This window comes from Cyprinus carpio, chromosome B7, assembly GCF_018340385.1.
Source record: "Cyprinus carpio isolate SPL01 chromosome B7, ASM1834038v1, whole genome shotgun sequence".
In the NCBI taxonomy this organism is placed as follows: domain Eukaryota; kingdom Metazoa; phylum Chordata; class Actinopteri; order Cypriniformes; family Cyprinidae; genus Cyprinus; species Cyprinus carpio.
In genome coordinates, this window is record NC_056603.1 from 28,149,352 (window position 1) to 28,221,440 (window position 72,089).

At 37.3% G+C, this 72,089-nt stretch overlaps 2 protein-coding genes across 5 annotated transcripts in view; both read left to right on the forward strand.

The window, feature by feature from the left end:
* Positions 1 to 9,919: 9,919 nt before the first annotated feature.
* On the forward strand, positions 9,920 to 29,218 carry lingo1b (leucine rich repeat and Ig domain containing 1b). 2 transcript variants are annotated; one of them, XM_019074036.2, is made up of 2 exons: positions 9,920 to 10,225; positions 26,395 to 29,218. In XM_019074036.2, the coding sequence occupies exons 1-2, from the start codon at positions 10,214 to 10,216 to the stop codon at positions 28,246 to 28,248; spliced, it is 1,866 nt and encodes a 621-aa protein (XP_018929581.2). In that variant the 5' UTR covers positions 9,920 to 10,213; the 3' UTR covers positions 28,249 to 29,218. The 2 variants fall into 2 exon arrangements, with proteins under 2 accessions (XP_018929581.2, XP_018929580.2); XM_019074035.2 differs by having other exon boundaries at positions 9,921 to 10,225; positions 26,392 to 29,218.
* A 32,564-nt stretch (positions 29,219 to 61,782) lies between these two features.
* kcnq1.1 (potassium voltage-gated channel, KQT-like subfamily, member 1.1) overlaps positions 61,783 to 72,089 on the forward strand; it is a 33,907-nt gene continuing 23,600 nt past the window's right edge. For all 3 annotated transcript variants that reach the window (XM_042728181.1, XM_042728183.1, XM_042728182.1), the window contains exons 1-2: positions 61,783 to 62,343; positions 67,058 to 67,148. In XM_042728181.1, coding sequence (XP_042584115.1) covers positions 62,048 to 62,343; positions 67,058 to 67,148 — 387 coding nt within the window. In that variant the 5' untranslated portion in view covers positions 61,783 to 62,047. The remainder of the gene's footprint in view (positions 62,344 to 67,057; positions 67,149 to 72,089) is intronic.

The following is a 72,089-nucleotide window of genomic DNA, read 5'->3' on the forward strand; positions in this document are numbered from 1 at the left end:
TGGGAAAAACTGGAGTAACAAAGCATATGGGGAGCAAAAACACAACACAGACAGTCCATGATCCTGACATTAGTATGGTATTTAACTGCCATTGGTGTTTTTTTATATGAATTTTTATTTTTCAGAAATTTTGGTATTGTGACAACTACTTTTCCAGTTAATGTATTCAGGCAGTTTATTCATTCACTTAATCATTTGCAGAGGTTTCTCACACCGGAATGGTAACAGGATACAAAAAGAGCGCAGAATGAGGTGGACCACAATCCAGGAAACAAAACTAATGTTTCGCTAATGTCTTCTATTGGTTGTAAATGATGAAGCAGCTCTTTACTGCACATGCAGCTTGTGAATGACTCTACCGCAGTCAATGACAATTTATATCCATAATAGTATCAGATAAAGAGTACGAAAATATAGGCATACATTTTTGATCGAGGGCTTGTGCTCCAGTAATGATGAAAAGCTACAAACGACCCTGCTGTCTGAGCTAGCAGTAGTAAGATGAATTACCTTACATGATATTGCATGTAATAAGCACAACTGTTATTAGTTGGGTTTCGCCTTTGCTCAGTTTCCTTTTGTTGGGAAGATTTTTAACAAGTTGGATTCTTCAATGCAGAGCTTGATGACTTCTGAAAATAAACCATCAATTTGCATTCAGTGAAACAAGGTGATGGATTAAAGCACTAATGAGTAATGTATTACAACATAAATACTCAAATGACAAGAAACGCTTTCCAGATGGGTATATTTGAATTTCCTAGGCTTATCTTCATCCTCCCATGGTCTCATGGAGTGAAACACCTCATTTGTTTTGACTCACTCAGTGCTGTCTTCCAGCTTGCCATGCTATTTGGCATCATGCTGTTTACTTCTGGAGGAGGGCATGGGTGAGTGGCTGCTGCTGCTTGACACATATTAGTCCTTTCCTCCCGAGGTTTGCATTGAGCATTGACGGCTTGCTGTGTTCTCTCACAGTGAAGAGAGACTCCGAACATTTAGACCTTTGTATATTTGCAGTCTTGTGTGGGTCACACTAAGTTGCACGTTGCCAGTTAATCATGACTACTTTGTCAGTAAAAGGCTATATAACTTGTCATGGGTCCTTTCCATTGAGGTTAATTCTGTTGCAACTCAGTCAATAAAAGAAAGGAATTTAATTTAGTAGCTAAATTTGATTCAGTACTTAAAGTGTCATGGAGGTCATTAGTTGTAAATTGTGTGACTCTGTACAGCTAAATGAGGTGACGCGAAATGGATCCGACCTTAACCCTTAATCATAAACCAGTAGAAAAGCAACAATGCAGATGTTCCTGCTGTATAGAGTATGTACAGTGCACTCTGTCAAGTATTGTTGCAAAAGAAACTGTGACAGGGTGGTCAGGACCCCAGCGTGGATCACAAGGGTCTTGTATCAGCCTAAAGAAGTTTATTTTGCAGTAATGACCTGCTAACTGTACATTGTCCTGCTTGTTACAAGGCTGCTCACCAAATAATTGGAAATGAAATATTGATCTTAAAATTTTGTCTCATTATCTTCCTCTCATAAAAAATAAACCACTACAGTGTAGAAAACAATTGGCCTAGCAACAAGATGAACACTTGGAGTAATATTATAACTGAAGTCCTCCAAGGTCATGTCCACTACAGTCAATGATACAAGAGATACAAGATAGATGAAGTTGCATTTGAAATGAGAGAGCACGTCTGTGATGTGATATGAGAGACATAAAAGTAGAGTCAGTTTTAGTTACCAAAATGAGTGGTCAAATACAGCGATGCCACTGACAATGAATATTAGGAAATATCTGACTGCTAAATGCAAGTTTTCTGGAGAGCTGCGTAGTAAATATTTACAAAAGCCAAATGGTACTATTGAATATGTATTAACATTTACAATCACCCCTAAAAAGGACAGGTAATAGGCTGTACATTATTATTTCTCTTTCCATCTATGCAAATCTATTCCCCCGCAGGGTTAATAGTGCCCCAAACACACAACATCTGCGGACAGCGGAGCTCTAGTTTTTATATGCCCCTTGGGTCTTGCACAAAGTTACAAACCATCTCAGTATATACAATTGGTATACTTAAGCATACCAGTTGGCCAACTTTAAAACTGTTTTCATTGTGCTCCGCCATGGGCATTTCTCTCTAGTTATATCAACATGTATTTATTTTATTCTATTAGTGCGCTTAAAATCTGTTCAGGAGAAAATGACTAAGTTTTGCCTAAGGTGACCCACATTGCTTTTATGTGAGTCTAGTCTTGTTTTCCCCTGACATGTTTCTCAAACCCACTGTGTATGTGCGGTTAAAAATATTAATGTTCTGAAACATTTAGCTGTCCTTAATGTAGACTCCTAGGCTGTTCAAGAGACTGGGAGATCTACCTGTGGGCCGCTTTTGGGGGCAATTGGATCTAGGCCAGAGGAAAACAGCAGTATCTAGCAACACACCTTTACCACAAAATGTAAATTTTGGCCTCTGAATCAACATTTCCAAATCCTGTCCTACATTCGCTTTTTAAAATCAAACCAACCAGAAGCCCCACTTACCTGTATCATCCATAAATTACCAGTGATGTAAGGAGCCGGGATTTTGGAGGCAACCTTTGTTTGGAGATACTGATATTGCAGTCTGCATGTAATGAGGTCATTCATCGTCCTTTGATGCAGCAGAGTTGGGCAGCCTGGGAACAAAAGGTAGCTGGCGGCAAACCTGACTCATAATGACAGAACAGACAGAGTCATCTCGGCTAATGACAGCCTGTCATGATTCTGATGATTTCCGCAGCTCTATTTCACTGGTTTTGTCCCTGAGCAGTTTGTCTGCATGATGAAGTGCTGAATGCATTTCTGATGGATCGCATGTTGTTGTTTTGCTTTTTTTTTACCAACCAGAATGTGAATGACTGAGTGTGACATATGCTAGAGCATCTCTTTTCTCTTCTGTAATTTTCTAGACACCACTGTTATTTTGTTCTGATTTTCTGAAATTAAATTCTAATGTAAAAGGAAGCATGCCCGCCAGGCAAGCCGGAAGGTTTCTGGCAGTTCGAGACAACATTTACCGTTTTACTCATTTACTCATTTTTTTACTCAAACCTTTCCATTTTTGATACTCTAAGTGAAATATTACAGAGCCCCAGTTTGGTAGTAGATAAAGTAAGAGGCACTTTAAATATTTAAAATGAAATAATAATGTCTTTGTTGATTATATGACACTTTTGAGTGAAAATGTTTATAGATCACATACAGAATCCGCTCTCAAGTCAGGCTGCTGAACAGTAAATCATCCGCCCGGCCTGAAGATCATGCTCACAGCTCCCACAAACTGTCAGGCATATGCTTCACTGGCCAAGGACTCAATTGGGTATAACAACTGTTGTCGTGTTTGTCCAGTGGGATATGACGCCTTCAGAGAATAGCCCTGCACTGCATACAACTTCATTATGGGCATAAATAAAGTCTGAAGAGCAGTACTTGTGACTCTCGGACAGTTGGACAAAAGAACAGAATTTGCTGCAGGTGGTGTTTAATAATTCATGGACTTGTGAAACTCCCTACAAGTTGGAAGAGGTTTTGTTGCATGGTAAAAATCCATCTGCTTTTATAAACACATACCACACTGGGGTGTTAAAAGACTAAACACATGGAACCGGGGCAAAATGTGAGTCTGTGTTCTGGCTAAATGTCTGATTGTTTGAATCCTAGGTGACACTTTACAGTTAAGTGTGTTGTCATTAAAAGTTAAAGGGATAGTTCTCCCAAAAATGAAAATATTGTCATCATTTACTCACCCTTATGTTGTTCCAAACCTGTATGAGTTTCTTTCTTATGTTGAACATAAAAGAAGATATTTTGAAGAATGCTGGTAATCAAACATGGCCCCCATTGACTTCCATAGTATTTTTTTTCCCTACTATGGAAGTCAATGGGGACCAACAACTGTTTGTTTTTTCAAAATTCTTCAAAATATCTTCTTTTGTGTTCAACATAAGAAAAGAACAGGTTTGGAATGACACTCGGGGTGAGTAAATTTTGACAAAATTTTGGGGTGAACTATTCCTTTAATGCATTATTTTTTATTAATCTAGGCTAATGGTAATTTCAGGATTATATGAATGAATATTATTTAGTCTTATAAAAAACATGAATTAATAATATTGTACATAAAAAAACGTTGTTTTTAGTTTAACTTTGTTTTACTTATGTGTTAAAGGGTTAGTTCACCCAAAAATGAAAATTAGGCCATAAATTACTCACCCTCAAGGCATCCTAGGTGTATATGACTTTCTTCTTTTAGACGAATCCAGTCGGAGTTATATTAAAAATTGTCTTTGATCTTTCAAGCTGTTAAACAATGAAGTTAAATAAAATGTTAAATAATGAAGTTAAATAAAATGAAGTTAAATAAAAGTGCCAATCCTTAATAAAAAGTGTCTCACATGGCTCCGGGGGTTGAACAAAGGCCTCCTGTAGCGAATCAATGTGTTTTTGTAAGAAAAATATCCATATTCAAAACGTAATAATCACTTTAATGTAGCTTGCACCAACAGTTGTACACGGAAGCAGCTCCGGGCAGATGACGGATGATTTACCCGTTTGATTAAAGGTGTTCCCCGTTTATTTCCATTAATCCCAGGTGTGTCTCATCGTCCCTTCGTCTTGTCATGTGTTTAAATAGTGTTCCCTGTTCTTAGCTCAGTGTCCGGTATTGTTCATGTTAACTTGTGCTATGTGAGTTTTCCTTGTTTCCTTGATGTCATTAAAATTCTCTAGAGTTGTGTACTCCTCGTCTCCTTCATTCCTTGCTTCACACTCCTCTCAGTAGTGCAGCCGTGACAGTTCACCTCCCGGAGCCATGTGAGACACTTTTTTAATGGATGGGAGCTTTTTATTTAACTTCTTTTAGACTGAAGCACTGCAACACCCACTGAGTGGCATTAAACAGCTTGAAAGATCAAAGACAATTTTTAATATAGCTCCGACTGGATTCGTCTGAAAGAAGAAAGTCATATAGACCTAGGATGACTTGAGGGTGAGTAATTTATGGGTTAATTTTCATTTTAGGATGAACTAACCCTTTAATAGATATTTTTAATTAATTGAAACTTATACTCTAAAGTTTTATTTCTATTTGTAGGATTTTCAAGCCATTTGATGATCCCACATGGCATGTTCCACTTGTAAAAGACACTGGGGAAAATACTTTATATACACCTATTTAAATGGCACATATTTATCAGCCTCAGGTACTGATAGAACTGTGTTATGTATCTAGCGCTGGTGACACATACAGATTTTTGTAAGATGTAAAGGTAATGGATGCTTGTTTATATATCATGGTCTAAAATGGGTTTACATTGTGTTTCTGAACTGTGGAAAGCTAAATATAGCATATGTAATGTTTTCATATGCTTGTCATCACCTGATGCCCCTGTAGACAGAGTAGATTTGTTTTATGATGGCGCTGGGTATTACATACAATGCAAATGTATTTTAAAATTAGCTTGCCCCAAACCATGAAACCGCTGCTCTGAAAATAGGAATTCTTTGGAGCGGACGCAAAATTGAACAAATACGCCCAAAATGAACCCATGAGCATTATGAAGATTGTTTCTTAGAGACATAAAGAACTAGACAAATTTATTTCCTTTTCTTCAGCCAAGACTCATTAAAATAAATGGCAGGATCAAAAAGCCAAGTTTGATTAAAGCCAGACTTTGATGTAGTCATTTGCCACCTGTGGTTGTGTGTCCCTACCCGAGAGGTTCAGGAGACAATTGGGAGAGTGGCAAGGAAGATGGCATTTCCCTTTGAAGCACATCTGTACCAACCACATCCCCAAAGTAAGCCTATTTCCTTCCATCACTGTCACTGTCAGGTGTGAATACTTCAGGACATTTTCAGCTGCAGGACTTTTTTGTTCTTATTACCCATTTGCAGGGTTTACAGCATTCCAGGGACTCTCAGGAGAATGAGCTTATTCCTTAAATGTCAAAATGTCCTATGTCAAAATGGCCTCTACTGCACTACTGACATCCATAATGCCATTCATCTGATTTCTGTTCCCTGCATTATTTAAAAGAGAGGGACACTGAGAAATATCTGCCTCTCCTGCAGAGCCTCTTGTGTATGATATGTTATTACATGATTCTTCAGAAATCATTCTAATATGCTGATTATTATTAGAATTATCAGTGTTGGCAACAGTTGTGCTGCCAAATTATTTTTTTTTTGCGAAAACTGCGATACTTTTTTTCAGGATTATTTGATGAATAAAAAGTTAAAAAGAACAGCATTTATTCAAAATATAAATATTTTCTAACATTTTAAATCTTTGCTATCACTTCTTAACAATTTAACAAATCCTTACTGAATAAAAGTTTTAATTTCTTTCAAAAAAGAAAGAATAAAAATGTACTGACCCCAAACTTTTGAACTGTAGTGTATATTGCTAGAAAATATTTCTATTTGAAATAAATGCTCTTCTTTTTAACTTTTTATTCATCAAATAATCCTGAAAAAAGTATCACAGGTTCCAAAAAAATATGAAGCAGCACAACAGTTTCCAGCACTGATAATAAATCAGCGTATTAGAATCATTTCTGAAGGATCATGTGACACTGAAGACTCGAGTAATGATGCTGAAAATTCAGCTTTGCATCACAGCAATAAATTAGATTTTAATGTATATTAAAATAGAAAAATGTTATTTCACAAAATTATATTTCCCCTGTATTTTTGATCAAATAAATGCAGCCTTGATGAGCAGAAGAAACTCCTGTAAAAATCGTTTTAATCCCAAACTTTTGACAGGTAGTGTATGTATGGTATACAGTATATATATATATATATATATATATATAAATAAATTTATTTTTCAGTATTTAGTTAAAATTTAGTTTTAGTTCACTCATATGGGATATATATATATATATATATATATAATAAATTGTTTTATATTATATACATAGTTATACATTTGTTTACCTATTAAATATTTTGGTGCTGTGTTGGGTCATGACTCGCTGTCAGATGTAAATTCTGGATCCTGCTGCAAAACCATTTGAGATCCTCCACTGTGAGTCTTGCTGTTTTAGGGAATATGGAGCAAAACACATGATTCATATAACATTAAAAAGATAAAAAAATACCCTATTTTCTATCCTTATTTTGTACTGTTCTCACACCTACAATAACAAATTTATCAAAAATTTTTACAACAAAATAGACTCCTAAATAAATTCCCACTTTTAACCTCTCTCATCTGAACGCTTTGTTTGAATATGCGTGGTGGATTGTAGACTTGGAAATAAATGCCCACTGCTATGATTGGCTAACAGTTCCTAAGTTTGACAGCCTACATCCTTCACAGATGGATGCTACTGTGTTTTAGGTTAAAATCGCATAAATACTCAGTACATATCAAACGATCTGCAATTAATAACAGACAAAACAATAGTGATAAAAAAGTTACCCACACTTGTGTGGTGTGACATTACTGTTGGATCCAATTTAGTCGGCACAGCATCGTCTTTTACTTTTAGTCTTTCTAAAAACCCTGTGTCAAATTGTGCTTTGTTTGTAAACGAATCCGTGGTAAAATTAAGTGAACACGAGATCAAGTTCTTACTGACGTGGACTGGCACTTTATTAAAAATAAAATTTATCAAATCGTTCAAAAGTTTATTGTTTGATTTCTGCGTAGACCTGCATTTGCCACTCTTCTCATTTACCTGTGTGAATCGGTGGGCGGGGCTAAACAGGTTGCGATGTAGAAGCAGGCGTCGATCTTCTTCTGTGGAGGTGGTGTTTAGCCACACTAATACATCATAAAGTAGCACATTCCAAAACCGTCGTTTTGACAGATTGGCCTTAATATAGGCTGATTTTAGACTGCGTTCTTAAACTTTCCAGATGCTTTTATAGTACAATGATATGGAAGCCTGTTTCCATCACTGAATAAAAAAATAAAAAAGGTAATTGTGACTATTTTACTCAGAATTGCGTGATATGAACTCACAATTCTGAGAACATATCAGTCTTTTTTTCTCCTTAGAACTAGATTTTATAACTCACATTTCTGAGAAAAAAAATTCTGACTTTATATCTCACAGTCAAAAAAGTCAGAATTGCAAGTTTATATGATGCGATTCTAAGATGTAAATTCGCAATTGTGAGGCAAAAAGTCGCAGTTAGTTATTTTTTATTCAGTGCCAGACAGGGGCTTCTATACAATGACCTCTTATGTATCAAAGGATGAAGGGAATTTTGATTTCTCAGTTCATGATCCCTTTAAAGGGTGTAATGTTTTGTCAGACCAGTGCTCTCCCTCCCGCTATACCACTTGCATCTATCTAGCAAATCATGGTTCAAAGGCTATTCAATAGGTCCCATCGGAACTTCCTGCTTTAAATAGAAAACACAACAACACAGGAGAGATTAGTGAGCTCTTGAGACCTTCAGCATGTCTTGCCAGGTCAAATCAGGTTATTTCTGTGAACTAATTGTGTAAAAAAGCATAAAGCGGAAATACAGTTAGTTATATATAAGTCTACTTACACTTACGCCATTATTGAGGTTTTGCTCTGCAGCTTGCTACATCACACCCACAAAGTACTAATGCTTTTGTGGTATGATTATCCGATTTTTATTCTTTTTATACTCTTTTATTGTCTGTCTGCTTGAAAAAGCAGCTTTTTCAGGGGATCCATGCAAAAAGCCACTTTGGAACTGCCATTGATGTAATGCACAGCTCTGTAATATGTAGTGATAATTCTATCACAAGAACCTCGACTGGTGCCATATACCACACAACAGCTCATCTAATAAGTCACACCATCGGCAGCTCTGCGTTGGTGTTCCATGGGAAGATTAGAGCGTTAACAAAACGTCTAGGACAGATCCACGACGGATCACACACACACACGCACACTCCCTCTCCCACATTTTGCCTTGATCTGGTTGTACTGCGCTGAGATAAATCCCTCACACACGTAGGGTCGGTTCTGCTGCTCTCCATCTTCCTCCTCTGCCCTCTCACTCAGAGGAATATCGAGGCACCTCTTCAGTCTGTTTGTGCAGCTTAACAACCCCTGCGCCTCATGCTCCACATCACCCTTCCCCTCCACCCCCATAAAATCTGCATTTGATTATCCCCCCTCTGTAATCTCGCTCGTCTCTCTACCTGTCGTGCCACCGCCTCTAGCTTATTGTTTAGTATAATGGTGTGGGGACTTACAAGGATTTACACCTGATTATATCCCGCAGGGCGAATCCCCCATAGACTGACCTTGCAGTTCACTATTGCGATTGGCTAAGCAGACTCAGCCCATTCGGCCAAATTCCTCATCTCCCTCTCTCTCTCTCTCTCTCTCTCTCTCTCCGTTCTGTGTCTCCGGCTCTTGCTCACGCTCTCTCCATTGGCTGTTTTTTATCCACCCTGCCTGTTTACCTCCATGAGTCATCCATTTGTCACATTGCAGCTCCCGGTTGCATTTGACGAACGCTGCCTTTTGCATAAAAGCCCAGCATTAATCGCTGTGTTCTGACAGTTTGACGGAGAGGTAGAGACAGGTTTCACAAAGGTATAGTCAAATTTCTGGGACAACCCCCCACCCCCATGCAGGCATCCCTCTGTCCCTTCTCCTGTTTCCCACTGCAGTCGGTCTGATGAACAGCAGAATTGAATTTCATTAGTTACATTGTCCCTGTTTTGAGCTTTGTGCCGCTTCTCTTTTCCTCCCCCCTCCTTCTCACTTTTTATCCCTCTCTGCCTGCCAGTCTTAGGCTTTCTCTGCCCCTCCCTCGCTCCCTCCGTCTCCTCCATCTCTCCATCTCAATGCGCCACAGCTCCTCCCTCCACCTTGCACAGCGTCGACTCCTCCCTCTCCATCTTTCTTCCCTCACTCACGCTCTCGCTTTCGCTCTGCTGGGTATGGCATGTATGTGAGCGGGTGCACTCCTGTTTACATGCATGCCTGGGACAGACTCTCATGCATTCTGTGGACTGTAGCTGCTCGTGCTCCACACTGAGAAATTTCTGGACTCCTTGCTTGCTTTGAGGAATTGTGTGGTGTTTTTGTTTCCCCTCTCACTCATGAAATTCTTCAAAGGCCTCCTGTGTGCCATCCTGCCACTCTGGAGCGATTCGGATCTAAGCTGCACTCCGGCAGAATGGAATTGCCAAATTTAGACTCCACCGCATGACGTTTCTGGTAAGAGCAGTTTGCATTCAGTGCCAGATAAGCGTTTCGAGAACTCTGAGATTCTGCAAAGGTCTGAAGGGGGGAGACGAGATTGTGAATTTCAAGGGGAAATGTGTCCGAGAGGGATAGGGCACAGGCTCTGGAGGGAAAGATGCTGAATAATGCTTCTGAACTAGACACGGGACCTATAATACCATGGAGTTTCATTGCATAGGGAGGGGGTCGTTTGCTACAAATTAATATCTGGCTGTGTGGGCTTTCATGCATGTTTTCACCTGCACTGTTTAAAAAAAAAAAAAAAAAAAAACATTAAAAAGAAAGAAAGAAAGAAAGAAAGAAAGAAAGAAAGAACATCTCACTCTTACCCCCCTTCTTCATATTTTTCTGAGTATTTCTATATTGCCAGGTTATATTTAAACATGCACCATAGACAGCATGTATCATATGCAAGACTTCTGAGTGTATTTTTGGTGCTGTTGTCATGGTTTATTGCTCAAGGATATTAATTTTGCAGGATGCATTATGGAAGAAAATAGTGTATTGCTTTTGACGTGTTTGAGTCTTTAATTCACAGTCCTTATTATAGAGCCTATTTCTCTCCTTTTTTTTCCCTCTCTCTCTCTCTCTCTCACACACACACACACACACACACACACACACACACACACACTCACTCACTCACTCACTCATTTTCTCTCTTTCTTGCTCTCTTTTTCCTCTCTTCCTGTTTTACTGCTTGGAAGCAACTTCCTCCGCAGCTAATGTGGCATTTAAAGGAATAACAACATTACACTTCATTTCTTAATCTTGGCAGGCTGTCAAAAATACATTAAGAGGAGTCTTACTGAATGCATCAAAGATTCATGCTATCTCAGTGTTCTCAATGGTACATCCTTTACAGCTGTCAGATCCATAGTTTCTCATGTAAAGGTGCATTGTCAGTACACATCTATAAAACCAAGATTCATTTTTTTTTTAATTCACCATCATATATACACAGGCCAATAATATTCACAAGGTGTGTGAGCTAATTCTCAGATTCAAATCCAAGACACCATGTGCTCTGCAAAAACCTCCTTCTGCTGTTTTTTTTTTCCTTCCTGAACACAGGGGTATCCATCAAAACACAATGCATCTGCAATATGCATATAGGCTTGTGTTGGGTAGGAAGATGGGAACATGAAACAACTGCATGGCAACAGTATCCTGGCCACATTCTGAAGATGATGTAGCTGCCAGTGGAGAAATCCAGGCCAAAACACATGAGCTGTGGCTGAAAATCTAGCACTGAATAGTGATACAAATAAAACAGCCTATAAATTTAGATATGTTTCGGTATGCTGGCGATTGTGTTAAAAGGCAATCTCCTCATTGAGCAGATTCTCAGCTGATGGTAATAGCCATTATGATAATGCTGCAGTCTGATAACAAACACCAGATGAAACAAGATAAGGCAGTGCTACAGGAGAACTGCATCACCTCACGCTCTTGTGCTGTGCGTTCACACATAGATTAGAGCCTGTGCCTGTCAGACCTCATGTTTTCACAGCTTTTGTGAATGATGCAGCCTGAGCACAAAAAAGGAACCAAATCCCAAAAATCATTGAAATTCAGATCCGATTGTGAACCCGCCACATCCCTCTCTGCCTCCCTATTCATTCTCTTCTATTCGCTTTTTTAAGCAGTCAGTGAGGGCCTGCTTTCGGCCGCGGTGGCATAGATAGACAGACCGGGCATGCGTTTGTCCTCATTGTGGAGGGATGCGAGAATCGGACGCCATCAGCGCAGCGGCTCGTTTCTGTCACACAAAATGAGGGACTATTGAAATGGGCTGTACATAGCGGGAAAGCCAGCGAGGGGCTGCCGTGAAAGGCAACCAAGTGGCATATCAGACAGTGCACACTCACTCCAACCTCCCACAAATGTATTCAGAAGGTCACAGAGTCATTTCACTGCAGCAGACTCTCCCATTAAAATTTAATCATAACAGCTTTATGTAAAAAGTAAAAAATACGAGACCAAGCCTATGCCTTATTTTCTTGCTACCCCGTTTCTAAGGGTTACGTGAATGAAAATGATGTTTACTTGTTTGAAGTGACGCTTTCTGTCGTTTCAGAAAACTTGGTGTCGTATCTCCACTGATCATCTGGGTGGCTACTGATGGCTAAATTTGCGCCTCGTGAAAGACGAGAGGAAGATATCATTGATTGTATCAGTCAGACTAATCAAATTATTAACCTCGGATGGAGTGCTGGTCAGAGGAACAATGCTAGCATAATTCAGGAAGCTCGAGAGTGATTATCCCGTGGCTAATTTTGTGAGATAAGCTCCTTCCTAATAGAACTATTGATAAAGAACTCCAAGGAGGTCGGTTTGAGCTAGATTGCTTTTGGCATTACGGTCGTCCTATATTCTCTCCACATTTTCTCTCTACTTTTGTTTCAATTAAACCCAAAACAAAGAGCCCTGTGTTTAAAAGAGGAAGAGCGGTTGGAGTAATTACCAGCTTTGCCTGCTGGTAGCAGTGAATTTAAAGTGAATCTCAAGAGCATTAACGAGGAATGAAAAACACTTTATGGAATTATTATTAACCGTTGCCGGAAAGCTGAGGGGAGGATTGACATGGGACTGGGCCCAATTAGACTTCGCGCCATGACAAGGAACCTGACAGCAGCAATAGCTTTGCAAATTTAGCCAGACCATGGGCTGAAATAACCTGTAATGCTTCAGTTGGCTGATGGGTGGGCACATGCTTGATGCCGCTTACAAGGAATGGATGTGTTTTATTGTCAAGGGTGATAATAAGAGACAGAAATGCAGTGCATCTGTTTCATTTCCAGCCCTTGAAGGATTCTTATTTAAACTGCAAGCATCACATATTGCTCCATCGGCAGTTAGACAGAACTGAAGACCAATATTCAATCTCAACCATTCTTGGAATTGAAACATTCATGTCGTTTACTCAATTTATGATAGCATGAAACTTCCAGGCCACCAGTCGGCACAAAGAAGGTTGCTCCCGGTCTTTTTTTTTTAATGCCGGTTTTCATTTTCTCTTCGGATTTAAATGCTTTTAGAGTACAAGACTGCCAAGCTGTGAGGGGAAATCATGGGGAATAAATATTCAGATTAAAAAAAAGACACGCTATAGTCTTGTATCCGCATGCTACTCTCAATTCCATATAGTGTCCATATAATACTCCTCTTCATGCAAAAGCCTAACTTTGACAGTTTAGTCATAGCTTTTGTTTGACTGGTATAAATTTCAGCGCAGTGCTTGACATTTTCGCTTCGATAAGTCTAGAGTTCCCTATGTTTCAACATCAAGGTTCATGTTAGTTTTTCCTTTAGTGGAATGTAGCTTTCCAAACCTTGGGCTTTGATCTAAATCTTACTGTCATCAAAAAACAAGATCAAGAGAGAGGAGTCAAATGGAAGCAAACAGTTGGAAGATACGTCTCTGCTTTGAATGCTAAATCTGTAGGCTTAAAACCCAAGATGATTTGGTATACAAAGTTGTTTGTGTGGGGTAGGAAGAAGACAAATGTATGGGGCAAGCAGGGCTGATTATTGATTTAGCTCAGGTCTTTACTGATTAACTGCTGTTGTAAATACCGATAAAGACACCTGCTTATGTTGTGATGAATGGTAGCAACTTGATTTGCCACCCACAACTCGGGCGGCCTTTACACTATTTTCAATGACCTAGCATCCAGATATATTTGTAAACAGACTATTTCATTTTTACTCCGCTTTGTTAATCTGTTGTACCTATAGCAATAACTGACCAACATATATTTCAAAGCAAATAAAAATAAAGAGTAAAAACACTGGTCGATTCTACTCTGCAAACAACACAATGATCCCATGAATGTGACTCCAGCTGTCACAACTGTATCCATAAAACATTTCTTTACTTAAAAGTTTTAAATGATCAGGGTATAAATGAATTAGACAGCAAATGGTTCACCCATGCCATTTCACCACCAGACTGCATGAGAGCAGACAGCCAATTACCAGCAATTTAGCAGATAACTATTTATGTATTGGGAATATTTAGATAGCTGTTAACCACTGATTCGCTTCATACCATGAAATGTGTGCAGTGTGATCAGGGATGCCAGAGAGGGAGAAAAAGAGAGAGTGACAGGCAGAAGGAATGAGATGATGAATAAATAGATTGGAAGAAGGAACAAAATGAACTCCCTCAGGCCAGTATAGCCAATTAGTTGCTGCACTCTACATTCGCTTTACTTTCAACTCACAGTAGCTTTCTCTTAGACTGTTGTGCCTATTATAAAACATTATGCTTAGTGGTATTATTTGCTAGCACAAATGAATCATTATTTAATCCCTCTCTAAAAGAATGTTATAAAAATCAAAGTATGAAATTAAATATTTTCTATTTGTGATTGCAAATAGTTTTTACTCATGGTTAACATCAGACTGTTCTCAAAACGATACTCATTTTCAATATTTCTCTCAAATATTTGTCTTCCTTTGTGAGATATTTGAAATATTAGAAACATGATTACAGTTTGGTGTTATGATTTACGAATCATGAATTTTAATTTCACTGGAATTAAAGTTTCTAAAGCCTAGAAAAATTCAATCTATTTATTTTTTAAAAATTAAAACAGTATTTAATCTGTTTTCACTCACTATGGTACAAAAAATTACACAATGATGAATCACCACACCATTAACAAATTATTCTTTCTTTGATATAATATTGTTAATAAAAAGCACAAAAGCCCTGCTGTTTACTATAAATGTTTTTTCTCCCCCAAAGTATAACTCTCTGGAGATCAAAACAAGTTATTAATTACTATGTAAAACATGTTGTTTCATGACTGTTTTATCTAAACTAGAAGCTAAATCCCTGACTGAAGCACTCATTTGCTACAACAGGAGTGTGTTTAATGTGCAAAAGCACAGTTCCAACTGGAATACACAGTGAACCCAGTGCAATTTAAACGCATAATCACAAATGTAGGGGAAAAAAAACAAACAAACAAAAAAATATGTATTATCTAGTTAAAGACTGTTGTGTTTTGAAAGTATTGTTTTATTATGGTCAAAAGGACAATTTAATATATATTTTGTCAATTGAAACCCTAATTTGAGCCTATAAAACCCAAATAAATAGGAATGTGCAAGTGGGTCACACCCAAGCTTTGCTTATTTGTCTTGTTTGGTCAAGCCGAGGCTCACTGGCAAGGTCAGGAGTACGATGGTGAACAGGGAGAGAAAATAAGGAGACTGTGTAGATGGTCCGACGTGATATTTTTTCTCAAGGTTATAGCCAGGATGAAACAGAGGGGATGGAGTGGGAGAGAGAGCAGGAAGATGGACCTTTGGGTTGAATTACATTTGTACATGAGTGGGAGAGACAGAATATCATCCAGTGAGCACTCAAACACATGAGCGGTGTAACATGAAAATATAAAATCAATTCAAATGATAGCCATCCTCTGTGGTTTCAGATGACGATAAATCTCGATATTGCCGTGACGGGCGTGTTTGATTTCGTCTGTGTAATTTGCCTCGAAACAAAACATCTGTGAAAAACAATTGTTTTTTTTTTTCCTTATGTTGTTGTTGTTGACAAAGGTAAATCCTCATATTTGTTAAGAGCTTCAACCTTAAACATTAATTTCTCCGCGAGGGTCTCTAGCTTAAACAGATAAATAGCTTGGTTTTCCAACGATAGAGGCAGAATTGATTTTGCCCTCTAGCTTGACAGATAGCCCTAAAAGTAACAAATAGCAAAGAAGAGGACAAATCTTTGAAGCACAACACTTATTAACTTCATGAGCGTTGGGAAGGTGCAGTAATCTAAAAGAGATCTAGTCCTCCATTAGGAGAGGAAGGAGGCATCAGCCGGCAGACACCTTGTGAAAAAGAAGCCTTGCTAATCCCTCCCACCTGCTGACAACAGATAATTGAAAAGCGAGTCGGCAGACCCTTTGAGTATGAACCGGAAATGGACTTTTCAATTAACTTGCTCATATTTCATTTCCTGATTGAACTCGACTGATCAACAGTCTTCTGAATTTCTCCTCTGCAAACCCATGCCATGTTGAGTTTGAGTTACAGTGGATGTCGCAATATGGCAAAATGGGGCATTACATTTGAGGGTCCTGCTCTCAGAGGAGCACTATGTTAAAATAAACTTGTGGTTGACACTTTATTTCTTCCCTTCGAGCTAGCGGGCAGGGTTGAATGGGTATGACCTTCCCGTGTTACTGAGGGAAAAGAACAGAGGAGAAAATGTAATTTCCACCGCAAAGATCTTGGTAGAGCAACTCGCTTTAGACGGCACACAGCCTGTCGTGTGACTGAATGTTGGGTAGTAATTATTAAACAAAGAGAATGCTTAGTGCCGTTCTAAAACGGGAATCTTGATGCATACTCAACACATCACGCTTTTAATGTAAACAATTGCACATTTAGCTTGCTTTTTGAGGGAACGGTAAATTTATGACAATAGAGATGGCTTTTAATAACGATGTGCTTGCTTGTGTAACCCCCTTATCAGGGAAGTTTATATATGTATATTTATATACAGCTATAAGTAGCTTTAGATAGTTTCCCATAAAAGAGTGTGTTGAATTATAATTTTCATTTTATATGAGCCAAATAGGTTATTATTGAGAACATGTCCACAGAAAACTGTGCTGTTAAGGGTTTTACAGACAAATATGTATACTGTACAAATCGCTTGTATATGTGTGTGCTCCCCTTTAAAGGGGTCATATGATGCAATTAAAATTTTTCTTTCTCTTTGGAGTGTTACAAGCTCTTGGTGCATAAAGAAGATCTGTAAAGTTGCAAAGACTAAAGTCTCAAATCCAAAGAGATATTCTTTATAAAAGTTAAGAATCATCCACACCCCCTAAAACGGCTCGTTCTAACACGCCCCCACATATCTACCTCACTATGTGGGAAGATTTGCATAATGCCGCCCAGATGTTCATGCAAAGAAAGAAGGTGTACGTTTTATTCTTATTGTAGTATTGTTGTTGCCGCCGTTGCCATGTCGTGTGTTTGGTTGTGAAAGCGAAACTACTTTGTTTGGCCTTCCAAAAGAGGACGATATCCGCTTCGTCATGCCTGGAGCTGATCCATGCTGGTCGCTGAGGAAATACATCAACTTTGCACTGTGGATTGCCGGATTGGCTTTCACAATGGATGAAGCGGAGTCCAGCCCGGGGTCGTCACATGTGGTTGCCGCAAGCCCAACGGACGCACCTTCGTAGAATCCGCCGGCCGTGCCGTTCTCAAGCCCACCGGCCTCTGCTCACTCAAACTATCCGCCGCTCACTCTAGACCATGGCTCACTCTAGACCGCAGCTCACTCTAGGCCTCCGGCCTCTGCTCACTCAAGGCCGTGGTGTGTGACGCTGTTTCGCTGAGAAAGCTAAACTACTTTGTTTGGCCTTCCAAAAGAAGACACGACTAGAAATCAAGTTTATATCACGTCTATAATGCGTTTTATGTTTATATCTCATCGCTCCGGCTGGACAGGGCACCACAATATGTTAAGAGGATTAACATTTCCGTCACACGCTTGAGGTATTCAACCAATCACAACACACTGGATAGCTGGCCAATCAGAGCACACCTCGCTTTTCAGACCAATGACCCTTATAAAAATCGAGGCATTTCAGAAGGCTGGGCATAGAGGAGAAACAATAATGTACAATATGTGGAAAATGTGTTTTTTGAACCTTGAACCACATAAACACATTTCATTATACCAATTACACAAAATAATGTTCTTTTTAGCCACATCATATGACCCCTTTAAGAGACCCTTCACTAAACACTAATCTTTGGTTGATGTGCACTTTTATCATGTTTGATTTATTTTAGTTAATTGGATGTATATTTGTTTAGACCCACCCTCTCATAAGTGAGGCTGATTTTATTGGTCGATTAAGAGATCCGTGGAGAGAAGACGAGAGGCGGGGGAAATGCACCTTTTTTAAGTAGAATACCAAACCAACACTAAAAAGAAAAAAAGTTCCGGAGCAGCGGGCAAGAGATTCGGGTCGCTGAAGTGTTTGGTTCTGATAAAAATCTAACTTTTATAACTGCAAAATGCGAATTAATGATTTATATTCGTTTCTAGTATATTTTGGGTGTTTAAGTATCACAGTTGATGCAGGCTGTGTGTTAACTATTTGTTTACTGAAACTGTTTATGGGTTAAAAACATTGAGGCCTGCTGAGAAGCAGCGATCTCTTTTAGCATTAGTTGCCAGACTATACTGCACTATTGAATTTGCTTTTAGCGCGGTGCTCATTATTCGTTGTGGTACTCAGATATCTTTTGAGTCTACATCTACATTTCCCTAGGGGATAGATTGTTTGTTTAATTCTGTGTATTCATATTGTACATGGAGTATTAAGATCTATACTTATTTATATTGAATTTACCTATTGGTTATTACTAGAATAGCTCTACTGATTATTCCTATTAGAGGTCTATACAGTTCTGCTAAAATATAGCTTTATACTATATACTTATTTTTCTCATTTCCTTTTTCTGTTTTATAAATAAATCCCCTTTGATTTATAACCTTATCAGTTTAATTATCAGTGAAGGTCATTTCTCTAAACAGTAGGGATGTAATGATTAAATGCGAGCTGGTTGAAAATCGATTCAAATATGAGACTATTCAAATTAGTTGAGATGCTAAACAAATCACGATTCAATTAGGGGTAGGAGTTTATATGAATGTAGGCTATGTCTGAGGGGAACTTACTGTCTTTAGAAAAGTTTATTTTTTCTTTTCATCTTGCCTCTGTATAATTCATATTAGAGTTCATAAGTGCAGCGCTGCTTTGTTTACAGCGGAAACCAAGGAAATGCTTTAAGCGCCTGCTGGCAGAGTGTGAATCTGCGTCTCATTTAGCTCATCTGCTGTTTCTGTTTCATGCAGATATTTTTTATGTATAGTTTCATAAAACTAAAGTCAAACCATTCTATTTCTGCTTCAAATTTTGAAATGATACAATCTAATTTAGATTAAAAACTGCTCATGTTGCATGTATGCAGCATCTTTGTTTGGATCATGATTAAAATGCAGTTGCCTCTCATTTTAAATGGAAAGAGCACAGACAATATAAATATATGAAGATATTTATATACTTATAATTTGTGTTAATTATTTAATTTGGGGCTTTTGTAAAATTTCAATTTAGTTTTGTTATTTACATTTACATTATATTAAAATTTTGTCATTTAGCAGACGCTTTTATCCAATTAAAGCGACTTACAAATGAGGACTACAGAAGCAATCAAAACCAACAGAACAGTAATAATATGCTATAATAATAGTGCTATATGAGTATATAATTATAGTGTTATATTTCAATTTCACAAAGAAACATGCAGCATTTTGTCCAAGCAATAATAAAAGGACACATTTCATTTATAATTTGTCTTAAATCTCATTTTGTTAAAAAAAATCGAATCAAATCGTGAGTTGAGTGAATCGTTACATCCCTACTAAACAGTGGTATCAGAATAGGGGTCTAGATTTAAAATTGAGAGACACCAATTAATGGAACATAGTGCTCCACCCTACAGAGCTTAGGTCAGGCCAGTCTAAGAGGACAGGGGGCACTACACTTGTTACAGAACTGGCTCAAATTCAAGAATCTAATATAAGTGCGCTGCTCCCTCTTCCCATATGCAGAGCGGCGGAGCACATTTCTGTCGGAATATATTGCATGGCAGGAATGGCTGGTTACACTAAAGTGCCCTGAGGTAGATATGCTTTTAAAGACACAATTCTCTGCATGTAAATTAATGTGGGGGTGCTGACTAATACGATGAGCTATTGACCATGTGAGTGAGTTCACTATATATTGAGAATTACTCCGTCAATGCAATATTCTGGCAATGCAACAGAGAGAAGCAGTTTTTTCCTTCTTCATACATTATTCATAGTCGCCTGACAGACTTTGATTTGTATGTTGTGAGTACAGAATGGGGGCTTCCTGAACGATGATTTAATCTTTTAATTGGATAATAAATCCAACACTTTGTGTAGTGGCTTTTCAATTGCCATCAGTTGACCACCGAGGCCAAATTAGTTTTAAAGCATTTGCATACCTTAGGATTTGGGCTAAAACAAAGGTTACAGTTATTTGGAACAAAGATGGAAGTGTGTGTGTGTATATGCAATCCATCATTTAAATCTGGAAGAAGAAAAAAAATCAGCCAAAGCATTTGTGCTAAATGATAATTGGGCTTTTTGGGTTTTCTTTTTTATTTAAACTATCAAAATTTTATTTTGCCCATTGGCAAGCATTTGCAAGTTGCAGGCCAAGTAATAACAGCATAAATGTTTACAGTTCGCTTTTTATCAGTGGTAAAACAGGTACATATTTCTGCCCATGAGCCGAACTATTTTCTTCCTGTGGGAGTACTATGCGACACCACAACAGTGAACAAAATAAGATTTTTTGATATTGGAAGCAACGGCCATGTTTAATTAGGGAAACTGTGATCACACCATGCAGACCTACTGTAATTTTAAGTGATTTCCATCTGCTTTTGTTTTCTTGTTTAAAACCACCAGGCAAATTTGTCAATAATTTTAATGAGCCAACACCTTTGACCTGTTCTCTCCTCAGACAAATTCTCCCAATTATAGTTGAAGGTCAAAGGTGGTTGTTTGGCAGATATTTGGGAGACATGCATATTGAACAGAAATTTGCATCGCAGGAGATGTCACACATAATAACAGTTTAAACAACTCTGCTATGCTTCCGGAGGCTTGATGCCTGCTCAGCCGGGGAAGATCGTGATAGATTCAGCGTGATTAAAACATCCCGTTCTTGGCAGCTCTGTTTACGTCATGACCTTCACCCTCACACCTCCTCATGCCACGCAAGTCGTTTAATCGATGTAGTAATTCTCTCACAGTACCCTGATCGCTTTGCTCCTCGACTGTATGCAGATCACACTCGATAGATAAACGAGGCATAAGCACCCTTGACAATAACGGCCCTTTTGATCTAGCTGAGGAGCACTAATATGAAACCGTTATTGCTGAAACTACTCACCTTATTTCACGCCGGAACTCAAAAGAATATTTTCTTTTGTTTCACATTTCTGACACACCTGAAGACACTCGGAAATGGAATCAGCAAATCTATGCATTAAACAGATGGCTGCATGTAGGCCTTTTTTTCACCTCTCTTTGCAGTTTCATTCGATCAAAATAGTCTGGGCCATGGACTGCGGAGTGGACCAAAAGAAAGGGGGGGCCGGGGTGTGTGTGGGGAAGTATGGGGGTTGCAATTGGTGCAATTGGAGTGTGGTTTGCAGAACTAGGCACACTGGATGAGAAGTGACATTCGAATGTTATAATTATAAAAAATTATAATTTAAGCTATGACTCTGGATAATTTATTTTTAGAATAGAGATCATGGTTCTCCCATGATTTTGAAAACAAAACATTAGACAACCAAATAAAATACTATGTAAGCTAATTTACTTGAGGTTCTGACAAGGTTTTATTTAATGCTATAAATGAGTCTATTTAAAAAAATATGTATTCATTTAAATGAATTTATGATGCAATACTTTTGTTATTATTTCGTTATTGTTTGCAACTCATAACTCTCTCTGGATCAGGTATAAATATTCCCATGTGATTGTGATTTCAAAGGTTTAGACTTACCGTAATCATCATAATTTAGGAATAAGGGAAAACAACTAACGATTCCTAACACCGTGTCTACACCGGTGGTGAGCAGTGCAGTGCGACGTGACAAAATACTGTAGAACCACTGATCTATAATAGAGATTCATATAGATCAGTCAATAGAACTCAGTATAATCAGTAGGGGTGTAACGATTCACTCGTTTTTTCGATGCATCGATTACAAACCCTGACGATGCATATGCATCAGACTTGAAACATGATTTTTGAATCGTGAACCACCGATTTCGGACAGTAATTGTTCAAAACGCTAAGAATCTAATGAATCGCAATTTCTATATCGATTTAATGCTTTCAAAATACAGAAAATACAAAAATATTTTGAAAGCATTGAATCGCTATAGAAATTGCGATTCATTAGATTCTTAGCGTTTTAAATCGATTACTGTCCAAAATAAATTAGGCTACTACAAGCACAAATTAATGGAGACCTTGAACAGTGTTGGTGCCTCGCATCTCTCCTTCACGCGCTCCACTGTTTACTGCCTGACACATTTTTTGAGCAGCATGTGTGTTCTCTCCTTAATACTCGTGGCAAGTAATGCGAAAGTGAAGTAGTTTTACTTTTCTGTAGTTTTTCAATGGCTCTTGCCATCTTGGGGGAAGTCGTGGCCTAATGGTTAGACAGTTTGACTCGTAACCATAAGGTTGTGTGTTCGAGTCTCGGGCCGGCAATACCACGACTGAGGTGCCCTTGAGCAAGGCACCGAACCCCCAAGTGCTCCCCGGGCGCCGTAGCATAAATGGCTGCCCACTGCTCCGGGTGTGTGTTCACTGTGTGTGTGTGTGTTCAATGCTGTGTTTGTGCACTTTGGATGGGTTAAATGCAGAGCACGAATTCTGAGTATGGGTCACCATACTTGGCTCTGTGTCACGTCACTTAGAAACTTACTCACTTACCAACGGTGTTACCTGAGCAGTCAAAAGCTGCATATTTATTGCATGGACGGAGCAGAAATGTAAGTGTCTTAAGCATACTCACAGTTCCACTGAATGATAAATGTGTTTTAACAATGTTGTTGGACTGAATGTATGAAGAAACTGTTAAAATAACCACAGCATTAACAACAACCTTGAAATAAGAGCACAAGGTTCATCTGATAATCAGATGCATGAAAGTAGCGTTCATTGCTTTAGAAAACAGACATTGGGCACGTTTACTTTCAGAATCATCATTCGCTGATGGAGAGGAAAAGTTAAATACTATACCATTTTATTTTATGAAAATGAGATAAAGAAGTTTTCGCACTGAAAGAGAAGTGATCTCACGCTCATAGAACTGAAGATCTGCAGCTAAGCTGAATAAAAAGAATGAACTGATAAAACATTAAGACAAAAAACACAATAAATAAATAATGTCTGAATGATGCAGTGCTAATTGACATATAATTTATTACAGTAAAAAAACCATAAAGAAAAAATTATACATTACAATGTGCAGAAAATTGAAATAATTCTTTGTAGCATATAAAACAATCATAAAACTGCCATTAGGAAAACATTATAGATTACAAATGATTGATTATTGTCCAGCAGTGTTTTTGATTTCTTATAGCAAATTCAAAGTAATAGATAAGAAAAGAATTCCTTGTAAAAAAAATAATAATAATAATAATTATTATTATTATAATAATACATACATACATAAAATTATTGTATTTGACATTTCTGTTACTTCTGAAATGATGGCTTCACCCCTGGTGTGACAAATTGTTAGCCTATGCTAATACTTTTAAAGCTCTTTTTTAAAATCTTGGCTTACATAAATTTTTACGTATGCCATGTCATGCCATAGCATCATTAAACTAGCATCTAACAATGGACAAAAGTGTTATTGTTGTTGTTGTTTTTTCTCTCTAACCTATGGTTCTGTAACCATAAATGCTGCTGTGTAATTTGCCTCCTTTAAGCATTTAAAGAATTTAAGGGAAGCATCTAAATAATCCTGTGAATGAACTTAAAGAATGCAGAATCGAATCGTTATAATCGTATCGAATCGAATTTAATTGTGAATCGAATCGAATCATTCTTGAATCGAATCGAAAACCTATGAATCATGCATCGAATCAAATCGCTGTCTACCCAAAGATTCACAGCCCTAATAATCAGTGATGCTGTCTACACTGGATGCAGCGTAGCGTAACACCACAAATCCCTGACAGTAAACTGCCGCCGTGTTCTATTTATGACGTGCTGACACAAATTTCAAATGATTTTCAGTGATCTCTTTGTTGTGTCAAGTTTAGACACTCTTTAGCTGATATGGCGCCACACACAACTGTCATGTCCAGTTTAGACACGGTTTAAGGAGAGATGACTGAGGATGATGGCGAATGATTTGCAGATCCTCAGTACCACTGACAAACATATAATCTTGTAAAATGTGTGGTAAGTACTGCCACTCCATAGTATAAATAGAGTACGTGCAATCGCGAATCTCGAAAGTGATAGATGCCGGCTCAACATCGTGATGTGATGGATGATGGGATCATCTATCGGCCCAATCCTAATACTAACTGTTCTGCCTTTGGCTGCACAGATGAGAACAGAACACTATTAAGAGTCCCAGCCTCAGAGGAGACAACAGAGCAGTGGATTTATTGATTTATTTACTGTATATTGCTACTGCAACACAGATCTAAAATAAACATGCAATTTATTTCCCAGTTTACCTCCACAGACATAACCGACTGTTTTTGAAACTTGTGTGTTTTTAACTAAACTTGTGTGTGAATAAGAACTTAGTTTAGTACTCACATGCTGTGACAGCCGTTTTCTGTCCATGTGCTTCGAATGTGTGCTCTCAGAAAACCGTATATCAGAAGTTTAAACTCATATGGTCTAAAAATATGTTTTTAGCAGGTCCAACTGTAATGGCACAGCTCTATTCTGGAAAAGGGGGCGGTGAGCAGCAGCTCATTTGCATTTAAAGACAAAGGCCCAAAAAACAGTGTGTTTCTGCTTCCACTTAAAATAGGCATTTTCAAAATGATATAATAAATGATCTGTGTAGTATTTTGTGATGAAACTTCACAGGCACATTCTGGGGACACCAGAGACTTATATTACATATTGTAAAAAGGGGCATACTATGTCTCCATTAATGATTGACCATGCATTCATATGAGCCTATGCATTTTTGTATGTCTTATTTGCACCAGACCTCAAAAGTCCCCCCCTCCCAGCTTCACATTGCTTTGAGTTGTGTTCTACTTTTCTCTGAGAGAACACTCTTTCTGCATCTTGTAGGTTGTGAGGGGAAATTATATTTAAATAAAATATGCACTCTACTCTTGAACCTACATAATATCATAATGCATCCTCTTAGTTTGCATAAATGTATTTGAATTCACTGATGCAAGAAGTATTTAATTCTGGGTCACTTTCACTTGCTTTACATATGGGAGCTACTTAAAGTTTACCAAATCAATTATTAAAGCTGGCCTGTCTACTTAACATGATTTGTATTTGACTAGTCCAATTAGCAACCTCAAGTCTCATGGAATGTAACTTGTGTGTCATTTTGGCATGTCCTATGTGTCTTGAGTTCCTTCATGTCAATTTTTCATAAGTACCTTCACAAGCACCTAAACCAAGATCTCCATCAAAGCACACAGCTGAAAGTGGCTGTGAGATTAAAATTGAGCTTGCTCGATCAATTTGGGAAGTAAAGTTTGAAGGTTCAGGGCTTTTGCACAGTAAAATAGTGTGAGTTGATTTGGATTTAACCCATTAAGAACTAAATTGTTCTACTTTTAATGTAGCCATAAAGCATGATTAAAGTAATAATAATAAAAAACATAATATTATAATAATATAATTTTTATAATATTAAAGGTAAGGTTTGTAAAGGATTTTCTTTTTAGTTAGTGCAAGTCATTGTAGTGTTCCTCATTTATATGTCCCATGCTCTCAGTTTTTGCAATAGTATACTGTATATACCATCTATTATTTATGTAGTTTAAAGAAAAAAAATATTTTGTTTTGGCATGCTTGAATCATTACTGATTTGGTTCAAACCATTATTGAAAATACATTTTTTTTTTTTTGTTATAAGTTAAACATGATCCAAGGTATATTTTTTATATTTCAAAAAGATTCTGCAGAGGTTATACTTATATCTCCCTTATGGGTTTGACTTATAACTTGGCTGTACTTCTTCATGGCCAGTGTTGTTTATGGTTGTTTTCTTTTTCTCATACAGTCTTTTACTTTTTAATGTCTCTGTTATATCATTAATCAAAGCTCTGAGTTGCCTTTACGCAGCATGTTCCAGTGCAGTAGTCTGTTACATTTTTCAAGCGTCAGCATTTTCTCTAAAACCATCTCTTGCTATTTTAAGAACAGGAGCGATATGATTGTCTCTCAGTTCTTTTGCCTTTCTCTGCCTTGGAATGAAACCCAGTCTCTTTCTATCTTTTTTCTCAGCAGGTTACCATCAAAATGGTGGCCAGAGAGGCAAGTGGGCACAGCTACCTGGTGGCGTGCTGGCAGCCCATTCTCATCCTGATGCTGGGTACCGTGCTGTCCGGCTCTGCCACTGGCTGTCCCTCTCGATGCGAGTGCAATGCCCAAGAGCGCTCAGTCGTGTGCCATCGGCGGAAGCTGATCGCCCTCCCCGAGGGAATTCCCACTGACACACGGCTGTTAGATCTCAGCAAGAACCGTTTGAAAGCCATCAACCCGGAGGAATTCCTCAACTATCAACACCTGGAGGAGCTACAGCTCAACGAGAACATAATTTCCGTCATTGAACCAGGGGCCTTCAGCAACCTCCTTGGCTTGCGAATACTGGGGCTACGCAACAACCAGCTGAAGTTGATTCAGCTGGGTGTTTTCACTGGCCTCAGTAACCTCACTCGATTAGATATTAGTGAGAATAAAATTGTCATTTTGTTGGACAACATGTTTCAAGATCTCTACAACCTGAAAGAATTGGAGGTGGGGGACAATGACCTGGTGTTCATCTCTCACAGAGCTTTTCATGGCCTCAGCAGCCTCGAGCAACTCACTATGGAAAGATGCAACGTGACCTCTGTGCCAACAGAGGCCTTCAGTCATCTTCACAACCTGCTGACCCTCAGGCTGCGGCATCTCAACATCAACATAATTCGAGACTTTTCCTTCAGGAGGCTCTATCGACTCAAAGTCTTAGAGATAGCAAACTGGCCTCTTTTAGAAACCTTGACCACAAAGTCCCTCCATGGACTAAACATCACAACCTTGAGCATCACAAACTGCAATCTCACTGCCGTCCCTTACGAGGCCATTCAGCACCTGGTATACCTTCGCTTTTTCAACCTGTCCTTCAATCCGATCGAGGTTGTGGAGGGCAACAAAATGCACAATTTGCTGAGGCTCCAGGCATTTCACTTGGTTGGGGGCCGGCTAGTCAGCATTGAGCCTTATTCCTTCAGAGGACTCAACTATCTTCGGGTTCTCAATGTTTCCAGCAATAGTCTAAGCACTTTAGAGGAGTCTGCCTTCCACTCAGTTGGCAACCTGGAGACACTGGCTCTTCACGACAACCCCCTGGCATGCGACTGTCGTCTCCTCTGGGTCTTTCGCCGCCGATGGCGACTTAACTTCAACCGCCAGCAGCCATCTTGTGAATCGCCAGAATTTTTGCAGGGTAAAGAATTCAAAGATTTCCCGGATGTTCTCCCACCAAATTATTTCACCTGCCAGAAATCCAAGGTCCGGGATCACAAAGCCATTCATAGATTTGTGGATGAGGGGACCACTGTCCAATTCCCTTGCCAAGCAGATGGAGACCCCGCTCCCATGATTATGTGGCAGTCTCCAAAAAAGCAATTCATCACTACTAAAAGCATTGGCCGGCTGTCGGTGTCTCCAGACGGCACCCTCGAGGTTAGATATGCCCAAATACAAGACAATGGCACATACACCTGCATTGCCGTCAATGCAGGAGGAAATGACACACGTTTGGCTCACCTACACGTACATAGCTACTCTCCCAATTGGCCCCATCAACCCAATAAGACCTTTGCCTTCATCTCGAACCAGCCCAATGATAACAGTGCCAATGGAACTGGTGCGACAAATCCCTTTCCCTTTGATATGAAGACTCTCATTATCGCTACCACCATGGGGTTTATCTCTTTCCTGGGAGTGGTGCTGTTCTGTCTGGTGCTCTTGTTCCTCTGGAGCCGAGGGAAAGGCAATGCCAAGCCAAACATCGAGATTGAGTATGTGCCACGGAAAGTAGATGGAGAAAGCAGCCCGACTGAGGGATCTCACAAGATCAGTATGAAGATGATTTAAAAGACTAATTGCCATTGTGTGTGCATTAAGTGAATAGGTGTTCTTGACAACAGACTTACCTTGAGGGAGGAATAAGGGTGTAATCTTTGCACCCCTTGCGGAATTGTGAAAAGAACAATGTTCCAGAAAAAAGCCTTTTACATTTTTTTTTATAGACTGTACAGATCAATCACACAGGGATTGTGTCATCAAAGGGGAAAAAGACAGGCCATTTGAGGCTTTCAAATATGTGTACTTGTTCGGGTAAGTGCTGAAAAACATAGTCCTGTTGAAATTTGTGTGAAAGCCAGAATCAGGAGGACCGGTATGACTTCATACCTTTCCTCTTTGTCTTCTTTTCTGTACATAACTATTTCGATGTACATTGGGCAATACAGTGGTTGAATGCAGCCAATCAGAGGTTACGGGTTGCTGAGCCTGGAGTGCATGTGCAATATCTAGATACATGCAAAGTGTATAGGTCTAATTACATCACTGTAAATGTCCATTACCAACTCTTTATAAGAGATCAATTTGTTTAAAATGATTTATTGATTAGGCTTGACAATCATTAATATCTCAAAGGTCAAGTATTAATCATTAAATATGGTTTGATGGTGCGATTTCAATTCTGACACCTTACATAGTATCATAAAGCCAGATGTAGCTTTGAATTTAAAGCCATTTGCTTTGACTGAACATCTGACAAAACTATTGGACCTGTTGGTTGTACTCACACTAAACTACTATTCCATCTGACAGATCTCTGTTTTTTTCACCTACTGGTGAAAAGTTTACAATTTTATTGATTTAGTCATCAAAATGTCGTCAATTTGCCATGCAATGATGCATTTTCTACCACGCTCACGAGGCAGGTGTTATTCAGTAGGTAAATGTGTTCTACAACCCTTGAAACACTTACAGTGCTGATTTTGGGACAATGGATGGCTGTAAAACATATTAAAATGACAAGCTTTTATACTTCAATGTCTTTGCTCATTTCTTTTGCTCTGCTCCGTGAATCACAGGAAGACAGAGACGCTGCACTAATGTACTGCTAAAACCTTCGCTCTCCCTCACACGCCATATTACTATTCAACATTTTCTGAAAAACATCTTTTCTCTGTAAATACTCATTTCAGTGTTAGTGGGTAGAAAACATCATGACGTTAGTGAGAATGGATTTGAAGTGTTAAATCAACCTAAGATTATAGGTTGTTGAGTCCATATATGCCTGACTCTTCCTAATTGAATTAACTCAAAATGCATTAGTTTTGACCACAAAGAAAAAATAAGCAATGGAGAAAAAATTATCAGAAGTCACATTATTCTAACAGATTTAATCTCTGCAATGTGGGGGTGATAAATAGAATCTTAAAATAATATTATAGCTCTGTACAGTGATTTACAATCTACCATTGTGTTTGAAATGCGTACCTCAGTTCGCAGTCAAAATCCCCAAATGCTCTGAAAAAAGAACCCTTTCATTGTTATTTTTTGAGAATAGATAATAGATAATAGTAAGTGCATGATCTACTCTAAAACAATAGACTGTTGTGCATTTATTTGCTCTGTTCAATAGTTTTGAGCTCTGTGCAACTCCCAATACTCTCTCTCTTTCTCTCTCTCACACACACACAGACACACACACACAGATTTTCCTTCTAAAGTAATCCATAACATGTTGTAACAAATCCACAAATATTCAGAGATCCTTTAGTTTTTGACTGCACTCGTTTAGACAAAGCTACCAGGGACAAAGCCACCGCACATATCAGGAGAGAACCAATCTGACAACCCATCATCTTGCACAGGGGCATAATGGAAAACGTGTCAGCTGGAGTCTAAGCACAGAGACCTCATGTTTAAATGGGAAGTGATGATTGTGTAAGATTGTCTTCCTGCCCTTTTTCTACTGAGATAACTCACAAACAGTTGGCCAAGCTTCACAGCTCTTTAATAGTGAGCAAATACAACAGCAAGGGAGTGGTGAACATTAATGAGAGAGGAAGTGGAGCATCCAGATGCCAGAGAGAAGAAAGGAAAAAATGAAAGAATATAGATGATTAATATTTAGTGAAGTAAGACCATTAAGAACAAAACCAGTATCTGGTAATAGAGGCTGTGTTATTTGAAGTTAAAACAAAGTTGGCTAAAACATGTAGTAACTATCTGCAACTACAATATGAATTTAAATGTAAAAGATGAGGAGGCATATTTTCTCTCTGTTGGATTGCTTTAAGTACTATTTTGTCCTTTTGCTATTCCTATGTTCTGCCTGCATGGCCTTGCATCTGGAGGTTTTAGTAAAATTTTTGGAATTAAAAAAAATGGTGTAAAATTAATTATGAATCAGTTTTCTCTTTTACATTTGTTTTTACAAATAAATGGCAAGTAATGCACTAAATTAAACATATAATTTTTTTCAAGTAGAAGGACTGAAATAACATTTTCCTTTAAAATGTACTCCAGTAATCTTTATTTTATTCATAGCTTCAATATATTTTTTTTTACAGTGTACTGAATTAATAATCTTAGACATCAACGTATTTTAAAACAAATGTGCATGTCTGACTGTAATTCATCATAATGAAGCTTTCTGCCACTGTAATTTGTAGATTACTGTTACACAAAATGGTCATGCAGTTTGTTAATCCTACAGGCTATATGGACAAACTAACACCGATAAGCTGTGACATCTGTGAGGTAAGTGTTTCTGTTATACAGTGGAAGTGAACTGCCCAGTCTTTAATTATGTCAGATTATGCCACTTCATTCAACTTGAGGAGTGTATTAAGCCTCTGACTTATAAAGAACTTGTTCATCTGTTGGCTCACAGTGAGCGTATGATGGCTACATGCAGTTTTTGATCAGTGAAAACATACAACGCTCGAAGCATCATGACATGATTTGTTAAAAAGTGGGCATTTAGTAACACACACACACACACACACACACACACACACACACACACACACACACACACACACACACACACACAGATACAGATGTGTGTGTGTGTGTGTAGATCTTTTATACTAGACTTGCTGTTATTTTCTGAATATATTTTTCTCTAAAATATAAGACATTTTCTGAGAAAATGCAGAATTTGTCTTTCTATTGTCTTTTCAACCTCGCACCTGTGAAAACCTGTGTTTTTTTGCACAAAAAAGATACAGAACTATTGACTGTGAATAATGTGCAATGATAATTACAGTTAAGGCCTGCCATTAGTCAATTTTGTGTTCACCTTCAACCTCTTTTTGCACAAAACATGTTTTAAAAGGGAAATGTCATGGGTTATTAATTTCTGTCTTTCAATGTGTGATTCAGTGTGATATAGTACAAGAAACACAGATTGATACTACCTACTACCTAAGTACATCAATTCTGCAGTTCTGTGATGAGACTGAAATAATGTAGAGCTTAGGGGTAAGACAGTAACACTGCATTATTGTTTTAGGAAGCTACTACTTCCTCATATTTAAGAATTGGCCATTGAAGAAAAAAGTATGATATTCAATACTTTGGGCCTGAGGTGGGAATATATTATTTCTTATAAGATTAAAAGTAACCTCCTCAACTCTTAACTCAAACTTTATTTATAAAGCTCTTTCAACACCACGACTGGACTTGAAGTTCTAATAGACAGAGGAAGGACATTCCAGAGCCTAGGAGCTGCCACAGAGAAAGCACGAACCCCTCTACATTTTAGACGAGATCGCGGAACCATTAGGAGTAGTTGATCATTTGAGCGCAGAGATCTACTGGATTGACATACACTAATTAAATCAGTAACATAGTCAGATGACAGACCATGCACAGCCTAATAAACATACAACAATGCTTTGAATTAATTCTGTATCATACAGATAACCAAAGCAGTTTGATTAACACAGGAGTAATATGCTCTCTCCATTTTATACCTGTTAAAAGTCTGGCAGCTGAGTTCTGAACAAGCTGAAAACGAGAGAGAGAGCTGATTCAAACCCAGATACAACACATTACAATAGTCCAAATGAGATGAGAGAAAAGTATGAACAACCTTTCTCCATATCTTCAAAAGAAAGCATGGACATCAACTTAGATATTGACCTTAGATTGAAAAAGCTATTTTTAACAACAGCATTAATTTGTTGGTCAAATTTGAGCTCAGAGTCAAAGATGACACCAAGGTTTTTTACACAGAACAGTAACTTCCCAGGAAACTGCATATACATCATTTACATAACCCTTATTACCAAATAAAATAATCTCTGTCTTATCTTCATTCAGTTGAAGAAAATTATTTGCCAACCAGCACTAAACCTCTGTCAGACATTGATCCAGAAACTGCAAACCACATTTATGGTCCTGTTTGAATGGTAAATAAATTTGTGAATCATCCGCATACAAGTGATAATGAAACCCAAATTTTTCTAAAATAAAACTCAATGGCATCATATACAGAGAAAATAAAATTGGTCCCAGAATAGAGGCCCGAGGAACCCCACAGACAAGAGGAGAAGTACAAGAAGAGTAATCACCTAAACTGACTGAAAATGTCCTATCCTTCAGATAAGAAGAGAACCATTTTATGGGCTAAGCCCTGAACACCAACATGATTCTTGAGACGAGCAATAAGTATATCATGATCAACTGTACCAATGCTGCAGTAAGATCTAGCTAAAGTAGAACACCACAACTCCCAGAGTCAATGCCTCTTAAGATATCATTGGAGACCCTCAAAAGAGAAGAGTCTGTACTGTGGCCTGCTCTAAAACCAGATTGGAATCTATCTAAGATATTATTCCTCTTTAAAAAATCATTTAACTGCCCCAATTTTTTCCAGTATCTTATATATAAAAGGCAGCTTTGTAATGGGGCAAAAATTACTAATTTTAAAGAGATCTAAACCGTTTTTTTTTTTTTTTTTTAAGGAGGGGCCGAATATCAGTATGCTTCAAACTAGCTGGAACAACACCAGATGACAGACTACTATTCAAAATAGTCAGAATACTTGGACCAATAGTGTCAAAAACCTTCTTAAACAAAGAAGGAATGACATCACCTGGAGACCTAGGCTTCATGTGGGCAATTATGTCTTTAAGCTGCTGCAGATAAGTAGGCAAAAAACTTGTCAACTGATTAATAGGATCGGCAGGAGTGATCAGATCATTGCTAGCAGGTGAATTTGAGATCTAATTCCAGTGACCTTGCCAATAAAAACATTTAGGAATGCTTCACATGTATCCGCAGAAGGAATGAGTGATGGGGTGGCAACAAGATGGAGCTCAGTTTTTACAGTAGAAAAAATACTCTAGAATTATGACAATTTCTGGAAATAATGGCAGAAAAATTATTTGCTCTAGCTAATTTGACAGCCCTTTGATTTTCATTCAGACAGTTCTTCAAAATCTAATAAGAGACCTGTAATTTATCTTTAAGCCATTTACGTTCAGCCCTCCTGCACTCCTGCCTGAGAGCACAGGTAGTACTATTTAACCAGTGCTGTAATTTAACCTTGGTTTTCTTAGCCTTGAAGGAGCCACAACATCTAAAATAGCAGAACAAGAAGCATTAAATTGATTAACCAACTCTTCTAAATCCATACTATGACAGGGAGATTTAAACAAAGTAAGTATAGGAGAAACCTCAAAAGCTGCTGAAAAACTACTAGCTGTGTAAGGAGTGAGGACACGAGATGTGACAGGAACAGAAACATTACTTAAAACATCACATGGAAAATTAGAGCTAAAAAGAACTGTCTTATGATCAGAAAAAACAGTATCAATAATCTTCAGATTACCAACAGAAAACCCCAAAGATAAAACAAGACCAAGAGTATGACCATGCTCATGAGTTGGACCAAAAACACACTGTAAAAGATCAAAAAATCTCTGACCAAAGGCTTTGACGGGCAACACACATGTATATTGAAATTCCCCCAAATTAAAATTTTGTCAAAAGAGGAGACAATTGCAGATAACAGTTCAGATAATTCTTGTATAAAATCCCCATGAGAGTTTGGGGGTCTATAAATTAAAACACATAGTACAGACTTTGAAAATTAAAAGAATTCAATGTAATTAAATGAGATTCAAACAAACAAAAAGAGTCAGAGGGTAAAAGTCTACATTTAACCTTTTCTTTAAAAGCCTTCTCAAATTAAATTATAGCGTTCTTCTTTAATGGTTTTTAGACACACATATCAAGTTGAATCTTTCTTACATGGTATATGAATGCATGAATTAATGTTACTGCATTTGACATTGAAAGAATAGGTCTTAATTTAGAAACATGGCTTTCAAAGGAAAGTGTGCTATCAAATAGCACACCTAGGTTCCCAACTGATGACAGAATTGACAGATCAGCCATCAAGTGTTAGACAGTGTTCTTGGTTATTACATGCATAGGCTTTTTGTCTGAAAACTAACATTTCAGAATTTAGCAGTAGGAAATTGCTAGTCATTCAGTTTTAATATCAACTATGCATTCTGTTTTTTCAAACTGGTATGTTTTGTCAGGCAGAGAAGAAATACTGGGCTGAATATTACAGCATAACAGTGAAAGCTAACACCATGTTGCAACGGTCCTAGTACTGAGCCTTGTGGTATTTCATACTGAACTTGTGATAAATATGATACCTCTTAATTCACTACTACGATCTGATGACAGTCAGATAAGTATAATTTGAACCATGCCAATGCAATTCCACTAATGCCAACATAATTTTCTAGTCCATTCAAAAGAATGTTGTGGTTAATATTGTCACCCTGTGCCACTGATATATTCATATAGATTGTTTATGGCTTATAGATGATGACATAAAGGTAAAAAATTAGATAAACAGATTAAGTTACAAATTAAGTTACAATGCAATCATTGCAGAGTTGTCTAAACTTTAAAGATTACAATATATATATATATATATATATATATATATATATAGAGAGAGAGAGAGAGAGAGAGAGAGAGAGAGAGAGAGAGAGAGAGAGAGAGAGAGAGAGTTTAAAATATAAAAACCATTTCACTCATAAGCAGGCTTTCCTCTCTGCATTCTCATTCCAGGCTATCAAAAATATGGATTATCAAATTTGGAGGTGTTGGTCAAGGTCATTTTGAATTAGGCATTTTTTATTTTTCAGTCTGTTTAACTGTTGACATGCAGTCACCAAGCAACAGCATACAACACTAAAAGCATTGTAGGCTACCATTAAATGTTTACTACATCTCAAGAAATCATAATAAACTGTAGAAGGGATGCTGTATGAGGCATATAATTACAGTGAACTATTATAAAGACATAATATCAGATAAAGCTCAGCCAAAAGATTAAGGAATGACAGTGTGATTTTATGTCGCTATTCACTTCTTTGAGCAGCTAACAGAATAAATCAACCTTGGAAGAGTAGATGTATGGAGAGTGAATTATTCTGGCATTGTGGTCTTGCTCTTCATGCATAAAGCACCAAGGAGAACAGCTCACTCACAGAATAGTTTTATTTGTAATGCAGCTGCTCTGCTGGGATCAAGTGGAGTAATTCTGTAATATTCGCAAACAGCCAGGAGCCGCCATCTCTTAACCCTTGTATGGTGTTCGGTTCTGTGGGACCCGTTTTCACTTTTTGTCAAAATAAAAATTATACAATTAATTTTTTTTTCAAACTCATACTCACTAGCCATGGCTCATTTCCTGTGAAGAACATATATCAGAACAAATTTTCAATGACCACACACTGTACACACACACTTATATTACATACAGGATGTTCGGGTCCACTGAACTTGGGGGTAATAAAAGTGTGGAAATACTGTCTGGGACTGCTATTAGTATGGGTGTGTGTGTGTGTGTGTGTGTGTGTGTGTGTGTGTGTGTGTGTGTGTGTGTGTGTGTGTGTGTGTGTGTGTGTGTGTGTGTGTGTGTGTGTGAGAGAGAGAGAGACAGAGAAAGAGAGAGAGAGAGAGAGAGTCTGTAAGAGTTTGAGTGTAAGTGTGTGCTATCCCACACAAGGTTGTGGCACTTTAATTCATAAATGTGATCTAACAAAGGTAAAGGGAATATATCAACTATATATGCTGTTTTTATTGCTAGAAATTGGGATGAAGTAAATATCTGTTGAGTATTTTAACATAAATTTTTTAATTATGTTGAATTAAAAACCCAAAAACGCAGCGGGTCCACCAGACCCACGAACACTGGCTGAATAACAAAAATATGAGCACCACACAAGGGTTAAATAACATAAGGGCACAATGGTGTTACTTTTCTTGAGGCATTACCCACGAGTCACATAATGGAAGTTGCACTGTTTGGTGTCCTTTAGAGCCAGCCCCTAGTGTAAACTCTCTATACAGCTGTTGTACTCAGTAATGATGCGTGATCATTTCTTTTCAATTAGCTCCACCAATCAAACTTAGCTCTTAGATTACTAATCAGTTTAGCCATGGTAAAGGAGGAAGAGAGCCCTGCAGCAGAGGAGAGTAATTACAGGCAGATTGGCCACTGCTGAGAGCCAATGACACAAAGCGGCTGTGTGATGGAGGAGGATGGCACTCATCAGGGACTCAAAGGCTCACCACATGGGCTCACTATTCCTTGTAGATTCTCTATACATAATACTTTACAGTCAGGAACACCTTAAGAGTCAAAAGCTGTCAATAATTAATTAATGTTAATTAATACTATAATTTATTGCATGTTACAATCAAACCTCAATACTAAGCCACAGGTTATTTCATATTGGATATAACGAAAATGCTTGCAATGATTAATGAGTCAGCTGAGGATTGAGTAAAGCCTCTGAATGATTCAGAGGGTCAGCGAGTCTGATTCAAACCGTTCATGTTAACTAATGCGATGTTAACGAATTGGACCTTACTGTAAGTGTTACCTAACCGTTTATGAATAATTCAAGTAGTTTGGCTTTGCTGTGATATATTACACACATTTTGCAATTTATTTAATATGTAGTTTAAAAGAGTTTCATAAGTTAGAAATCTTTAATAGTGGATATGCAAATTTTATAAAGTTGAGGTCATATATGCCATATGGATGCTTACTTCCCATTGGAATTTGCACACTGACAGATGAGTTTGGGACTGTTTTGTGAATCTTTTTGACTGACTCATTAAACAAATATCGGTTCATAAAAGTCACTTGTTTTTGAATCGGCCATCACAGTTTGCACTATATTCACAGTTGTATGCAAAAAAAAAAAAAAAAAAAGATTATATCTGTACACCCGTATAGGGATGCACATAATCTTTAGATTTTTAGATTAGCCTATTGTTGCAGTGTGAAGCCCTAATGTCACCTCGCTGGAACAGACTTTTTGCATCACACAGCTCATTCCACAGTAATGCACTGGGCATAATTTCCATCAAATGCACTTTCAGTGCACTTATATTCTTGAGTGCAGAGCAGTTTTCATCCCGATTGACCAGTGAAGACAGGTGGCACATTGGCTCTTATATTAGATTACAGGGTGAGATACTGCCAACCATCAACATGCTGAAGTGGTATTTAACCATCGCAGAGTACTAAGTGAGGAGGCGAAATATGAATTAATGGAACCGCTCCCATGTGGCTAACAGCAGTAAGTAATCAAGTAATTCATATGCTTTTCCTCTCTGATAGGTGCTGCCAGCTGTGTCTGTGCTGCATATGGAGATGACAGGCCTCTGATTCCAGCTTGGGTATGATTGGGAGGACTACCATACCAAAATGCCAGCTGCTGTGACTTTCTACAAGAGCAATCACCAACACTATTGTTGGGACTGTCTGAATATGCCAAAAAGCAATAGTCAGGGTGTCTGAGATTTATGACAGATGATAGTTTGAGCAGTGATGTGCAGAGAGTTCTTCAGGGGCAGGGGCTCAAATGTAAAAAAAAGACAAACCGCAGATCCAGATCGCTCCCCAAATGCAAATTTGTCTGTCCAGTCTGACTGTAAAGAGCAATGCTTGTCGTCTTTTTCTTTTAGCCATTTTATATTTGTAAAAACAAAAAAATGAAAACAGACAGTAGCTTCTGTATATAGTGTTTAACCGATTTATGAATAAGACAGGGAACTTTACATTGTCTTAAGACATTTGAGCTTGTTTGGTTGGTGTACATGATACACGGGCATTGATTAACTACACTGCATTCCAAATTATTATGCAAGTGACAGCCACTGTGCAGGTTTCTCTTTGTGAGGTTTGGTTAGCAGTGACTGAAATGCAGCTTTACACACAACTGTCAGTCTGCATGGAGAGGATCTTGAGACTCCAGTAGCTTCAAACACCTGTCTGCTGCTCAGCATTGGCTTTTTTACAGCTGGCATTACAATACAGTTCATTTGTTTGACAGAAACTTTCCTTAATAAATCTTTATCTGACCAAGATCTTCTGTGCTCTAAGTCACTCACAAATCTTTTGGTAGTTCAATAATTTCTATTTGCTTTTGCACGAAATATTGTTTGTTTTGATGCCTTTTGCAAGACATTGCATTGTTTCATACTTTTCATCTTCAGAGAGATCTTTCTTCCTCACCATATTTCATGAGACCTGTGACTTGCTTAATAATGTGGAACAACCTCTAAGTAGGGTTTCCATTTACCTAAGAAGACCTGGCAAACTATTGACCAAACCTGTCTGAGAATGATAGTTATCTAAAAAGATTTGAAAAACAACACAAACAAAAATCTGACTCTTTATTGGACCGAAATCCTATTGATATGTCACTTGCATAATAATTTGGAACGCAGTGTATGTAACAATCCAAAATATCTAATTTGTGGATTTTTAATTCATTGACCTTTCACAAAGACCTGCTCTCCTTAGTTACTGTTTCTGTGTCTGACAAGCCATGCCGCTCTCACGCCACATATCATGTTCTCACACAGTGAAAAATACATTGCGGAGCAAAGAGGAAACTGACAATGTGCCGGCAGGCAAGACAGAGCATGTTACTGCTGGTATGAAACTAAGACTCAGCTTTCAAATTTTGTCATTTTTAAGAAAGTCAAACAAAAAAATACAATTTTGTTTCTCTTTAATGTGTCATGACAGATAGCTGTAGTGCCTCAGTTTAAGTGGCACTTGAACCGATCATCTCTTCCTCTTTACTAGTTATAGCACAAAATAAACATGAATGAACATCAAAAGGTGTCTTGTTTCAATTGCGGAAAGACATCAATACACACTATTTTTCAAGTTCAAGTCCACTGACTTTAATCTACTCTCCTGTCTGACAAAATGGCAGATTTGATGTTATTGATGAAAAAAGATGTGATGAAAAATTGAAGGTATTGATGAAAAAGTTGTGATTGCTTGGTTTATTTTTTCCTGCATTTGAGCCATGGAAAGAGCCATATATAACTTGTGGGCCTAGGCTCCCGTCCACTGTTGTAAATAGATATGGTTACAATTATGACTATGGAACTACTGATGCAGAAAACAAAACAAAAAAAAAAAGATATATTGGACATAATGTTAGAAAGCAAGTTTGTGTTGTCAGATGCCTGTCTGTCAATCAAGTTTGAAGTACAGTAAGACACACACAACCTATAGCATTTTTTATGTAATCATAATTCAAATCCATTTTGTTTTACTGATTTTTATTCATGATAATTGAAAAAGGGCAGGGGCACATGAGTCTGAGTTGGGTATCCACATTATTTTGCAATACGGAAGTAAAGCTGGGCATACACTGCGCAAGTCTGGACACTCAGCAGGTTGTGAACCATTGCACACATTACGAGATAATCATGTCAAAGTACATTGGCATTTTCAATGTTGCTGCTATAGCTTCAGGAAAAAATAAAGAAAAAAAGATGGCTGTGCAAAAGATTTGATCCTTTTCTGTAGAGCTGATACAATAAATGGTACACTTTTATTGATTCTGTACACTGCACACTGAATATACAAAAAGTATTATTGCATTGTTTTTCATGATACTTTGACACTGTCAACAGGAATGGAAAGAAAAACCAAAAGGAAAAAAGGGAGTAAAACCCCTTTTTTATTAACAGTAAATTATTATTCACTGTACACTAATCAAAGCAGTGAGGGTGGTGGAGATCATCTCAGCTGGAGTTTGAAATGAGCTGGAACACACAATTAAAGGCAGTCTGTGCATTGTAATTTCCAAGGGGAATATTGCACACTGCTCAGAGGCATTTTGTAGAGCCCCTGTGGCCACAGAACTACTTTACTACTCCATCCATTACAGATGATATGCACAAAACTATATGTTTAGCTAAAGGCAGGGCCGTCAAACATGCACAATTCAATGGCAATAAAGCACATGAAGAATGCACTAAGCATACATTTGACATATCTGTTCATATTACACTGTGGATGAGGGGTAACTAATTCTGTTGCTTTGCATTTACATAAAGTGTCTCTTTGAGGTTTAAATTTGATTAAAACATGTTTTTCTATATTGACTTGTTTGTCTTGCTGTGTGTTTACATATACTGTAGTAAACACACAGCAGGTGCCCTTGTTATTATTAAAATATGCCTAGTGTTTGAGCATGTGTTGTTTATTGACTAACATGAGTATGTACAACATAAAATATAACTAATCACATTGCAGACCTTTTTCATTTACTGTTACATTTATCACATAGAATTATAGTGGTTAGAATTATAGTATTAGGTTATAATTAATCTATATTTAATTTAATAGCCTTTAAATTTAAAGGGTAATGACTGTTAATATGTTAAGATGTCTGAGGCTAAACAAATTAAGAATAAATTAGCAAAAAGTGTTACATTTCTCCCTGCTCTCACCTACTCTAATCTGGTTTGCTGTGAACACAGACAAGCACAAAAAAATAAAAAACAGTATAAAGTCCCAATTTATTTTATATATTTACAGATTAACTGTAATTTTATAATGCCAACAGCACTGTATCTGCACTTAGGTTTCTGTAAGGAATTAATAATGTGGTTCTATTTTTGGACTATTTGCTGGTTAATTTCTGATGTCACTTTAAATGATTTTTTTTATAATGTTTATGTTCATGTAAAATTAAGTGTCATTCCACAAAATTTAAATATCCGTAAAATAAAGACACCTTAAACTAACAAGAAATTGTATTGTGCCATCTCAGACTATGCAATTTATTATTTTATGGCTATTTTTCTACCTCATGTTTTGGTATTTTTGTCAACCCTGTTACAGACACAAGCATTACTACTGTAGTTTAATTATAACTATGTGATAGTTTTCACATATATGAGCAGCATTTTAGTCCCTGTTTTCACTGTGATGGTTTATGATTATGATTATTATTATTATTATTATATTTGTCATTCAGATGACCAAGAACATCCTAATTTTTTTAGAATGACCATGTCAATTAAGAAAATATATACAAGAGAAAAATTTAAAAAGGGCTTTGTCCAAATGAGTTACAATGGAAAAACTTGGAAGGTTATATCAGAACAGACAAAGCTCCCATTTTCTAAACTCCTCAGGACAGAACAGGACACACATTCTTCAGCACACTGCACATATTTGTTTACATAATACTGTAAAGTTTTGCTATTTTAAAATTGCATTATATTGTTTTGCACTTACTTGGCATAGTTGTATGACAATAGTAAACAGTAATTTTTTCAGTTTAATTCAGTCCATTGTTGAATTAGCTCACATTACATTTCTAAGAGATCTAATGTTTTAAGGGTATTTTAATTAGATAATGTGTTTATCTGTTTGTCTGTGTCCCCTCACAGAACTTCAAATATACAGAAATGGATCAGGTTCAATTATTAGGCAAGGAAGATGATCAGATCTATGATCAGATCTATGATCAGATCTATGATCATCTAAAACTGGACAAAGATCTTTATGCTGAATTTTGGTTTGATTTTCATTGAACAATAAACAGACTTGGGCGTGGGTCTGCAGTCACCTTGCTGTTCTTGTTTGTAATTGAATTTGTATGGAATGCATTATTGACAATGAGTTATGGGGTGGGGGGTATTGAGACTGATCATCCTATCCCAGTCATTAAAAACAATAGTAATAGTAGCAATATACCAACAAAACTAACTTAAAAATGTAACTGATGCTCATATGCCACTGAATGATATAGGCATTAGCTTAATAATACAGGGTGACCTTTAAAACCTTTAAAATTTTACACAGACAATCTTTAAAAACAGGATGACACCTAATCTATATCATCCCTGTTACCCAAATGTCAAAACCTGTTACTGTTCAAAAAAACAGGGATGACAGTAACAGGTTTGATGATTTGAAACTAATTTGCTAATTATTGTCAAGTTCTTGAAAGCACGTTGTACACTTTGAAAGGATGTTACTTGAAGTTATTGATTATATTAAATGTAATAAATAATTGTTTAAATTTACATTTTAAAAATGGTAACAGTATGGACACTGCATGATCTCCATCATTTAAGAGTAGGAATCCTGGTTAACCGATGATGTAACCTGCTAGAAGTGATGACACTTGAATGAACGTTATTTTACCAGGGTTTATTGATGAGGGTAACAGGGCTGAAAACCTTACCCTTATCACCCTAAATGCTTTTTAAATAATTTAAAATACTATTAAATTGACTTTTTATGTAATATTGATGATAGAATACATTTTTTTTTGTTTTTAAATTGCAAATTTATTTATTGTTATATTAAATCTATGTTTGATTAATTCTTAGGGACACAAAATGCACCAGTTTTGTGGAATGACACTTATGCTTGATTACTGCCTCAACTGAGTTTTGTATGTTGAGTCCATGCATGCATGATTCATATTAATAGTTCACCGGCAATGCCAGCTGAGCACACCACAATAGTGGTTTAATTGTATTACTCCTGAAGAAATGATATTGTGAAATGTGCAAGTTATGATTGGCTGTCTGACAATAAGTTTAGCTGGTTTTCTCCATGCACCCAGTGCAACCAATTATGCTCTATTGTAACACTTTTACACCAGCTGGGAGAAAATAGATAAAAAAGAAAAGAGTCAGAACCAAAGAATCTGTGATTTCACATGAATAACAACTATTTACACTATTGTCACAAATTCGGTATGATATGTTGTTGTTGCTGTTGTAGTTGATTGTGTTGTTGTAGATGCTAAATTGGTCTATTGAGTCAGCCGGAATTGTTGCAGTTGCACTTGCAGTTGCTCTGAAGATTTACTGCTGAAGCATAAAGATTCCTGCTGACAAAAATCAGGGAGCATTCCCTCAAAATGTTTGTGGAACTGCCATGCAATGACTGGTTCAAGGATTTAAAGCATAAATATGATCAATTTAATAAACGTTACTGCTTTGAACAGCTGAAGTGGGTATATTCTCTTTATCTTATTTGGATATCCATATCCTGACACATTATTGCAACTTTAAAGCAACTATTTATGGTATAGTTACATTTAATATTTTTATTCAATTCAATTCAAGTTTATTTGTATAGCGCTTTTTACGGTACGCAGGAGCTAAACCATTAAGGGACTTGTAGGTAAGTAATAATATTTTGTAACTGATACAGAGCTTTATAGGTAGTCAGTGCATTTAATAGGAGAAAATTATTGGTCATCCAATATTTTACATTTTTAACACACTCTGTTAGCTTAGATAATTTAGAAGTTTCATTTGGTCTCGTTGAGATATATAGTTGAGTATTATCTGCATAACAGTGGAAACTAATCCCGTATTTTCAAATAATATTACCAAGTGGCAACATGTATATTGAAAATAGCAGAAGACCTAGGACAGATCCTTGTGGCACTCTATATTTTACTGGTGATAAATGAGATGACATTTAAATAAACAAAGTGGTAGCGATCGGACAGGTAGGATCTAAACCATCTTAAAACTTGCCCTTGAATACCTGTATAGTTTTGTAATTGAACTATAAGTATGTCATGATCTATGGTGTGCTATGGTGGGGCCTGAAACCTGACTCAAATTCTTCATAGAGATATTTTTTTTTTTGCAGGAAGGAGCACAATTGAGCAGACACAACTTTTTCTAAAATTTTAGACATAAATGGAAGATTTGGAATGGGTCTGTAATTTGTCAGTTCACTAGGATCTAGTTGTGGTTTCTTAATAAGAGGCTTAATAACTGCCAGCTTGAATGGATTTGGGAAGTGACCTAAAGATATTGTCGAGTTAATAATATTGAGAAGCGGTTCTTCTGCTACAGGTAACAACTCTTTTAATAATTTCCTGGGTACGGGATCTAATAAACATGTTGTTGGTTTAGATGCAGTGATAAGTTTATTTAGCTCTTCCTGTCCTATAGTTTTAAAGCACTGAAGTTTATCTTTGGGTGCAATGGATAAAACTAAAGTATTAGACGCTGTAGAACCTACATTTGTTATTGTATTTCTGATGTTATCTATTTTATCAGTGAAGAAGTCATTACTATTAAACTGTGAGGGAATATTTAGATCGGGAGGCTTCCGGTTATTTGTTAATCTAGCCACTGTGCTAAATAAAAACCTTGGATTGTTTTGGCTATTTTCGATGAGTTTGTGGATATGCTCTATAGCTGGACATACTGTTTTTCCATGCAATTATAAAAACTTCCAAGTTACTAGTTTTTCTCCATTTGTGCTCAAGACTATGAGTTTCTTTCTTGAGAGAATGGGTATTACTGTAGTTCCATGGGACAGTACGTTTTTCTCTAACCTTTTTCAGTTTGATGGGGCAACAGCTTCTAATGTATTAGAGAAGATAGTGCCCATGTTGTTAGTCATTTCATTTCATTTTTATATAATGAGTATGTTGCAGTTGCTCTGAAGATTCACTGCTGAAGCATTAAGATATCTGCTTACAAAAAACAAGGAACATATCCTAAATACAACACTATCCTAAAGACTATATGGCATCTTTAAAGCAACTGTTTATGGTTACATTTTATGTTTTTCTATGAAAGTAATAAGAACAGCACAAATGCATTGACAGTCCGGTACTGAGAGCTGAATGAAACACACATAGTCCACTGAGCTTGTTCAACAAGACTGCATTGTATATGCAGTACTATCAGGATTCCAATAATTTGTTGTGGACCCAATTTCATTTGTATAATAATGAAACTTTTTAACAGTCTATTGTATTTTAATGCAAATGGGCCGTAGAGGTGAGTGCGAGATGAGTAAACCCCCGCACACACACACTCCCCTTAAAATGGACAATGTAAGAAAATTGAATACATTAACCTTTCCTGCCTTTGTTTTTATTCTGCCGCTTGAAACTTTAAAATAAAGCATTAGTGGTCAGCAATATTAGCAGCTCTGGGACCGATGCAAACTGCCTGATTACCTGCCACCAATCAGCCTGTGAGCAAGAAAATATACTGGTACAAAGGGAACGCATTGGGAAAATGGGAGTTTTGTGAGCAAAGGTACATTCTCGCTTATAAAAAGGGGCTTCAGTAGTCATCATGCTGTATGAATGAAAGGTCACCAGTTCTTTTCAGGCGGTGAGAGATAACACAAAGTTCCATCAACCATTTTAGATAGCCTCACAAAATCACACAAAGCAAAGTGTTAGAAGCAACTTCTCCGGAGGGAAAGGGTTTTTTGTTGTTGTTGTTTTTTCCTTTGCCTTTTTCTAGCAGCTACGCTTGTGACAGCTCCTGTCTTTTGACTGCATCCCTCATTATGAAACATCTTGCATCAAAAGCATCCCGTCTGTCACATAATAAGCTCGTGGAAAAGCTACATATCCTAGCATACAACAAATCAAACAGCAATGTATTCTGAATGAAGCAGTGTAAAACAACCACATTCTGCAATTAAAAAAGAACCCTAGAATGACTGCATTAAATACATTTACACTACATGTAATAGACACGAGTGTGTGTGTGTGTGTGTTTGTGTGTGTGTGTGTACACTACTGTGCAAAGATTTTAAATAAGTCTCTTATGCTCGCTAAGACTGCATTAGTAAAAAAACAGTAATAATGTGAAATATTATTATCATTTGAAATAATAGTTTGCTAATTTAATATATTTTAAAAATGTAATTTAGTCCTGTGATGACAAGACTGCAATTTTAGCATCATTACTCCAGACTGCAGTGTCACATGATTCTAATATGTTGATTTGGTGCTCATTTACTATGATTCTTTTTTTTAAATAGTAAATTATTATCAATTTATTTGAATAGACATCTTTTGTAACATTATACATGGGTTTACTGTATCTTTAGATTAATTTATAAAAGTCTTCAACACTGATAATAATAACAATGTTTCATGAGCACCAAATCAGCATTTTAGAATTGTTTCTGAAGGATCATGTGACACTGAAGATTGGAGTGAGGATGCCGAAAATTCAGCTTTGCCATTACAGGAATAAATTACATTTTAAAATATATTCAAATAGAAAAGAGTTATTTTGTTAAGTTGCAGTAATATTTCACAATATTACTATTTTTTTTTCTTGTGTTTTGCAGCCTTGGCAGGCATAAGAGACTATAGGATAGCAAAGGGGTTTCCAACAACCAAGCTGTTTCCAATTCCAAAACTATAGATAAGCTATATGATATAAGATTTGGGTTACATTCCTAATTTAAAATTATATAGAGATATACAGCAAAACATTTGTATTAATATTAGTTGAAATGCCAAAACTGAATATATCTCAAGACTGCGATGCTAAAAGTTGCAGTCCTTCAGCCACTGTTTTCGAAAGATCTCAACGATAGTGCAGGACTCTAAAGGTCCTTTCAGAACATGCTAAGAGTCGGGCCGGAGACATGGTTGCCGAGAGCAAATATTGATTTTCCTCTCTTCCCACTGTGGCTTGCTCCTGCAGTGACAAGTTCAGGCCTCACCCACGCTGTGTAAAAACCAGTGTGTGGGATTTAAGTGAATCAGCCATATGTCCCCTTCAAAAAATGTCCTCCCAGGCTTTCTTTTTCACACACTCATAAGCAACTCTATCCATGCATCCTTCAGGGATGTCCGTCTCCCCTAATTTAGATTTCAATTCACCCTCCCTCCTCTCCCCTTGCGATTCGCACACACTGTGAGCACTGGGTTGTTTCCATGCATGTTGTCCTATTTTCATTAGACCTGTCACTCCCATTGCCAGTTACACGAGCACATTTTCGTGAAAGCTCCCAGATGCAGACATCCCAAGCACCACCAAGCAATGACAGCCACATCAGCACTCTTCTCCTAATGCCTAACTCCCTTCTGCTTTCCTCAAATGAAGCTTTCTCCTGCTAATAATATGTTGGCAAGAAGGAACCCTCTCCTCCTTGAGAGAGATTATATGCTTCAGAGTGGGGTGTATGGCTTGGTAAGTGGTGTCTTCCAGGGATTATGCCATTACATCTGTGTGTGTCAGTTGATAAATGAAGTAGCTCATCTGTGCATGTCGGATAAAATATCCAATTAAAAAGAACCATGGGGCAAAAACTGAAATCGCTGGTGCTAGTATCGTGAGGGTATGTAGGAGCAACCTGTGAGCTGGCAAGCTGCACTAAGAATCTTATTGTACCTTTCAGCGAGGCACTTTAAAATGAATTGAAATGAGCTTAAGTTGTTTCGTATGAAAAGCATCTGTGGAATGTTATATTTAACTGAAGATTCTTCTGTGGTTTAGATTTTATGCTGAATAGATGAATAGACACTTGCTTCCATTTTCTCACCTATTGCCAGCGTGATGTATCATGACGCAGAAGGAGCTGGATGCAAAATTTCTGAATCCATAAATCTGACTTGTGATGCAGCCTGATATCATAAATCAGACTGTGTCCATTAGTTTTTAGTTCACCGTGTTCATTCATTTTTTCCCCCTGCATAATTGTTTTCATAGCTGAATCAAATTTGTTTCATAATTGATGAATTTTGCAACACACCGCTATTGAACTGAACTGAATCAGCACTGTACTGACTGTACCTAATTAAAAAAAACACTGTCTGCTTTATTTGCAAGCAGCTTCTTGTAAACAGTTGCCAGTGTTTATTGATTAATTTCATTCTGTTTTGAGTAACTTCTTTTGAGTAACCCCTAACACATACAGTAAGTTTCCTGGAAAGATGTATTACTGACATGTTTTCAGATTGATTTATTCACCACTGCATACATGGAATCAGTTTAAATTGATGCACTCGGTTCCCTGTAATTACACCATTGATTTTAAGTTCAGGTCTTGTTAGTAAGTTTTACAGTTTCTTTATTCTAGAATTTTTTTTTTCTTGCCCTTAAGGTTTGAAATGTATTTTTTCAATATCTAAGAGACTTCTGTATAGGCATTAATAAAAATTGCCTACTAAGTTTTTTTTAACTTAAATGCCAAAGAATAAGAGATGTCATCCTGTCCTTGGTAAATAATATAACTTTGTGCCAAACCATAGGTGCTTTACATTCAAATTCGTGTCTGACACTTTTGGGATGCCTGCAGAGCAATTCAGAGCAAAATTGTCCATTAATAAGAATTTGGTGTTTTAATACTGATGCATTTAAAGGACATGACAATAAACACACACAGACATTTATTTTGTAACAAAAGGATAAAATATTTCAGCAATACCCCTTTGTTGTTCTGAATATCAGCTGTGATAGAATGAGGCTGCAAGTAGTTACAGCTCATATTCATATCTTCAGCACAAATGCGAATGTGATATTGCTTTTACACAACAGTTGATAACAGTCCATAAATAAGAAAGTAACAGTAAGTAACTCACATTTTAGACACAATATTACCATTACTTTGTCTATTTTAGCTCAGCAAATGAAAATAGTTTCAAACGAAGGCACAGCAGAATAAATGGTTCTCAGCAACAAATTAATGAGTTGAGAGAATTATTCAATGACTTGAAGAACCAACACATTTGTTGTTCCTGAAAGCATCAGTTTTTGAATAAATTGCTTAAATGAATGGTTAAAAGTCTCAAATTAATCATAAACTGCAGAAAGAGTCTACACAAACTGACAAGGTAAAGCTTTTATGTGTAATGCATTATAAAGGTATTCATAATATATAATGTGATGCATTATATATTTTCATAAATAATTATAATCAAAGTTAAAATGTATTATAATATTTGAAGGTTTTGTTTTAATGCATTATACTTTCTAAAGTTGTAACAATGAATAGAAAAGTATTTTAGTGTATTATAACTTTGCAATTATTCATGGGATCACAATTATAAGATGCATTACAAGGTGCATTGCAATGCATAATTATTTAATGAAAACTACTTTTATAATGCATTCTATAAAAGCTTCAAGTAAAGTGTTACCACTGACAGTTTGTCTGGAATGCTTAGGAAAAGGCAGTTCTGTTAGGCTGTTATGATAGTGGAAAATGTACATTAAAAATTAGTACAAAATTCTGTTAATGGATGTTTTAAGTAATACTTAGGAGAATGGATTTTATTTGGGTTGAAGGGCTGAAGTCCAAATATGTAGCAGTGTCCTAGATGTGTTTCATAAGTCATGTAATAGATAATGATTGGCCTGCAGTGTGGGAGTTCCAACAGTTCAAGGAAACAGCCAAGAACTGACTAGAGTTGTTTGTCATGGTAGATCAGTTTTTTTCTAATGTTTTCACAAGGGGTTTGGCAGGAGCGGCTGATTTGCATGAGTCTCATCACTCACATGTGCACATTCTAAGGTATATGGATATAAAGAACTCTACTTTCAGGTATCATTAATAAAGGGAATGATAGAGATAGTCATAGCCTAGAAATTACAGATCTGGACTGGCTCTTGTAAACAGATCTCCCCTGCTGGGTAATGGGAGGGAGCCAGCAACTGGAGGGTTACTGACATCACAATCCATCTCTGCCGTCAATATGTCCTTGAGAAAAGCACTTATAGCTAAGTTGCTCCATGGGGACCGTCCATGCAATTAATCTAGTGTAAGTTCAATTGAAAACATGGGCGCTAAGTCAAAATGTTCCATTTCAAAGGTGACATCCTGCATTAGAGATGGCTTGGCATAAGGGAAAGCTCAGATTTGACAAGGTGAAACATCTGGTTCTTGGTTGGTGGTAAATATACTGTACAAGTAGCCACTCGCAGGCCTGCAAATATATCCATACTTTCAGAAACAGGGGAAAGGAGAAAAGAAACATCACTCCAATCAAAGAGTGAAAGAGTCAAAAGTCACACAGTGCCAAATAATACAATGTGGCTAGCATAATAATGAATTAAGCGCTGTCCCCTTGGGCACACCATTTAATACTCTTAATAATTAAAGCGAGGCCAGCTGGGTAAGGGCATTACTGTAGAAATTGCAATGTAGAAATATTTGTTTTATTATTATTATATTACACATAAATGCTCTAAAATCCACCATAATAAGAAATAAATCTTTGGCACAAAAAAACCCCATCTTTTTACAGTTTCAAAATAGTATTACTATATTATTAATACCTCATTTAAAAAAAAAAAAAATAATAGGCTACATTTATTCATTGATATCCATTTCTGTTTCAAATAAATGCTGTTCTTTTGAACATTAAATAATCCTAAAAAAATGTATCACGGTTTTCAACATTGATAATAATAAGACATACTGTATAAGAATGATTTCTGATGGATCGTGTGACACTGAGGGCTGGAGTAATGGCTGCTGAAAATGTAGCTTTGCCATCACAGGAATAAATGACAAATAAATTATTAAATCACAAATTAATAAATTAAAATTACTTTTTGTTTTTACTGTATTTTTGTTCAGATACATGCAGCTTTGGTGAGATATTTATTGTGGCTCTAAATAGCTGAAAAACTACACAGCTTTTTTTGACAGACAATTATGACTGAGTTAATAGTGAGAAAATGGCATCACTCCAGAGGCCCTGCCAAAGCAATACCGTGGCAAAATAATTTCTAGCCCAATTGAAGTCATTTAATATTAAATGGCTTATCTATTATTCACCCATCTATCTGATATCAATGTTTGTTTATCTGGGTTCCGCATCTGCACTCATATTAAATAGGCAGTCTGTTAGAGTTCAAATTCAACTTCTAGATAATTCATCCCATGTAATGCGTGTACCCTGTCGTCGAGCATCACTCTCTGCAGGAAAAGCATAAACCCTGGAAAGAAGGAAACAGCTGTCTGAGAGCATTACTCTCTACTGGTGCCAAACTATGTTTGTCAGAGGTCAGCCTGGGGGAGCAGCTCACCCTGGTTAAGGTTTTAAACAGTGCACATAAAGATGACAGACGTAATTACCACTGCTTAGTTTTGAGGGTCCCTTGTTTACGCTCGCAAACCAACAGCAGTTGCGGGGTCTTTGACTTGATTGTCAGGCTTCGCCATTGTTTTCCGGCTCTGCCCTGAAGCAACAGAGCTGAGCGGTGTATCACAGATGACACAACCCCCTCTGTGTGGATGGGGAGAGGGAGCAAGGGGAGCGAAGAACAGGGGGAAAAAGAGAGCGCAGGGGCCTCCATAGCTCACGCAGCCTCCAGGTATAGCAGCAGTATGGTGTCTGTAATGAGAGTCCTCCAGCAGAGCGGGGACCAGACACTCTGCCTTTTCCACTGCGGCAGATGTCACCACAGGGACAGCTGAACAGAAAAGAGGCATGGGCAAACCTCCTTCTCCTGTGCCATGATACAGATGCTGAACAAAGAGCTGTGCTCGGAGCTGCGCTTAATTACGGTGAGATTGCATGAGTGTTGTTAGCAGGCTTGTGAAAAGTAACAGGCTGAAAAGGAGGACAGTGATTCTACCCCCTGGTGCTGGAGAGTCTGAGAGAGACAAATTCATCACTCACACTGCTGTGCGGATGGCGATGAGAAATGGATCACAGTCCAGACTGAAAGTCACAAGAGTAGATTTTTATTAAATCCCCTTTCGCTGTAATTACTCAACAAATACATTGTTCATGATGAAACAGAGTTATTTGTTTTTCATTAACATAGATTATTATAATTATTTGAGTTGCGCTTTTTAATTCCATATAAGTAAAATGCAAATATTAAATATTAATTATATTTGTCATGCACTGTACACATCATAACCGCTCTTTCGCTCAACAAATAGCTATGTGCTGTAAAAGCTCAAGGTTTTGTAATTGAAAGATATGAAAAGCACAACCTTAATAAATTAGTTCAACTTGGATTCAATGAGTACATTTAAACAAATACAATAAGGCTGAAGTTGCTTGACATACTAAACTCTTTGGAATAATATTTTAAGTAAATTCAACATTTAAATTTTTTGAGCTATGGAGAAATAATTTTTACACAAATTGATATGATAAAATCATCTATCTCGGACATTTGCAGTTTGCTGTTAAATAGTGTCAGTCAGGGAACTTTCAAATTGGTTGAAACAAACGTTACCCTCCACTTCTTCACCATGGTAAAGGGAATTAATAATGAATGTATAAATATATATATCCACACAAAATAAAAGACGCAATTGTACTGCCCATTGTGTTTAAAGAATGGCATTTTAGTGGGAAAATGTTGGTAATTCTTACTTGCGCTCATCGTTTTGATTACAATATGTATATTTGTTGCATATGATCTAGCCACAAAAGTTCATTTAAAATATTTCACCACAACCTCAAAATCATGAAGCTCAAATCATATCTGAAAATTTGGCATTACCATATGTACATAACTCCATGCAGCTCCTACTAACTCTCCATTTGCCAGAGAAAGAGAATAGGCAGCTTTAAACTGATGATGAAACTGAAAAATAATGATTCTTTTCAAACAGTCTTCCCGAAACACTTCCACTGTCTGCCATTGTTCATCCAAACATAGAGCCCTTAGCCAAACTCAAGGCACTGGCTGAAGCAATGTTCCTCAAGCTGGTACATAGTATAAATAGAGCTATGCTTTATGATAGATTTTAGGTGACTTTTCAGGGGAACTCAACCTACAGATGGCTTAGTTATAGCCTAGCTGTCACTGTGTTTTAAGCTAGCAAAGGAACATCTATTTTAACATCGAAAAAAATGACACGCTTCAACTTCAAATGCCCCTTTAAATTAGCGGTGTACATGAAACGGGCACATTTTCATTCTTGTCGGTTATTATTACTTTCTTTTCCAGTGTGGCACAATCTTTTTGGTCTAATTTCACAGGCACGCAGGTAAAGGTTTTGTGTGTCCTTCTAAAAGTAGACTTTAAATTTCAAGCCACATTAATCCTCTCTTGTGCCTCTAAGCAAAGAGACTTGTCTTTTATTAGTTTTTGTCTCCCTCAGACTCTCTAACCGTGTTATTTTAGTCCATTTCAATCCTTGAAGACCCGAACCCTACATCATTTCATGCCTCTCAATAGTTAAGCCTTCTAAGCAATGATTGTGATCCCAGGCAGAGTGCCATGAATATCTTCTTCTCATTATCTGTGACATGGCATAGCTTTGTCAGTGGGAAGTTGCTATACAGGCTGACAGAACTCAGGGTCTGTCCAGCAAAATTTGTACCATTCTGCTTCGGTTTTCTACGGGTTGTTGACAGGTTCATCTGCTCCACTTTGGCATATCCCACAATGAATCTTTCAAATTGAGCCCCACAACGCACTAGAGACCATTCACTGCCACATATCATGGTTTCAGCAAACAGTGCAGCCTTTGTTGTGTTTACTCTGTGGTTTCCTTTCCCCGTTGATCTGTCATTTCCTCCATTTAGGGCTTTAGCAACATAATTGATGCTCTCTAATAAACAGAACAATAGGAAAACACAGAGTTTGTAATGCAACTGGTTTGCCAAAAATAATTTGCTTTACCACTAGAGAGCATTTTATGCATTAATTAAAGTGGCCTGCATGCTGAAGATGCCAAAGCTCATCTGGTATTCATCAGAACAGGCTCACTTTGGCTTCCTGGTGTAGAATGCAAAAGGGCATCACAGAGCACACTCTGTCTATTCACTCATTATCATTAGTGTGCCACTCTGGGTTTTTTATAATCGAAAATTGAAGGTAGGTATAAATACTACAGCAGGATGACGCAGAAACATATTTTGTAAAAACTTCACACATATTCTCTCTTATAAACATTGCAGCTTAAAAATGTACATGGCTTAGGCTGGGGAAGAACAAAGGCTTGTTTTCAATCTAAATGTGTGTAGTTACTTTCAGAGGCACGTTCAAATGAGGTCTCCAGAAGGCCAATGAGCATGACAAACTCTGTCATATGCTAAATGTCAATTCTTGCCCTTATCACAAGATCACCTTGATGGCAACTTATCTAGACATCACATTCATGGCTTAGCTCTCACACTTGAAACAGGATCACTTCTTTTTGCCCCTCTCAGAAGTGGCAAAAAAAAAAAAAAAAGATCCTTTTTAAGTTGCTCCATGTTTTCGTGCTAATCATTAAAAAAATGAAGAAATTACTGCAACTTATTTATCATGTGTCTTATTAAAGGGTATATATTTTATCTGTTTACATGTGATTTTTTTCTGATTATTTTAAAGAGAATTTCAGTGACTCTTCCTGCAGGTTACGCCATTACACCAGTAGGTGGCGACAAGTGACTTTTTTTTTCAATTAATTAATTCAATACAATGGTTCATTCAGGTACGAAACCAGTGACTTATGAGTGAATCATAGAATCATTCACTCTACCAATTTTTTCCCAACATTGATCCATTCAGACACTTAATTCTGCCATAGCTTTATTTTAAATAGTTTTCATTGGCAGAGAAAAAATAGTCAAAGCAAATGGAAATACTGTGTCTAGAATGAAGGTTTCTCAATATTAATGTCTTGTTGTATAGAAGGAATATCACTCTTGTAATATCACAACAGCCTTGTGGTATTGTTTAAATATTTTATGTTATTTGCCTTTCTCCTACAAATTCTCCAAAATGAAAAAAAAATAAGCTGACCACAGAACACTGGACAACTCAGTTTGATGTCATTGTTGATTTCAAGCGCATTTGTCAAAATATAAGGTTTACTTCTATGGCAGATGAATAGATGTACTTTATTGATCCCTGCGGGAAATTTAGGAGCGGGGTAAAGCACACATGGTATATATCCTCCTATGGCAATTAAACAGGATGGAACATGCAGTGAGATACTATTTCGTAGAGTGAGAGATATGAATGTGTTATCCGCTAATGGTAATGGGTTCTTGCATGGGAAAGAGTGACCTTGTTCAATGTCATTACTCCTGACTAGGAATAATGTGTGGGGAAGCACGTGAGGAGGAAACAGCGTTGTACAGCCTAATGGTAGCAGGCAGGAAGGATTCCCAGTAGTGCTTCTCAGAGCAGAGGGCTGGCACAAGCTGACAGCTAAAGGTGCTTCAAGATATAGCAGACTGTGGAGAGGGTATGAAGAATTCTTTATTATGAACTCCTATTTTGTCATCATCCTCTTCTCCACCACCTCCTCGTATGAGTCTGGTGCAAAGTATCTAACCTTCCTCACAGTTTGTTCTGAAGAAAACGAAGTGCGAATCCATGTTTCCTCCTTTGCAGATTAGTTTACATGTTGTCATAACAAACAGAATCCAAAGTAACTCTTAATTGTTATGCATCACATGTTGCTCATTTTGAATTTCCTGAGGCATAAACAAAACAAAGGCTACATTTGCATGGATCTGATGATTGATCACCTCTCTGCAAAAATTCCGTCCCCAGCCACATGAGACGTGATGTTTCATTTGTCGACCCATAAGTCACTTTGTGCCATTGCACAACGGCGCCTGTGACAGTAGCGTGAGCTGAGAGCCGTACCCCTGATCTGTCTGAGACTGGCATATTCAACAGAGTCGCTGTAGTTCTGTGCTGATCCCATTAGTTTAACAGCATGGAATAAAAAGTGTCTTGGAGGGAAAGAGTGACTCACCAACCTATCCTTTCCTCTCTTCAACCATTACTGCGTGATGTCACAAAATGGTGAACTCTTCTATTTCTTAGCTCTTGGGAGGTGAAGAGCCCCTGTCGTCCTGTCAACATAAATGTGTCCTGGTACATATGTGTGTGTGAAACACCACCAAAGGAGCACTTACTCATAAAGTAACCGAAGATACTTTTACAGTGAGTCTAAACATAGTATCTTTGGGATAGAAAAATCAATGGAACCAAATACTGGAAACCATTTAGACCGAGCCTAAAAATGGACCAAAGCATAGCAACACAAATGATACACATGCTGTGATATCTCACACCAAACGTGCAGCTGGTTTAGAGCAATATGAATCCCATTAGATGTTTATTTATTCATATAACAGTTAAAGATTACACTTTATAATAAGGTTAAATTGGTTGGGATTAGTTAATGCGTACAATTAATTTATATTCACTAAATTTATTAATCTACATTAATGCTAATTTATAAATGCACTATTGTTCATATTAATTATTCATATTTGTTCATAATAGTATTGTTCATTTTTATTATCAACTATTCACATTTATTTATAATACATTAACCTATTTTATACAACTTTAAATATTAAATATGCATTATTATATATTAATTTATTAATACCAATTATATATAGGCCTATAGACTGTATAGAGAGACAAATTAATATACATATTAATATTAAACGTTACATTAACAAAGATTAGTGCAACTGTTAAGATTAGGTTTAAAACTATTTTTCATCATTTCATGCTATTAGCTATTACATTAACTACTGTCAGTAAAGCTTAATCTAAAGTGTTACTTTTTTTTGGTAAATGTTATGAAGTTTAAAAAACATTTTACTGCTAGAGGTTCTAAAAACAGTCTGTAATGGATTCACAGAAAAAGCACTTATTTGCATTACATTTTATTTAAAGGTGCAATAGAATGCATTGATACAATACTTTAAATTGTTCTCTGATGTCCCCAGAGTGTGTATGTGAAGATTTATCTCAAAATACCCCACACATAATTTTTTTTATAGCTTGTTGAAATTGCCACTTTTAGGGTATGAGCCAAAACACGCTGTTTATGTGTATGTCCACTTTAAATGAAAATGAGCTGATGCTCCCGCCTCCCTTTTCAGAAGAGTGCGGAGCTTCAAGAGCTCATACTGGCAGCCATACCACCGGTGTTACGGTTTAACTGATTGGTGACCGTGTTACTAACCTCACATTGCTTCCAAATGCAATTTTTAACTACCACATTCCTATTTACGGTCATTCTGGTAGCACGTGAAGGCAGCATTAGTGAAAACAGGGAGAGACAATAGTACCTTTAGCAACATTAGCCTTACAGAGAGCCAAGAAGCTCTTTTGGAAAACAAAATATTATTCGTGATGCTTACTTTGTCTGGAGCCTGGACGTTTGCGCACAAAGTGTTGGTATCGATCCCCCTTGCAGAAGCAATCTTTGCACAACTCCAGCACTGAACTGACCCTCGTTTGTGAGGTAGTCCGGTGTAAAATTTTAGCACAAACGTATGGGACTTTTCAGTTTTTTTCTCTGGACATTTCCTTCAAAAATTATATTTAACCACAGTGTTCTCTGCGGTCTATGAACACTTTTAATGGCTCTTTGGCACTGACATTGTATCTCCAGCAGCTACAGCAAGAAAACAGTAATGGCGGACCACAGCTTCTCACTCAGGGCTGTGTATATGCCAATAGGACAGAGAGCATCACAAATGGCCGAGTATGACGTCATAGTAGTGAGAAACCTGGAACTGCTCATGTGGAGAGACTGTTTATGATTTATTGGGATTATAAAACAATGAGTGGGTGGATTTTTACCTTTATAGGCTGGTTGTTTTCACACACTGCGGCCACAGAGCTGTGTTCAAACACCTTCATTCTATGACACCTTTAATTGATTTTTTTGCAATGGTCTGAGACACCATGCAACTTCTTTCCAGACACTCACTTGTCACCATCTTTTGTGCTTTTTTCCCCAATGTACACTTTCTTCGAACACGGTGATTTGCCGGTACAAGAGCGTTTATAAGCCATTAGTCTGGATGTATATTGCTTCGACAACATTTGAGAGGTGAGGAGAGGTGAAAGCACTTACACTCCACGAGATAGACAAGCAAGGGCCAAATAGCAGAAGAGCTATTCTGTTCCAATTCATCTCAGGTGTAAAAAACCTTGTACTGCATTAGTATTCCTGATGTCAGCAGTGAATCCCTCTTTTCAATCAGTACCTGTTCAAGGTTTTATACAGGTTCACGGACCACCCCGGGGACTTCATCCCAGCCAATCGCTGACATGCTTGACATGAAATGCATTGAAGATCAATGAATTTAGGCATAAAAGGCAGACACTATTGAATTCCCAAGAAAATATACTTGTTCTTCCCAGGACAGGAGATCTGTTGGTAACCCACCAGCTTGATCAAAGATACTCTTGGGCATTCATCAGTTATAACAAAACCTCTTTATCTCATGAAGACACTCAACATTCACTTCCAGCCCATTCCAGTTGTTTAAATCCAGCAATGTGGATAAAAATATCCAGTGATTTTTTTTTTTCTTCTTCTCACTTCACTGAGCAGGAGCTCAATGCAGCCCCACTTTACCTTAGACTCCCGCAGAACATCCACACACACTCATGCTTACAAAGTGGTGCAAAGCGAGGGGTTTACTCCCTCAGAGTGTGATGGAGTGAAGCGAGGTAACCACGCTTGAGGGTTGGCAATGGTTAATTTCGTGTTTTTGAGAATCGACAGTCTACTCAGTTTGAAAGAAGCACTTTTCTAGGCAATATATAAAAAAATTTATCAAAAGCCTCTCCAGCTATAATGAATTTGAGCTCTGCAGGGCTCAATCAATAGGCACCCCAATAGGTGCTTTATGATACAGTTCATTGTATGGTTGGTGCTCAAAAGCATTGCATTAAATCCACCATATAAAGAAAGTGTTCGTGACATTTCACCAGCCAGCTCTTTTCTTCAGCAGGGAGTCATAGGTAGAACTAGCATCTGCTCCAAACATCAAAACAAACCACATAAAAGACAAAAATAGTCATTCTTCCCTGTCTCTCAAGCAAAATGGATCATTACAGATCCATATTCTGCCATTTAGATCCAATACCTCCGTTTACCTCCATTAGAGGGCTCTGTGGAGGGAGGATCCAAGTAGCAGATGGGTCTAATTAAAGCTTACAGCCTGCGTTGAAGTCAAAGAGACTTACATCACCATTCTAGCTACAATTACTGATGTTCTGTCCTTGGGGTCAAAAAGTAGGAGAGGAAAAGTTCCTACAAAAAATTCAGAATGTAGCAAGCCAGGGAAAAAAGCTCCTGCTGCTGAGAGACATTGAGACCATTTGTGCTAAGAACTTCTAAGAGGAAGGTTGCGCTGGCAAGGCTCGTGAAGCGATTTCTTCACAGCAAGGAGCATACCAAGTTTGACAAATAACATTAGAGGTGGCTTGATTTTTCACAGTGTTGTCAAGTGCAAGTCATATAAGCACTTCTAAAAATGATCAGTAACAGGTTACTCTTGCAGCATTTTGGGAATAAAACACAAGGTGAATTTATTTTTTCTTTACAGCAATAAAACCATCTAGAGCCTGTGTGTATAAAGAGCATACAGTATGTGAGTAACCCATTTATTAATGTTCATTTCTTCCTGTTCCGTATGGGGAAAAAATGTTCAGGAAGGCTGTATTTTTACATAAAGAATATAGCATTTAGGATTTACTTTGTTTCTTGCTATATTTTTAGGCCTATGAAGGCATATGCTGTTTTCAGTGATGCCACTCTAATAATTATTATTATTCACTTTAAGCAGCTAGGTGTCAACTCAAACAGAGCAAGCCAGAAGAGTAGGAGATCAAATGAAATGTAAGATCTGATAGTGTTTTGCTGTTTTGACAAGGGAGGGAGGAGAGGTCAGTGAAAATGCTGCTCTCTGCTGTATATTGTAAGACACAGCAGCTGAAGTTTTTATAATCAAGTTCATGCCACATTGATGATCTTTATTTATTAAATATAGGGGGACTGCAAACATGAATGTGCTTAAATAAACCAAAAGTCAATCCTTGCATCACTTTTAATACATCCAGGTAAACCTTAATAACAATGCATCTAAAGATAATCCTACAAATACAGGTTTTTCAGAGATCAGTCTGTGTGGTGCAAGACTCAGGCTTTGGTGACTACAAAAAAGTGAGTCTATCAAGTCGGACTCAAACGGGACTCAGATATCTCCTACACAAAAGGTATGTTTCTAGTTTTCTCTCTTTTTTTCATGGCACAACTAGAAACACCAATACAGATGATTTTCTTCAAAGTCATTCTTTGGTAACTCTGAAAAAGCACCACAGGGATTCCTCTATAGCATCAACTGAAACTAAATCATAAATTTATCTGACCTTATAGCAAGTCTAGCCATTGTCTGCTGTGCTGAAAGCATTTGAGGATAAGCTACCCTATGTTCAGATGATCTCTACCTACATCTCACTCTGGCCTATCTTAATATCTACTTGACAACAGTATCTGTCATCACTTCACTGCCACATGACAGTATTTGAAACCTGCGTCTCAGTGAATCAATACCTTCCTGAGTTCTCAAGGTGAGGCACCAATTCAAGGTCATACTGAATGAAACTGCACCTTCACCTTTTTCCAAACACAAATACTCCCTAACAGTTTTATTTCTTTTGACAAATTGCCTTGGGGTTTAAGGTTCATTTTTGGTTTATGTTCAGCTGGCTCTCATTTATTCCAATAATACCAGAAATTGTGACTTTATGCTGACAACTGCATTGATGCCTGAAGTCTGCTACTACCTGCTGTGATTTCACACCAAAGTTTCAGTCTTTTGTTTTATACTTTTTATCCATTTTTTTTTCTCCATCACATTCTTAATGAATCCATTAAAGTCTTTTGGTTAATGCTGGTGTGTGGCATCAAACGCAATCTGTAGCATAGTAATAGTTGCATATGAGTCCCTCAGTTGTCCTCAGTGTGAAAAGATGCATCTCAAAAGTTTTCACCCCCTAGCTCTTGATGCATCTTTTTTTTTCCTTCTGGAGTATCAGTGAGCATTTGAACCTTGTGTAATGCATATGAGTCTCTCAGTTGTACTCAGTGTGAAAAGATCTCAAAATCATTGTTGGAAAGGTTTCAAATACACAAAAATGCTGGAAAACCAAAGAATTTGTGGGACCTGAAAGATTTTTCTGAAGAACAGCAGGCAGTTTAACTGTTCAGGGTAAACAAGGGACTCATGAACAACTAGCTATCGTTAAATAAAAATAAAATAATAATAATAATAATAATTCAGGTAAGAACACTGTATTGAGAATAAATGTGATGTAAACTTTTGAATGGGATCATTTTTATAAATTCAACTATTATTTTATCTTATGTAAACCAATCTTTTATGTGAAATATCTTATTCAGGTCAGTACTAAATAAACAATAACATGCATTTTGTATGATCCCTCTTATTTTGGTAAAATAATTAACATTTTATAGATGCTAAAGGATTTAAAATTTTTGACCTCAACTTTACTTTGGAATATTGTGTTTGCTATTTATTTTGTTTATAAATGTTACTATTTAATACAAAAAAAAACTTTATATATTTATTAATATTTATTGAGCATTTATTTCGTAGAATTCAGTTTATACAATTGTAATATTGATATTGACTTATTTGAAACAAAAATCCATGATTTACCTTTGTTGGCAATGGCATGTGGCTATGTGCTTCCTGGTACGTCACTCACTTTTGAGTTATGAGTATTTATGCACTGAACAGTCAAGTACCGCTGCTGATGCCGTTATGCTGCCTGCCTCCTGTCCAGCCAGCTGCACTTCTCTCTCAGATGCTGCTGCTCATCCCGAAACACCAATGAAGCAATGCAAAAAGTGCGTTTTGCTTTTTTGAGCGCAGGCGAAGCAAAGGATAAAACCAACCTAAGCCAAGTTGCCGTCACACCAGAAGCTGGTGTAGTTTTGAACTGGGTGAGAGATCATCTGTGAAAGTCTCTTCTCAGTAGCAGCATGACCTCTCCACCTCACAGTACAGCGACAGAGTCTTCGTGGACTTTTGGACCTACAGAACTGGAGATGAGCGAAGCTCTGCACATGCGAAATGAGAGCTTGTGGTTCGGCAGGAGTCCCTCGGCGTCCGCGGAGCCGGCAGTGATCACTCAACGCCAGGCATCTCACCTCCATCCCCGCATGTCCGTGTACAGCGCCACCCGTCCCACTCTCTCTAGATCCTACTTTCAAGGACGTGTATATAATTTTTTGGAGAGACCATCGGGTTGGAAATGCTTTGTGTATCATTTTACAGTGTGAGTATTTAACTCTGATTGTTTTAGAGGATGAGAAATAGTCTACAACATCAAAATGTTTTCCTATTCAGAAATATGTATTCAAAAAAAAAAAAGGTTTATTGTTGCAAGAGAAACTGCTTTTATTAATGTTTGATAAGAGTACAGTGTTATGCAAGATGATTGTTCGTGGTCACTTTTCATCCTGCATAAAATTATTTTCCATTTATTGCAGACTTTCATACAGAAAATAAGTTATCTTCCAAAACAATGAATAATTAATTTATTGCAATTTATGCCATTTAGACTATTATTGAGTTGTACATAGAACTCACTGTTATTTTATTTATTTATTTATTTATTATGTGAAGGTTTTAAATATTAAATAACTGTTGTATGAAGTGATTCACTGGAAAAATGGAAATAAAATGGAAATAAACTATTTTATTTAAACTCAAAACATGCATCAATCCAACTAATTGGTTTGATTTTAAAAGTAAGAAAATGTTGAAAGAATTGTGGTGTAGTGGCCTGTGCACAGAAAAAGCATATTATATCCTTATCCCAATCCTCTTGCTAAGCCTTGTGTTTATATCTTCACTACACTTAATAAAAAAGTAAAAGCAGAAAGTGTTAAAAAAAATCTGATTATACTGTAATATTGAAGCTGCTTTAAGATGCATTATTTGATATTCTGTCAATTGCAAGAATTTTGGAATAGCAAGTAAACAAAAATTATTGCAATCGCTGACAGTGTCTAGTACTTGATCTAAGATCATCTTTACAGTGTAATGAATAGGGGTTGCACCGACTAATCGACTAGTCGACTTCAATGCTCTGCCATGATGTCCACTAGTTTCTGGTCCTATAGAGGGCGCAACAGGATAAGAAATCTTTGAAGGACTTCCACATTTATGCTCCGTTTCCAAACAGTTAAAATGACAAATAAATGCATACTTCGAAAGCTCCACAAAATGTGTGATTATATTACTGGATGCTCAAAATTGAATGGGAGAATGCACGTTTTAAACAGCTTATTGTACAGGTAAATTAATAACTGTTCTAATCTAATACGCTGCTGCACCGTATGCACACACATAGGCTACAGACATTAGATCGTACATCACGTGCAGATCGTGAGTGCACAGAATCATTCAGCGTGGAAATGTATTGTCAACACTGTTCTGTGATTTCTCAATAAAATAGGTTAGAAACTGAAAAGTTCAAGCATATATTTCTTATTAACTAAATCCCACAGCTTCAATACTAGTAGAGAGATGCTGCCAGGTAGAATTAATTCACACACGCAATCGCTTTCACTAATGCTTTCATATGAATCTAATCTTTACTGAGCTACTTTATCTGTATCTGATTTAGAACAAGCAGAAATCTGTGAGAAATATAATGACTCAAAGACAAAAGAACTGATAAAAATGAGCTGTTATAGGAGCAAAAGCCATGTGGGCAGCATTGTGTCATATGCCATAGCTGTGCACAAGGTGTTTGTCACAGCTCCAGACTTATTTGTTAATTACTGAAATCATCAGCGATTAGTCGACTTAGACTCGACTTTCATCACATAAAAGTTGACTTTAAAAAATCAGAAGTTGTTCAACCCCTAGTAACGAATAACCTAAAAGGATGCTTTGCAGCAGAATGTGGTTGTTTTGTACTTCTCAAAATGACTGAACTCATTGGACCTTTCATGGTATCTCTAGAAGGAGAGGAGGTGATAGCGGGCGGCTAAACTTGGCTGCAGAGGTGACTCTGTTCAGCAGGGGCCCTGTGGGTTTGGTAACCCTGTGACTCAGTGGTGTTGTGTAGAGATGCCAGGAGAACATGGGAATCAAACTGTGTGAGGGTGTCAGATGCGGCATCGTCCTGCAGAAACTGTGTTAACGGCTTTACTAATTGTGGATCGTTTGACTGATACTTGGTTTAATGCGTTTGTAAGAATGATGAGCATGTGGCCGAGGGTTGGGGGTTAGTCTGTAATTAACTGGTGGCTTGTCATGTAGCACATGCATTTTATTCAAAGTGATTTATGGTGTACTTATATTGTGATGGTCCCTATAGAACAAATTGAGGTTAATTGCATCGCTTAAGGGAACATCTGGGCTCTCTGGGCTCCTCAATGCATAATTCATCCCCACCTGTTGCATTACTAGCCCAGGGCCTTGAGCAGTAGTCGACCACTTGACCACACTGTTAGCTGCAGCAGGAAATTGAAGAGTCTCGCCTGAATACGGAAGTGTTCTTTTGTTGTGTGAGTGTAGGAGGCAGGCTATGTTAGCCAAGAATGTGCACAAGCTTATCACTGCTTCAAAGCCTGCAAAGCCATGGGGGAACGAAAGGCACTTTTCAAAGCGTGACCCTTGTTTGTGTACATGTGCACATGCAGTTGGAAAAACTAGTAATTGTATGCCGTACATTGTTATTGTTATCTGCCCAGCAGTATATGTGAGTGAAATGTCCCTCAATGTCATGCAGTCTTTACTAAGCACAACAGAGAAGAAAGGTAGAAACAACTGAGTTAATCACACTATATAGAATTCATTTAAAATGTTCAAATGATGAATAGATGAATAGATTAATTCAAATGTAGAATTTATCTATCTGTCTGTCTGTCTGTCTGTCTGTCTCTCTGTCTGCATGTCTCTCCATCTGTCCGTCTGCCTGCCTATCTGTCTGTCTGTCTCTGTCTGCCTGTCCATCCGTCTGCATGTCTGTCCATCTGTCCGTCCGTCCGCCTGCCTATCCGTTCATCTGTCTGTCTGTCTTTCTTCCTGTCTTTGTAACTATTTCTGTATCTATCTGTCCATCTTTGTGCATAATTATTTCTATCTATCTATCTATCTATCTATCTATCTATCTATCTATCTATCTATCTATCTATCTATCTATCTATCTATCTATCTATCGTCTGTCTGTCTGTCTGTCTGTCTGTGTGGGAATCTATCTGTATCTGCCATCTGCTTGCTTGCCTGTCTGTGAATCTAGATATTTCAAACCCTCAATCTTCAAGGTTTTTAAAAGTATTTCAGAACTTTGAAACAAGGCTGTATTAAGCCAAAATTCTAAGTTTGTATTGGCAAGTTTGACTTTTCTGGTTAAAAATGATTATATGAATTTCTTCACTGAAGAATCTAATTTCTACCTCAATTCAAATTCAGTTGTAATTGAACTGGAATTTGAAAGGCATTTTGAATTTGACAGATTTGATAAATACTAGTTTGCAGACAAGAATGTACCCAGTTTTGGTTCATTGGATTCAGCAACAACTGTGGTTGAACAGCCTGATTTGAGAGTGGCAGTCTTTAGCGCAGTTTGCACACACATCGATTAATTCTGTCTGTTGCATTGTTTTCCCAGACTTTCCTTTTCACTTGGTTAAATACTACAAATTTCAGTGGCTTCTGCAGGTATGAATAGTTAAAATAGCCAGCTGCATATTTAATTCTGTTTAGCTCCACTCGTCAAAATACTATTTCTCATTGCTCTGATTATTTTCTGTTGATTTTTACTTCTAATTGCTGTAAGCAACACAATCGTTTGGTGTGTTTATCATCCCTGACTAACCACCTTGGATTGGTAGATCAATTATTTGTTGCATTGCACGATAGCCTGCGGCATGTTTATTGATATATAACTTCTCTCACAGACTGTTTGCGGCAGGTTCAAGGTCATACAGCAATAATGATTACATAATCAGATAGATATTTGTCAGGCAGCCATCTTACCCCAAGGTTATGATTGTATGTTTACTTACATTTCTGGCCCCTCCCTCTGAATTTGTGATGACAGGCAACAGCTGGGCACTGTTTGTCTGCGGCAGCTGGGTTTCATACCTCTTGGTGTTTCATTTTTATTATTAATGCAGTCAGACTGATGAATTATTGAGCTGATAAAGCTGTTGTAATGGGTTAAGCATCAGTCCAAAAAACAAACACTGAGAAACAGCATTTACAAATTAACAAAGCATGTACTGCATATTGTGCTGTTGCTGCGTATTAGTTTAGATTAACATACATTTTTAATTATGAGATTAATTTTTTTCTTAATTAATCAATAACATCTTTATATACCAAAAAGCTGTTTGTTGCACTCCTTCATATGCTGTTAGACTGATTACTTATTAAGTTTAAGCACGTGAGAAATCATGTTGTTTGTAGGATTTGTTCTGTCAGATTAATCGCAGAGCTATCTGTGAGCATCTCTCTTTTCTCACCAAAAGAAGAACTTTTTCTTTTGTCTCAGGAGTTACATCAAAGCCTTTGTTTTGTTTAGACTGAGAGCACACGATGACCTTGACCTTGTTACAGGGGCTTAGAAATCAATCTGTACCCTTTACAACACATGCAATATTGTTCTCTCTCTCTCTCTCTCTCTCTCTCTTTCTCTTTCTCAAAAGAAATCTGATTTCTTAGAATAGAGTAATTTAGTCAGTGAATATGAGAAAAGATACATTTCTTAAACGGATATGTTCAGGCTCATTCCAGCTAACAAAAATATGTTCTAAGAATGTTTTGATGACTTCTCTGAACATTCAAAATGTCCAGTTATTTTTCAAATGTTTTAAAAAATATATTTTCTTGGTTATGGGAACATTCCATTTATCTTTTCGCAAACATTATATGTAATGTTTACTTTTGATTGTTCTCTGAAAAATCTGAAATATTTGATTATTATTATTATTATACATTTTAAAATGACACATCTTCCTTTCTCTCTACAGATTCCTTATTGTGCTTTCTTGCCTGATCCTCAGTGTGCTGTCCACCATTGATGAGTATCAAACACTGGCTAATAAAACACTATTCTGGGTGGTGAGTCTCAATGCTTTAAACGTACAGTGTGTTAAATATTGTTCAATGAATCTAAATAATTTTGCTGCCTAATAAAATATATATATATACCTGGTGACCTTGGATAACTGATGTCCCAGTTTCTTGAACTGTAAGCGGGTAGCATACGTAGAAAACAGGCATAATGCATAGGGATCATTAACTAATCTGGACATATGGCATTGGGATCTGGACCATGGACCCAAAAGCAGCTAGTGTTTTTGAATATGGTATTGATAATGTTAACATTTGCATGCAGCTCATTGTTTAGCTTGTTCTCCAGAATGTCTGCTGCCATCGGCCTTGTCCAGCAGAGGGCAGCAATTCATCACTTTTCATGTAATTTGATGCGGTAGATTTACACTTTTGGCTACTTCCTTCTTGAAACTGGAATGACTTTTGCCCCCATCTAATGTAGGAAAAGGAAACACTCATGTAATTTATCATTAGAGCAACATTAAAGGAAACAAATTCTCCCAAAAATGTAAACTGTCATCATTTACTTATTTTTAATCTGTGGAACACAAGAATGATAGATGGGAAGATTGTAACTGTCAAGCTCCAAAAGTCTAAAAATATAATAAACTATCTGTGCCCTGTATTCCAGTTCTTTTGAAGTCATATGTTGTGAGGAAAAGTTGTTATTTATTTACTAATAATTATTTTCTCTTCCTTCAAAGCTGGCCAGTCAACACAATTAGAAGGAGAAAGGGAATATGAAATTGGGTACATGGCATATTTAAATGTGCAAAAGTGAATTCAATTAGAGAACGTGGGCATTCATCTTACACTTCATTTTGAGAACCACTGCCTTGATGAATTTAAGGCCTGGTAATACTCTCAGTATTGTAACTGACACTACAAAGTCTATATCACAGATGCAGCTCAGTTCACAGAAGATGAAGGTGTTCTGTTGTCTAGAATGGCAGCTTGAGCTGCTGGCACTCTTAAATCATTCTGTTTACTTTGTTCAATAATCCATGGCAGTGTTTCTGCTAAGCATTAATTGCTTCAGGCCTTGTTAGCGCATCTGAGGCTTTGTTTTGATCAATATTCAGATCACAGACTGTCAAGTAATTATTGTGCTCATCGAAGCATTTCCTCCTGACAGAGGCTATGTTAAATATGAACATAATCAATACCAGATTCAAAAACAATAGCTAGCTTTTGTTTCAAAGGACCGGAGCTTCGATGCCATATGTCTAGATTAATCAATATTTCCCAGCATGCAATATGCCTGTTTGCAAGCTTACACTGCCTGTTTACAGGTCGAAGAACAGAGACAAAAGAGAATCAATTGTCTAAGGCTGGCAGGAAAAGGAGAAAAGGAGGGATAGAGATTATAACTAGTGACTGCATGTCAGAGGTCAATCCGACCACCGGCTAATGGGATTAAATCTATGCGCTGTGTTCATTAGCTGATGCCTCGCATCACAAGTTAAATCCACAATCTAGGGCTTGGTGCAGAAAAGGCTCTTTTGGATTAGCTATCTGGCTACAGCAGCTCTGAGCTTAACCAAGCTTACAACAGGTGTTGTCTATTGTGTGTTAAGGGTAACTATCAAAAATCAAAGAGCATACTTTTAGCATGGCTGGATACTACAGTAACTTGAGGGAGAAGGGTGTTCTCACAGGAAGTAGAACCTTTTTTAAGGGCTGAAACCTTCATTTAGACCCAACCACCATGTCATCCCTACCCCCCACCCAGTTCACACCCTATTTTAATGAGGCACTCCCCTCTACATTGCGTCTCACAGCTGTTGAGACAAACAAAAGCAGACGTGCCCCTTTCTACATCTTTTTGTGATGTTCAAACTGCTCGCTAAGCCATGATCAAAAGTTCTTTACAACACTTAAATGTTTATGGGTCACAGACATATAAGAGTATTCATGATTAAGAAAGTAAAAATAAAATTAAATAAATATTCCAAGTTCTTTGAAATTTAGACTTTGTATTCATATTGTGAAACACATGTTGATTTGTAAAAACAAAAAATACATAAAAAATGAATTCGAATATATACACTGACTTCATTGATAAAGCATATTTTTACTTTATGGATAAATATTAATGTATGTATTTTTGGGCATAAACTGTCCTGATGGTATAATGAAGAAAACATCTTGCAATTTTTTTTGTTTTTTACAATATATATATATATATATATATATACACACAGTATGTGTGTGTGTGTGTGTGTGTGCAGGTCTGCAAGGTTTCCTGTTTTGTTTTTTTGTTTTTTTATGCTTGTAGGTTGAACCATGGTGACCAAAAGATTATTTAGTATATTAGGCAGTGGAGCAGTTTTGTTGAAATATTGTCTCCCTATAAAATAATGATAACATTTTACAAGAAATACTGTTCTTGTAATTAGGCTCTTCTTGTTCTTCATTTCTTCATTATGATATCAGGACAGTGTTCCATAATGATAATGTTAATTTAGAAATAAAAAACAAAACAAAAACAAAAAAACACCTCATCTATGAAGTCACTGTATTTTATTTTTTAATATATTTTTTAACACTGTATTTTATTTTATATATATATATAATTTTTTTATTATTATTATTATTATTATTATTATTTTTACAAATTAATAGAACACATCATTTACCCTACTGGTTTAGCAGATATCATGTTTTAGATCCCCAGATTCTCTTTTTTTTTTACTTTGAGTAAGTGCTTATGTAAATGAAGCTAACGCTTATCAGGCAAATCTTACTAAGCGCAGATTAATCATTAACTTAGATCAATTGTTCAACTCTTTTTCCAGTGTCAGCCACTAATAGTCTTGATAGGCCCTGTTAATCCATATTAGCCTGACATTGTTTCATCGTGAGCAGAGAGAGCTACTGCACATTAGCACTATACTTACAGCCACACACATACCACTCACACTTACTAACTGAGGAAAAAAGACTATTGTGTGTGTCACACTTCTGGAGGTTGATCATTACCTGCGTAACAGCGGTAGGTGGCAATATTCACACAGGACGTTACGCCACACACAGGTTCTGGAAGTCACGCAGGACACTACACTGTCCCGACACAACACGCATTGCGAAATCCCACACCCTAGGGTTGTGATCTCACATGCTTCCCATATGAAGCGTCATAGCTGTCATCAAACTTCCTGCATATGCTAAGTGTGATAACACATCATCAAGCTCTGTCTCGGGGTGTTGTGAGCACAGTAGTCCTGCCATGAGGTGCTAACCCCTTTTCCAGGCAATTATCAGCTACAGATAGAACCCTCCCTTAATTGGACAGAACACAGATGTCTCTGTCTTTGTCAGTGAGGGCCTCGTGCTAACCAAGGCCCCCCATGAATGGCTAATAAAACTGTAAATGAACAAAAGCCTATAATGATGAAATATTTCCTATTTGAAACCACCATGAATGTGCAATGAGCATTTATTGCTATATTCGAGCAATGTGCAGTAATGTTTTAACCCTGGGTCAAAGGAGCTTTTAGGCTTTTTGTGATTCATGCAGCTAATAGAATCTAAACATTATCCAGTGCATTTTAGCTTTCCAAAAGATGTTCCACAGAGAATAGGCATGAGGTGTTATTATTTGCCTGAAGTGAAAGGACTTCCTAACCCCTGGAGTTTTTAAATATTCATTTCTAATGCTGGTGTTGTTTGAGGTGTTAGGACAAATCAGCTTTATCTCATTTACACTGATAAGACACTGCATCCAGTCAGTTACCCTCCTCCAACACAGTAGCAAATGCCTTTCTGTTGTGACTATAGAGAATACAGATTAATCTGTGTATCTTCTCAAACAACATTTTAATGTCTGAGTTTTCAATCAGAGGAGTTAAAGTATTTCACCCAATAATGAAAACTGTGTCATCATTTACTCACGCTCAAACCTGTATGACTGAGTTGTTTTTTTTTTTTTGAGGAACATAAACATTCTTCAGAATATCATCTTTTGTGTTTTGTGAAAGAAATAAAGTCATATAGATCTGAAATGGCATGAGGGTAAGTAAATGATAACACAATTTTCATTTTTGGTTTAACTCTCCAAATAAAAGCTCATTAATTCCAAACTCATTCCTTAAAAGTCTACATAGTGCCACACCAGTAGTTTATTTACTTTGTGTCTTTCTTTTCAAGAGTGTGAAGGGTTAGTTAATGCCACGGGGTATTATTTATGATCAGACTTCAAGTGTTTACTCTGGCTAGAGCATGAAAGACTAGAGCAGAAGTCACTCAATGCCAAGTCACAAGCTCATAGTAAGTCCATTTTTAATATTTAATGTAATCTTATAAGATTGAGGACAAGGGTCAGCTGGCCCTTGCTGTTATTACAGTGAACCCTTCCTCTCCTCACCCTGGCAACCGCATTCCAGCTGCGTTTTGGATGGGATATCTCATTGCCATAGTAACTGAGAGAGGCCCTTGCATCTGGGGTCCTGTTTCCTCTCACCCTACACCAACCCCCTCCCCCCACCCCAAAACTGATCCCATGGCCTCTGTCGCCCACTGGCCGTCCACCCAGACCTTTCGAATGCCAGCTGGTCAGTGTGATCACAAGCCTAGATTTAATTAGATAGCAAGTACCAGCAGCATGGAGTGGGAACTACTAATCAGACATCTAATTAGAGAGTTAGAAAAGACTATTCTGAAATGTTCTGAATATTTTATGCTATTTTGAAACATTTAGAAAAAAATCGGAACTTTAAAACAAAACAGCTATCGGCAGTTTTCAGTTTCTTCTATCAAGTTATCAAATGAATAATGAGGAGTGGGAAATGATTATTGTAATTTTCTGAAATGCTCCTAAAAATATATAACTTGCGTTTGACTTGACAAACAGTGAGTTGGCCTACTTTCAGTCGAGTTGCTTGCAGTGTCTCTCCTCTGCTGTGACCTCAGCTGGTTCAGCTCACTTTTCTGCTACTGTGCATTGTT